General features: G+C 38.8%; 1 protein-coding gene across 1 annotated transcript; it reads right to left on the bottom strand.

Moving 5' to 3' along the window:
- Nucleotides 1–17888: 17888 nt before the first annotated feature.
- EIF1AY (eukaryotic translation initiation factor 1A, Y-linked) lies at nucleotides 17889–41717 on the bottom strand. The gene is given in 7 exon segments (NM_001267764.2): nucleotides 17889–19247; nucleotides 22192–22283; nucleotides 23649–23730; nucleotides 33174–33224; nucleotides 35030–35133; nucleotides 38552–38635; nucleotides 41498–41717. Coding segments are annotated over 7 exon segments (435 nt in total). The 5' UTR covers nucleotides 41514–41717; the 3' UTR covers nucleotides 17889–19241.
- Between the last annotated feature and the right edge of the window lie 30372 nt (nucleotides 41718–72089).

The following is a 72089-nucleotide window of genomic DNA, read 5'->3' as shown; positions in this document are numbered from 1 at the left end:
TCTAATTCAATGTGAAACAAGAGCCCTGGTGTTCCTACACTCATCAGAGCTATATCAATTTCTGTTCCATTCCTGGACAGCCCTAGAAGAACCCTTAGCCTTAATTGGGCTGTGTCCTTCTTTTCGTGGTGGCAGACAACTCACTTTTCTAGTCTTTCCCATCATTTTCCTTTTGTATTGTTCTCTCCCCATGAAAAACCTTTCATTCCAGACAGAACAGGGGAAAATACTGCTTTCTGACTAAAATGGAATTTTTGATTGGATCATTTCAGAAGATTCTTAGTCAAGCGCATATGTGAGCATTGGGGAGAGCCCTTATCAGCCAAATTATCCTTATTAAACTCTGATCCCTGAATGCTAGAGGAGACTGATTTGAGTAATAAGACTTCTGCACAGCTGGCTCTGCATGGATTATTCTTTCTTCATTGCAATTCCCCTGTCTTGATAAATCAGCTCTGTCTAGGCATGGTGAACCTGTTGGGCAGTTGCAGAGCTGCATCCTTGAGCATGTAGTGGCATCCCAAACCCTGGAGACCTTCTGCTGCCCCATTGGGAGGCAGCCAGGCAGTTTGTTATGAGCTAACCACCTGCCTCCCACATGCTGTTCCTTAACAGTGGCAGCTATGCCTGGCAACAGGCCTCCCACAGCTGCTGCCATACTGTCAGCCAGGACCTCTCCACCACCTCAGTGCCCATTGTGGGTTATGCATGGGTGCATGTTTGAGAGTCAGAAAATCATCACAGTATTGCACTTGCTTTTTTGGTTATTTCTTTTTGAGGCAGGATCTCACTTTCTTGCCCAGGCTGGAGTGCACTGCTATAATCCTGCCTCATTGCAGTCTTGAACACCTATGTTCAAGTCCTTTTTCCACGTCAGCGTGCCAAGATGCTGGAACTACAGGTGAATCCTGGTTCATCGGGCTGGTTTGAAACTTGTTTTTATAGAGATGGGGTATTTATATATTGCCCAGGCAGGTCTTGTATTTCTAGACTGAAGCAATCCTCCTGTCTCAGCCTCCTAAAGCACTAAAGTTACAAGTGTAAGCCACACTTGCCTTTTAGGTAAAAGGCAATATGTCACCTCTTGGTGTAGCTCAGGCTTCCCTAGTCCTTCCCAACCACGTATCTCTAAATGCAACAATTGTTGACTGCCTCTTTTTCATATAACTCTCATGTTCTTTTTTTCACCTCAAGTGTTCTCCCGAGCTCTGCATGTATTTCTTTTAAAACTGTGCTTGTTCCTGCCTTTCTCTGTACTCATGTCTTAACGAGTGGTCTAAGGGACTAGTGCTGCGTGCAATTGCTGTCAAGGCTCTTATGTAACTGTACTGAGCAATTCACCATGTTTATTGGGCACCCTACACATGCCAGGTATTATGTGGGGCATTAGGCACAGTATGGGGACTAAGATAGAGTCCCTGTCTATTGAGAGTCTCTGCTGTAATGGCAAAGACAATGAAAAACACAAATAATGACATGTTATTCCATGAAAGTAGTAGGATGTGGCATGAGTCCCCACATCTTGATCTCATCATCAGTTAGAGCTTCTTCCTGAAGAGCCTTTAGGATTGGAGAAATTATTTATGCACATGCATGTGAGAATAGAGGAGCCCTCCTCCGGATGTCTCTGCCCTTAGTCTCTTAGTTGCCACTAGAAAGTTTTCTGAGGCTAGCTGTAAAATAAGTTCAAAATCTACATCCTTGGGAATGTAGTTAAACAAAATAAGATACTTGTGACTGAGATCTCAGGCTGACTTGAATGCTCTCGTAACAATCTTTCTAGCAAAGAAATTATATGCATCACTCAATGACAGGGATGAGCTCTCTAAGAAGTATGTCATTATGTGATATCAATGTTGTGTAAATACAGAGTGTACATACACAAATCTAGACAGCATAGACCGCAGCACACCTAAAACAGATGGTACTGCCTATTGTTCCTAGGCTGCAAACCTGAACCACATGTTACTGTACCAAATATTGTAGTCAACACGATGGTGTTTATCTAAACACAGAAAAGCTTCAGTAAAGATATGTTTTCTAGAGCAAATGCTCATGACTAAGCTTATTGATGATGCCAAATAGCAGCGAAGAAGACAAGCAACAGGATGAATGGGGAAACAGGGCCCCTGTGGAGCAAAAGTACAGCCTGGCCTCCTAACACCTACTAGGGACAGATAAAGGAGTGTGGCTTTGATCACAAATTTAGCCTTTTGGTTCCCATGTTGTCCTTATTAATGACATAGTCTAAGGAATAGTTGGACCCTGACTAATGCCAGAAAATTGCCTGTGTTCCCATCTTTCCATCAGTTAAGATTTGTGAGGAGACTTCCAAAAGTCTATGAAAAATTAGAATTAAAAAATGGAAATCAAAAATGGAAACTTCATTTCTATGCATAAGTGCCATCATGTTCCACACATTTTGTAAACAATGACACCAGCCATTTAATCCAACCCTAAAGAATTGAAGGTTCTGCACATTTAACCACATCAATGCAGTCTTTTATACACTTTCAACTGAAAAGAAATAAGTAAAAAAAGATTCCCATTAAATATTAAGAAAGAAATCAGAAAGACCCAAACAAGGACTTTAAAATGAACACCCACTGATTTCCCATGGAAACACTTGCAAAATTGCCCGTGTTTGATGAGATGAATGAGAAGAAATGTTGTCATGGTGGAAAAGAACTCTGTGATCAAATTCTCCTGGGCATTTTTTCTGCTAAAACTTCGACTTTCTCAAAACCACTCTCATCATAATAAGCAGATATTTTCATTCCTTGGCCCTCCAGCAAGGATAATAAATGCTTTGAGCATTACAAAAAGTTAAAAACAAAAAACACCTGTGGTCATTGTCATGATTGACAAGTCTGCTTTTACTTTCACATTCACTGGACCCCTTGGTAGCCATTGTTTTGATTGTACTTTGCCTTCAGGATTGTTTTGGTAAAGCTGTCTTTTGCCTCCTGTTAAAGTTCTTCAAAGAAAGGCCTCAGGATCTTCATCCCACTTGTTTAAAATTTCTGTTATTAATCACTGATTCTCACCAATTTGGGACTGAACAGGATTTTTTGTCTCAGAATTAATGTGATTGACCTGCAGCTACAGTCTTCATCTTCAATATCTTCTCATTCCTTCTTAAAACAAGTCATCCATTTATAAACTGCTGATTTCTTTGGGACACTGTTGTCTTACACTTTTTGTAAAACATTAATAATCTCACCATTCTTACTCCCAGACTTCACAATAAATTTCATGTTTGTTATTTATTGTTTCAGTTTTAACAATTTATGTTGCTCTGCTTCGTTAAAACTGATATCTCACACTTCTCATGCTTCAAACTAGATGCTATTTGAACATGTTACAACAAATTAGGATGAAGTATTTTGCTGAAAAAAATGTTTTGAAATCCACAGCTTTTAAATAATGTGTATTTCCTTGAACTTCTGAAACTCCCTTTGCATGTGCATTATTATTGCTTTACATTTTCCAAAAAGTTTGCAATACACACTGGGATTACCAGCCATGAGTATGTATACAGAAAAGCAAGACACAATATTTTCTTAGGACACCACAGGCAGCATTTCCATGTGACACCTCCCTTGTATCAGAATTATCAAGAGTGCAGGAAGATTCCACATGTATACTTCGGGAGTCTCAGGGCTGCATAAGGATTCTGAGCACACCATGAGGTAGTGCCTTCCCAGAGCTGGCCCAACTCCAGATAACTGTGTCTTCACCTTACTAAGGGTGAACCTGGGCTAGACCTCACACAGCTTCATCAAAGGTACCAAGGAGATGTGAAGAAGTTTTAGATTTCTAAGGAAATGTGCATCCTTCATTTCCATTCTGTCATCACTTCCATAACCTCAGAACATTAGAAGCCCTTCCTATGTTTGGAGATAAAAGCCTACCTGATGAGGCCCAGCCTCACTCCCTCCACTCCAACTCCAGTTCAAAAGCAAAGAGACTTTTTAAGCACTACTGTGCGGCGAGAGCTAGACATGTGACCTGGCAGAGCCAACTAGTCATCTCTTCAAAGTTAGCAGCTCATGCCAAAGGGAATGAGCTGCAGACAAGCACAAGCACTTCTGAAGAGTCCCTGGCAGCAGGCAAAGGAAATTTGGGAGGCAGTGTTGAGTGTGCCTTCAGAGCCAGTCCAGCCTTCCAGGTGTGGTCACCATCCACTACCATCTCTGTTATCTTCATGAGCCCCGTGCTGCAGCCTACTCTTGGCAGTTCCTGTTTCCTTGGCTTCTGAGGAGGAAGGAAGCCATTGGAAATTATGGCTTTGTCCATATTCCCACTATCCGGCTTATCTATTTCTTTGGGCTTATCTTAGCTAGAGTCAGCTTCTGAAGCTCTTAAACAAGAACCCTGAGATCCAATTATATAGCCAAGATGATGACTCCCAGATGGGACACCAAGCAAAACCAGATTATTGGCTAGTGGAGCCAAGTGAGATAGTGAGTAGATGCTTTCTCATGGTGACTGACAGGCACTGGGCCAGGCCTAGGTACTGGGGACAGAAAAATGACCGTCAGTATGTATACTGGGCCAACCTCAGAAATGATGAGACAATTGGGCAAATGCATGAAGAAATGAGATGATGGCTAGCCTTGGTTCTGAGTGACTTCCCTATAAGGCTTGTTGCTGCAGAAAATGTGGCTTGTTTTGCTGTTTTAAAATAACAGGTCCCTGGTATCTTGGGGGTGCTACAGGAATGGTGGAGTTGAGACAAAGTGATGGTGATAATTGGAGCAAAGTTCTTGAACAGGTGTGAGGAAATTAAGATGTACAGCCAGGAGTTTGGGTTGCCCTGTGAGAAGGAGGTGACAACAGAGGTGTAGCTTGGAGTGAGGGCTGAATAGAAAGAGGAGACTGTTCCCATCAGACAGATTGTATTTGATTTTAGTGCACTGGAGTCTCACCATTAAAAAAAGATATCTTTTGGTTTGTTTGGCAGACTCTCACACTCACTCAGGATAGAGGGGTAGTGACACCATTGCATGGGTCCCTGAAGGCAACCTCAATTTCCTGGGCTTAAAGATCCTCCTGCCTTAGCCTCACAAATAGCTGAGACCACAGGCACTCAACACCATACCCAACTAATTTTCTTTTTGTAAAGATCTGATTGCACTATGTTGTCTAGGTTAAAAAAAGAAAAAAATCTTTGTAATAGTCTACTCATTTTCTTCATTTCAAAGTGAGATATTATCATCATCATAGATAGGTATCATTACAGAAGGGTGCATACTTCCACCTGTTTACTTCCTGCAGAGTTTCTCTAAGTATCTTTTACATGAGGATAACTGTTCCTAACAAAACTTTGTTCTGCAGAACATTCACCTCACGTTCTACCTATAAATATTCTTCACCTCTCTCTGCTATTCTCCAGAGGGGAACAATAACCTCTCCTTGTGGCTCACTCCTATAATCTCAGCACTTTGGGAGGCCAAGTCAAGTGCATGACCTGAGGTCAGGAGTTCCAGACCAGCCTGATGAATATGGAAACACTGTCTCTAAAAATACACAAAGTACCCAGGTGTCCTGGCAGATTCCTGTAGTCCCAGCAACTTGGGAGGCTGAGAAAGGAGAATTGGTTAAACCTGGGAGGTGAAGGTTGCAGTGAGCCCAGATTGCACCATTGCTCTCCAGCCTGGGTGACAGAGTAAGACTCAGTCTCAACAACAACAGTGACAAAAAGTATTTATTTTTTAATTTTATTTTTAAAGGGAACCAACTGTTTAGTGAGCTACAGCTTAGATTCTTAAATAAAATAAAGTGGGAGCTTAAGTACACGAGGAAAAATGTTTTTGTTTGTGTGTTTTCTGTCGCACAGGCTAGAGTGCAGTGGCACCATCTCAGCTCACTAGAACCTCTGCCACCTGGGTTCAAGCCATTCTCCTACTTCAGCCTCCCCAGCAACCAGGACTACAAGTTCATGCCACTACACCCAGCCAATTTTTGTAATTTAGTAGAGACAAGGTTTCACCATTTTGGCCAGGCTGGTCTTGAACTTCTGACCTCATGATTCACCCTCCTTGGTCTCCCAAGGTAATAGGAGTGAGTTACCATGCCTTGCTGGGAAAGTATTTTTAAGAATCACTGCAATGAAGATTCCATCCATCTGAAAATTTTATTGTGGTCACAGTCCAGCTTCCCCTACAGCAGCAGTCCAAAATGTTTTTGGTAGCAAGGTCTAGTTTCCTGGTGGTTTCATGGAAGGCAGCTTTCCACAGACAGTGGACAGGGAATGGGAAAGGGGTTGGATTTGGGATGAGACTGTTCAACCTCAAATTAACAGATTTCAGGCCAATATCCATGATGAATGTTGATGCAAAAGTCCTTAATAAAATACTGGAACACCAAGTCCAGTAGCACATCAAAAACTTATCCATCATGATCAGGTAGGCTACATCCCATGGATGCAAGGGTGGTTCAACATACACAACTCTGTAAATGTAATCCATCACATAGACAGAATGAAAGACAAAAAGCACACGATTATCTCAATACATGCAGAGAAGGCCTTCAACAAAATTCATCAGCCTTTATGCTAAAAACTCTCAATAAACTAGGTATTGATGGGATGTATCATCTCAAAGTAGTAAGAGCTATTTATGACACACCCAGAGCCAATATCATACTGAATAGGCAAAAACTGGAAGCCTTCCCTTTGAAAACAGGCACAAGAAAAGGATGCCCTCTATCACCACTCCTATACAGCATATTATTGGAAGTTCTGGCCAGAGCAATAAGGTAAGAACAAGAAATAAAGCATATTCAATTAGGAAAAGAGGAAGTCAAATTGTCTCTATTTTCAGATGACATAATTAGATATTTAGAAGACCCCATCATCTTAGGCCAAAATCTCCTTAACCTGATAAGCAACTTCAGCAAAGTCTCAGGATACAAAATCAATGTAGATAAATCACAAGCATTTCCATATACAAATGAGACAAACAGAGAGCCAAGTCATGAGGAAACTCCAATTCACAACTGCTTCAAAGACAATAAAATACCTAGGAATACAACAAACAAGGTATATGAAGGACCTCTTCAAGAAGAACTACAAACCACTGCTCAAGGAAATAAGAGAGGACACAGATGGAAAAGCATCTCATGCTCATGGTTAGTAAGAATCAATATTATGAAAATGGCCATACTGCCCAAAGTAATTTATAGGTTCAATAATATCTCCATCAAGCTACCGTTGACCTTTTTTGCAGAAATGGAAAAAAAAAATCTTAAGCTCCACGTGGCACCAAAAAAGAGCCTATGTGTGTGTGTGTGTGTGTGTGTGTGTGTGTGTATGTGCGTGTGTATATATATATATATCATGATATATATATATATATATGATATATGATATATAAATGTAGACAATACCATAATACCAATCAGGACATAGGCATAGGCAAGAACTTCATGGCTGAAATACCAAAACAATGGCAACAAAAGCCAAAATTGACAAATGGTATTTAATTAAACTTCAGAGCTTCTGCACAGCAAATGAAACAATCGTTAGAGTGAACTGGCAGTCAAGAGAATGGGAAAAATTTTTTGCCATGTATCCATCTGACAAAGGGCTAATATCCAGAATCTCAAAAAACTAAAATAAATCTACAAGAAAAAAAAAAAATTCAAAAACTCAGTTAACCAAATTCATGCTTGATGTCCAGAAACCCTGGACCTCTCTTCTGTCCATAGCCCTAGCTTGCATCAGAATCAGCACCCTCCTTCCTCAGTCCATTTGAGTGAAGTATGACCACCCCTTCCTCTTACAAAACATACCCCCTTCTAACTCTCAGCTAGGAGAATACTTCTCAACACTTTTCCTTATCTGCCATCCCCTCTGTGAACAAGGAGACTGGCCGTCCCAAAGCCCCATGAAGGCACCACCAACAGATTCTCCTACTATGAGAAAAAGTCTTCCTAAAACTCTTAACCCAGCAAGCCTTAAACAAAAGTATGAAGGTCCTTTTCAAGTTGTTCCCACAAACCCCACTGCAGTTAAACTCTCAGGACATATCTCTTGATATCATCTTTCCAGATTAAACAGAGCTCCTGAAGCACCCAGTGACCCACCAGCTGCCATCCTCCGCCAACTCTGCAGTATTCTTTTCAGCCCAACAAAACTGTTCCTCACATCTATGCCTGAGGAAGACCCACTGCTGTCTCCTCCCTCCTCTTAAAAGCCCCAAGTACTTCCCAAATCCTTAAAGTAACTTAAATGCCCTGCCCCTGCCTATCCTGCCACTTTGCCCTCTTCCTCTACTCTGTCGGTAAAGACAGCTGGTTTTTCTGCCAAGATCCCACTCTTTACTCTCTTTGGGAGTGGATAAATGACCTATTTTTCCAAGACACTCTGTGTGACTTTCCCCAGATGAAATGCAGCTGTTTATGCTTCTTACTCACTGTTTTCCCATCTGTCCCTCCTACTCCCTTGGCTGCCCTGCACCACTGCACCCTGGCTACCTATCGTGCCTACCTCCCTCTACAAAACCCTCAGCTTAACCCACTCTCTGCTGAACCAATCCAACTCGAACCTAGAAAAGGACTACTAGGTATTCCTCTCCCTGACAGTTACTATGTAAACTGCTACTCCTACCCCTGCAAAAACTTGGATTTTTACAAACTTAAGCTATCATCCTCAATAAGAAAGTAAAATCCTCTCTCAGCCCTTAAACAGGCAACGATTAGCCAGGTTTCCCATCTCTGAAACAACCAAAAATACTTTAACAGGACAGGCAGTACAACTTCTGCATTTCTGTATTTCTAATCTCACCCAATATACAGACAATATTAACAAACCAATATAAGGCCCATAACAATGAACACAGATTTAACTCTCTAAGCCCTAATTTGCTTTCAACACAATCTGTCTTCATGTCTATCTCTGGGGCACCTACTGTCCCATTAATACCACTGTACCTTGCAGTTTCAGGCCTCAACTATTAAAACTTTCAAGTCTTCCAAGCGGCTCTATTTAATTGGCCTGTCCGCTTTTATAAGTAGAGTATTTTGCAATACTCTACTTATAAACAGTGAGGATTTTGCAATGGGAGGCATACTTGTTGCATGACTATACACCCATGGACTCCTTGCAGCCTATCCCCCATCCCTGAAGAATGCCTCCTTATACCTACATTTTACCACTCTTCTAAATGGATCATAGTAGATAAAAAATAATTCTTTCTCCAATCGGAAAACAAAACACAGAGAGCCACTCATTCTTCCCCACTAACCGCTTTTTAGCCGCTTCCTAGAGCTGCCCTAGCTAGCACCCTAGGCACATGGGAAAATGAGAACAGTAAACTCACACAGTTTTTTTTTTAACACACATAAGCAGTTCTGTCTGCTGAACCAAGCCGTATTTTTCATGTGTGAAGCCTCAACTCACCTTGCTTCTCCACCAATTGGACTGGCTTCAGTACCCTGTTCAATTTAAGTCCCAAAATAGACATTGCTCAAGGGAACCGAAGCTTACCAGTCCCCATCAAAGCTCAAGTCTGCCAGCTCTGAGCTGTACAGCTAATAACTCTACTAACAGGACTTGGAATTACTGTGGCCCAGGAATAGGAATAGTAGGGCTGTCCACCTCCCTGTCCTACTTCACACCCTCTCCAAAGATCTCCCAGACAATCTGCAACATATAGTAGAATCCATTCTTACTCTTCAATGCCAAATAGATTCTCTAGCAGCAGTTACACTCCAAAAACATCAAGGTTTAGACCTCCTCACTGATGAAAAAGGAGAACTGTGTACCTTTTTAGTGGAAGAATCCTGTTTCTGTACTAACCAGTCAAGAGTAGTACAAGATGCTGCACGACAGTTAAATGAAAAAGCTTCTGACATCAGAAAGTTCTTCTAGGACTCCTGGGCTAATCTTTGGGGCAGTCTGGCTCCTCCCAATAGCTGGACCTCTTGTGTGTGTGTGTGTGTGTGTGTTTTTTCTGAGACGGAGTTTTGCTCTTTCTACCCAGGCTGGAGTGCAATGGCTCGATCTCGGCTCACCGCAACCTCCGCCTCCTGGGTTCAGGCAATTCTCCTGCCTCAGCCTCCTGAGTAGCTGGGATTACAGGTACGCGCCACCATGCCTAGGTAATTTTTCGTAGTTTTAGTAGAGACGGGGTTTCACCATGTTGGCCAGGATGGTCTCCATCTCTTGACCTCGTGATCCACCCGCCTCGGCCTCCCAAAGTGCTGGGATTACAGGTGTGAGCCACGGCGCCCGGCCCAGACCTCGTTTCTATCTTTCTCCTAGCAGTTGAGCCCTACCTTTTACAACTCCTCACCCAGGGCCTTATTAAACAATATAAGCTATTGTTTATATTTAAACAATATGAAACAATATAAGCTATTTGCCCTTGAAACAATATAAGCTATGTTGCTGATCCAAGAATACGAATAGTTCCAGGAAAGTCAGTCCCTATAATCTAGTCACTGCCCAAAAGTCACCTCTGTCCAGCCAGAAGCAGACAGATGACAAAGGCACTCCTCCTCTATAACCTATTAAAAGGCTGGAATGTTAGGAACAAGCTGCCTCAGAAAACCCACTCCATGCAGGTTGACCCATTCCCTCCATTCTGATTGCTCTGCAGCAGCATTCCTGAACTCCTATGTGGGCACCACATCAAGGCTGCCTGAAGTACTACAATGAAGCAAAACTTGATTACAGCCATCCCAGGCAGCTTGGGGGAGGACAGGGAAAACAAATGTTTATCCATACTTGTAAATTCCTGTTTGACACTTACCTGTAAAATCCGTTTTTGTTTTTGTGTTTTTAAATGCTGCCACAAAGTTTCATAATGTATTGTAAGTCTGTCACAAGTTGAGAAACTATCTCTGTGCTTATTGCAAGCTGATAGATTACTTCAGTCCTGAAACTCCCTTTTGCCCCTTTCACCCTGTAAGGTCTATTACCGAGAAAATGAAAAGCCAATTTATTCAGCTCCCGGGAGAAGTTCTATGGTCCGGGAAAGGGCCAGAGAAGTCACCCTTGACTTCTCTGTTATTAAAGAGGAATTTGCTAATTTCCATGTAGTTTAGTGGGTGTTGTTTTCTATTTTTATTACAGTGTGGTTCATGAGTGTGACTGGTATGTTTTTTAAATTTTATTGTGGTGTGTTTTGTGACCAAGCATGTGGTTAATCTTAGGATATACGCTGTGTGCAAATGAGAGGAATGTATATACTGTGCCTGTTAGATGGAGTGGTCTGTAGATATCAATTAGATTTAACTGGTCAAGGGTTGTGTTCTGTATAAGAATCTCACTGGGGATGTTGACATCTTTTATTATAATTTGTAGTTGTTTACTAAATCTGGGTGATTCAATATTGAGTGAATATACATTAGGATGGTATCATTACTTCATGCCTTTTATTATTTTTATTAGTGGTTTACAGTTTCTTTTATGTAATATATAAATAGCAGCAATTCCTTTTCGTTTTCCTTTTCTTTTTTTTTTTTTTTTAGATGGAGTTTTTCTCTTGTCTCCCAGGCTGAAATGCAATGGCATGATCTCAGCTCACTGAAACCTCCACCACCCGGGTTTCAGCAGCATCTCGTACCACTCCTGCCTCAGACACCCCAGTAGCTGGAAATACAGGCACCTGCCACCATGACTGGCTAATTTTTATATTTGTAGTAGAGACAGGGTTTCATCATGTTGGCCAGGCTGGTCTCAAACTCCTGACTTTAAGCGATCTGCCCACCTCAGCCTCATTTAAATGATAAAATATAATAGAAAAGAAAAGAAATGGATGCAGGGATACAAATTACATTAAAGGGGAGAATAAAACAGACATCCTGAAAGGAAAAAAACACAGTAACTCTCCCCTGTAAAATATCTCAGGAAAAACAAAATACAGAAATTACTGAAGAAATAATCCAAAATAAAGGAAATGAGACCTAAAGATAGAGACATTTAACACAATCAGAAAAATTAATTCTTCTTAATCAGAAAGTTAACAGAGATAGGTATCATTTAAAAAATGAAATTTGACTCTGAATTAAATAAATTAATTTTTACAAATAACAATACTTTTAACTGCAGACTGGAACAAGCAAAAGGAAGACTCTGAAGACAGGCTGCATAAAATTACTCAATCAGAAAGTGAAAAATAAGAATGAAAACGTATGAAGGCAGCTGACAAGAAGGGACTCTGTTAAATTACACAAACTTCCACATTATGGGAGTTCAAGGTATGATGTCACTTTTGCTTGTAATGGCTGTATCCAAGACCTAAAGGGGTGTATAAGTGACCATGGCAAATGTGGTTGAGTGTGATAGGCGAGGGGTGGGGAAATTGAAAAATAGTAAAAAAGGTTAGTTGGATTTGAAGTCACATGGCAAATAAGGGTTGTTGCGCTATCCCTTAGCTGGCTGAGGCAGTACCTTGTAGAATCAGAAAAAGGCAAATTAAAGAAAGGTTTCCTTTTTACTTACAATGGCAACTAGAACTTTGTTTTTAGCCCTATTGAAATTTCTAAAGTTGGTAGGTTTTGTTCCTTAAGATCTGTAGAAGCATTTTAATGAGGTAACTTATTCAGATTACTAGTAACTTTTTTAAACAAGACCCAATATTCATAAAAATTAAAGATGCATTTGAGATATGAATTATTAAAAAACCTAATAAGAGTATGTGAAATTAACATATCCCTTCAAAAACAAATTATACGAGTAGGCAGTGAACTTCTGAAATAAAATATCCACTAATACTCTTTATCTTTTTATATACCTAACAAAAGAGTATCTTAAATTAGCAATGACATTTTATATTTTGTTCTACATTTTGAATCCTTTATTACTTACTAAACTGTGAAGTGAACACAACACATAATGAAAAAGACGAGCCTACTCTGTATTTATTTTGAGATGGATTCTCGCTGTGTCACCAAGCTGAATGCAGTGGCGTGATCTGGGCTCCCTGCAACCTCTGCGTCCCAGGTTTAAGTGGTTTTCCACCTCAGCCTCCTGAATAGCTAGGATTACAGATGCCCACCACCACACCTGGCTAATTTTTGTATTTTCAGTCGAAGTGGGGTTTCACCATGTTGTTCTGGCTTATCTAGAACTCCTGAACTCAGGCGATCAACCTGCATTGGGTTCACAAAGTGCTGGGATTACAGGTGTGAGTCACACTGTCCAGCTCAAGGTTTGCCTTTTAAGAGTTATGATGTTATTAAAAAGTAAAAATATGTATTTCATATATTTCCATATAGAATATTTTAAAATGTTAATTTGTCAAATATGATTTAGATCATGGTTTGCCATGACTACTGTACATCACTCAAAAAATGCAATCCCATATTTAGAATTTGGCCAACAGCCTTCATTCAGATCAATAAAGAAGAGGCATACACTTCCTTTACATTGTTCCAAATAAGACAAACACAATTTTATATGAAGTTGGTACAAATTAGTTATAAATTATTGTCAAATTCCTGATTAAGGACTTGAGAATAAAATATCAGTGGTATCAATATTAAAACTATAAAATTTTTGTAGGAATATATAGTAGTGGCATATCCTTCCTTTTGGCAAAGTAGGTTCAAGCAACTTATAGAACGCTATCTTGTCTGGAGTTAAATGATATTGACTACAATTATTTTAAATACTCTGTTAATAAGAATATACAGATGTCTAGTCCACATAGTCTATGACAGGCATTACGAACTGTAGATGTACGTGAAATACAGAATATAAAATATGTAGATATCTAATACCCCATACCTCTGATATCCACTATGACGTGTTAGAAATCACTCTACCTACTGTAAATGAATGTACACACATAGATCTTCCAACACTTCTGAGGAAATATTAAATTATTGTTTTGGATAGTATTGATGCACACTCCTTTATTACAGTGATGTCCATTTCACTCTCTAAACAATATAATTGAAATTTCAGTTAAGAATAATTAACTGTAAGCCCAGCACTTTGGGGGGCCGAGGCGGGTGGATCACGAGGTCAAGAGATCAAGACCATCCTCGTCAACATGGTGAAACCCCGTCTCTACTAAAAATACAAAAAATTAGCGGGACACGGTGGCGGCGTGCCTGTAATCCCAGCTACTCAGGAGGCTGAGGAAGGAGAATTGCGTGAATCCAGGAGGCAGAGGTTGCGGTGAGCCGAGATTGCGCCACTGCACTCCAGCCTGGGTAACAAGAGCGAAACTCCATCTCAAAAAAAAAAAAAAAAAAAAGAATAATAATTAACTGTAATGATTGTACTTTAAAAGTTTTTAATTTTTAAATTTTTTATACTTTTAAGTTCTGCAGCTGTAATCATTTTAAACTCAAACATTTGTATATCATGATCAATGACAACCACATTTTATTCAGTCCATCACTAATTGTCATTGCACATCTATTATTCACTTCATAAATATCAAAGAGCATGGTTTCATTTCTTCCTTTGTACCATTTGACAAGCCCAGGTGATATTTCACAAAAATAAATAACTGAAAGAGGCAATTGGCTAATTGCCTCAAGTATAGCGGAAAAACAAACTAAAGTGCAACACAGGTAGTAAAATCTGAATGAAATATAAATGGGAGTTGTAGAAACAACAAGTGATTGTAGGGATCTAATATTCCCAACATCCCGGCTAGATATGCAGCCAAAGAAACTTAGTAAACTTAATTAAAATAAACGAGAAAAAATGGCTGTTCCTAAAAAAGGTAGAAATATTGCAGAGAATATGACACCAGGAATAAAACTCATGTAGAAATCCTGGATTTATTTCATGACATTAAAAGTGAACTGATGAAGCATTGATATTTGCCAAGTATGTGTGACATTTTGACAAGTTAAGGAAGATAATTAACTTTTGGGAGCTGCATGGCAAAATGCAAGCACTGTTGGGCCTACTATTAGTATAATTTTTTGAAACAAAACATTTAATACTCAATGCTTTTAATATTTTGTGTTAATGTACTATATAAAATACTGTTTTCATTTCTCTACAAATTGTGATTAATTTATAATGTTTTTTTAACAAGAAATTGTAACAATCATAGAGCAGCTGTAATTTTTCTCATTATCTAGCGCTGTCTTCAGTTTTACCTTGTGGTCATCTTGGTAATCATGTACCAATTTGTGCTTTTTGTGGTTTTGTACTACCATGCAAAGCAAGACCAGTCTGCATTATCAATACTAGTTTACAGATTGTTGAGACCGCTTACACATGGCCACCGTGCCAGAGGGTGGAGGTGGAATTTGGATGCAGGCAGTTTAACTCCAGAACATGTGGCTGTATACTTCCTTATTGCATTAGCTTGCATTCGGTGTGGTGAGGATTCAGAGGAACATATAAAATCCAATTAAGTTTCAAAATGCCTGTTTATTCCACACCTGATAGTCTCCAGTCCTGTCAAATTTGTAATAGAACATAATTTAGACTTATTCCTGTCTTGAATATAAAGAAAAAACAAGAATAAAATGGATACACTTTTTCTTTATGAGAAAGCATCTTATTCTGTTGCCCAGGCTGGACTACAGTGGTGCAATAATGGCTCACTACAACATTCACCTGCTGGGCTCAAGTGATTATCATCCCTCAGACTCCTGAATAGCTGGAATTACTAACATGCACCAGCACCGCAGCTGGCTATCTTTTGTATTTTTAGTAGAAACAGAGTCTCACCATGTTGTCTAAATTGGTCCCAAACTTCTCATGTCAAGTGATCTGCCCGTCTCAGCCTCGCGAAGTGTTGGGATTACGGGTGTGTGCCACTATGCCTGGCCAAAATGCACATTTGAAAAAGGCTGGGAAGGCAGAAAGCAAATGAGGAGCAGAGTCAAAACTTGCGTGGGGGCAGATAAGAGAAGTATGGGTACTCCCATTTACAAATCCATCAGGTCTCATGAGACCATCACAAAAATAGCATGGGAAAGAACTGACCCCATGATTCAATTACCTCCTGGTCGCTTCCAGATTCGAGATGAGATTTCTGTGGGGTCACAGCCAAATCTATCACCCAAAACAGTATAAATTAAGCTTATCCAATTTTGGGAAGGGTAAAAGTCATCAAATGTTTGTCATATAAGCTTATTAAAAAGCCTCCATTTTAATATTTTGTATGTCAAGTCAAACAATGTTAAATGTAATTAAAAAATTTTTTGAGACAAAGTTTACTTTATCACCCAGGCTGGAGTGCAGTGGTGGTGATCCTGACTCATTGCAACCTCCAGCTCTCAGGTTCAAGTGATTCTCTTGACTCAGCCTCTCGAGTTGCTGAGTTATCACTATGTTGGCCAGGCTGGTCTCAAACTCCTGAAGTCAACTTCTGGAGTCAAGTGGCCCTCCTGCATTGCCTGCTAAAGTGCTGGGATTACAGGCATGAGCCACCACACCAGGCTGAAATGTGCTTAAAACTATATAAAATACAAATAAAAGTATCATCAATATATCTAGCCAGGCATTTTATTCAAAATGTGTTTACTTATGTGTGAATGATGACAGCATATACCTAATTAGTATTTACTTTACATGCTTGAGTAAACTACCAAGCACAGGTTTTGTAAGCAAATGTATTAGTAACTACGGGTACTAACATATGGGAAAAAAAGGAGTGGGGGGCATTCCTGAAAATGCAAGACTTTCCATCACTCATAATTCATAAGCTCCCGAAGAACTTTTTAGGCTCAATATGAAAATGTTGGCAGGGCGCAGTGGTTCACGCCTATAATCCCAGCACTTTGGGGAGGCCGAGGCAGGTGGATCAGGAGGTCAAGAAATCGAGACCATCCTGGTCAACAAGGTGAAACCCAGTCTCTACTAAAAACACAAAAAATAGCTAGGCATGGGGGTGTGCGCCTGTAGTCCCAGCTACTCAGGAGGCTGAGGCAGAACTGCTTGAACCCAGGAGGTGGAGGTTGCGGTGAGCCGAGATCGCACCATTGCACTCCAGCCTGGGTAACAAGAGCGAAACTCCATCTCAAAAAAAAAAAAAAAAAATTGTAACACTTATGCAGTTCCAATATTTTTACCAAAACGTGCAAAGTGGATTAAGTACCACAAATAAGCCACAGTTGTTACAGAAAGCTGATAAGAAAAAGAAAAAAGTGTTTGAGTGGTTTTACTCCCATTAAGAATTGTATCACTTATGCAGAGTTCCAACGTTTTTACCAAAATGTGCCGAGTAGTTTAAGTACTATAAATTAAGCCATATACTTTTATGTACATTAGGCTAAAAATGTCAGGAAGTTTTGATAATCAGTGAACACAAGTTAAGTCAACTCTTCAAAAATATTAAAAAATAGTCTTCAGATACATTTCACCTAGATAAATGTTTATGAGTGACACAGAATAAGAATCATAAACCAAAACTGTAAGCTTTTATTTCTTAGATTTAATAATGTACCAACATTCTGGCCTTAATTTTGACTCCAGAGTTTTCACATGAAAGAACTAAAATGACCTTTTTCTTTTCTTTTTTTTTTTTTTTTTTTTTGACAGTCTTGCTCCGTCACCAGGCTGGAGTGCAGCGGTGTGATCTCGGCTCACTATAACCTCCACCTCCTGGGTTCAAACAATTCTCCTGCCTCAGTCACCTGAGTAGCTTGGACTACAGGCATGGACCACCATGCCCAGCTAATTTTTGTATTTTAGTAGAGATGGGGTTTCATTATGTTGGCCAGGATGGTCTCAATCTCAAACTCATGGATCAGCCCACCTCAGCCTCCCAAACTGCTGGGATTACAGGTGAGAGCCATCTTGCCTGACCAATGAAGTTTTACTCTCTCGTATACATTTGTATTAGTGAAACCATGTGATTTCATATTCCCTTTATATTTTCATTACTTATGAATTATCGAGAAAAAATATATTCCACAACTCTATTAAAGTTATGTAAGACAGTACCCAGAGAACTCTAACTAGTCCAGCCTTTATTTTCACTTTATAGCTTTAAGAACAAAACTTAAAAAGGGAAAATTATAATACAAAATCTTACTAGTATGTATTTAAAAAAAATCAGTACCCACAATGAAATACACTAACACCACAGTTATGTCAAAATACAATGATCATTACTCTTTCTTATTACGTTAATTGATGTAGCTCTTCCATTCAGATTTTGAGAGGAAGTCCTGCTCTGTCACCCAGGTTGGAGTTCAGTGGCAAGATCTCGGTTCACTGCATCCTCCACCTTCCAGGTTCAAGCAATTCTGCTGCCTTAGCCTCCCGAGTAGCTGGGATACTGGCATGCACAAAGATGACCCACTACTTTTTGTATTTTTAGTAAAGATAGGGTTTCGCCATGTTGATTAGGCTGGTGTTGAACACCTGAACTTAGGGGATCTGCCCACCTTGGCCTTACACAGTGCTAGGATTACAGGTGTGAGCTACCACACTCAGCCTGAAATTATCTTCCCCTAACAGTATTGTTGCCTCCTCCTCTGGCAGTTTAGGGACAATGTGAGAAAAGCTGTTTATACAATGTACTATAAAATCAGTTTTTCATTTATACATTGCAATTTTCTTGTTCATGAAGACAAAGACTGTGGGTTGCAATGAATTACTTTTGAAAACAAAATGGCATAGCAGTATTTCCAGTGTTAAGACAATTGGTTGCCACCTAGGGTTCAATTTCTGCAACGGTTACACATTTTAAATTGCTACTCAAAGTTGCTACAATTTAAAAACTGCACGTTGGAAATGCTTCTTTTTTTCCCTTAACAGGAGGCACACATGACAAAAAGAATTTATAAGGCATCAATGTTAGTATAAAAATACATATGGCTAGATTAATATAAAAATTATGTCCACTTTTTTCTGATACCAAATGTAGATTTGTCTTATTTAAATTCTGTCAGAAACTTTAGGAGAACATCTGAGTAGCTGAAACATACACAAAGACTGTAGAGTAAATAGATTAACGGGAAGTAGGACTTATTATAACTTACAATGATTACAAAGCAGAAATGTATGCAAAATATCAAATTACTTGAAGTAAAGTTATCACAGTAGCAAAGGCATTTATTTGTTTTTATAGCAAATATGATCTTTTATCTGTAAGTTTACATCAAAACAATAAAGTATTAACATTTAAGATAATTCGGTGTCATCAGCTTTTACAGAAATAAATACTTTAAAACAATGAAGACAGATCAGTTTGCTTTAACAAACTATAAACTAAACGAATTTCTCTTAACTGGTGATAGTCAAAATCCCAACTGGAGAGCAATCCTCAGAAAACTTCAAATGTAAAATCACTCAGTTCAATTTAGATCTGTAATTGAAAAGAACATCAGATCCATATATCTAATTGCAACATTGTAATGCATACAAACACTCCGGGTAGCAATCTGAGAAGTAAACCCTTTTGACCTGGGTATTCTGTATACTAGATTTTTCTCATATCCTTTGTGTTACCAGTAAATCTTTATGGTCTTTCAGAATGTTACTATGTAACATATTATCAAAACATCTTTGAAGTTTTGCATCTCTTTATTTCCTTTGTGGTAGTGATTATACATCTTATATTCTGAGGGTGGACACAGACAAAATAGAATGTAATTCTTTTAAGAATGGGACAAATATTGTCCTAATCAAATTCAGAGTTCATTTAGTCAAAGAAGTAAAACTAAAACACCTATAAATCTTCTACAATGCTCTCTCGAGATAAGCAAAACAAACTCTTATTAATAAACTAAACTTCCTCTCATAGCCATTGTCTTTATATTCCTTTCCTGATTACCCTACTGGGTCTAGTTCCAAAGGAAACACTGGCATCAATCTAAGTACTTTCCTGACCCACTTCCTGAGAAAAGTCTTAACATTCCTAGATCCTAACTCTAATATCTGTGTATGTAGCTTTGTGTTTCTGTATGCAGTCTAGGTAGGTTCTTTTAATTTTCCAGACGCCTTCAAGCCCATTGGCTGTGGAAATGTTCACATTTGCCCTTAATCTACAACACAGTGTTTATGCTTGTGGTTACTGCAACATGAAGTAAATGTCTTTTCTGTTTAATTCCCAAAACACCTCTGACTCAGGGTCCCCAAAAGGAGGTATATAAAGAAATCAGAATATGAAAGGAAAATATCTTGGGCCCCCCAAATTGCTAAGAAAAACTCAAGGTGGAAAGTGCGGCAAACCTGCCTCCCATTCTATTCAAAGTGGTCCTTCAGCTCACTGAGTTAGAAGCATATCTGACCGCCTACTTTACAAAGGCTAACAAAGACACCTTCCCTTTCCTAACTGAACCAATGTGCTTCTCATATATATTGACTGACGTCTCATGTCTCCCTAAGATGTTCAAAACCAAGCGGTGCCTGACCACCTTGGGTGCATGTCATCACAACTTCCTGAGAATGTCATGGGTGCATCCTCAATCCTGGCAAAAATCAAGTTTCTAAATTAACATGACACCTGTCTAAGATTTCCTCATTCACAAGAACAACAGGTTTTTCAGGCTTTTTCATTTTCTCCTTTTGGTTGTACCTTAAAATTTATATTACATGAAGGCAGATTTATGACTCAGAAATATTTCCTGAAGAAAAAAAATTTATAAATTTTAGAGTATTTTATGTTTTACAAAATGTACAAATGCGTATGTACAACAGAATTATGTCCTGTTTATTTTCTTTAATTCAAAGTGTAGGTTATCTAAATAGTTTGGAAATGTGCCAAAATATAAGCTATAATATCAGAAGAAGAGAAGGATGGGTGTGATAGATGAAGAAGAAAAACTGTAAACTGTAGAATCCTGTTGGTGAGTATATGAATGTTTATAGAGGAAGTTTAAAATCCTTCTATTCCTCTGAACAGCTGGAAAACAATGTTAATGAGAAGGATGGGTGTGACAGATGAAGAAGAAAAACTAAACTGTAGAATCCTGTTGGTGAGTATATGAATGTTTACAGAGGAAGTTGAAAATCCTTCTATTCCTCTGAACAGCTGGAAAACAATTTTAATGAATGTTGGGGTCAAACAAAAGCTGTAGAGATCCCTGATGTAAAATAATGGTTCCCAATGGAGTGAGAGCATCAGTATCACTTGTGCCTGTCTTAGACTTTCCAGAGACTTGCCTTAGTAATTTATTTTTGAGACAGAGTCTCAATCTGTTGCCCAGGCTGGCGTGCAGTGGCAAGATCTCTGTCTCCCAGGTTCAAGCCATTCTCCTCCCTCAGCTTCCTGAATAGCTGGGATTACAGGTGTGAGCCACTGTACCCAGCTGGCCTTTGTAATTTTGAGAGCTCTAGTATTTGCGCAGTTATGTTAAGGATGACTACTTATTAATGTCCAGTCAATCATAATTTTGGGGTTTCCATATACACATAGTTTTTGAATCATATTTTCATTATAGGGATGTTGATCAAGAAAGCCTACACCCAAATGAAGTTAAGCTACACCACCAATTCCATATTTAACACACACACACACACACACACACACACAGTCACTCTCATAAAGGGAAGAAATCAAAGTAAATTTTATTTGAATACAGTTAACTTAAAAAGTAAGATGAGGCATTTACTGCTTTGTGAATTCTACTGCTTTGTTACTAGGAAAAACAATCATTTCCATAAAATAGGTGCAAACCAAATCTGAAGTCTGGCCAATACAAACTGATGTTCAACAACGTAATTCTATTACGTACCATGGCAACAGGCCCAACATTTTAACAAGCCTTTCAAGTATATTCTAAATTTCAGTGCTGCATCCAACTGGTTCAAACAAGATTCCTTTTTTCGTTTGAGACGGCGTTTCGCTTGTTACCCAGGCTGGAGTGCAATGGTGCGATCTCGGCTCACCGCAACCTCCACCTCCTGGATTCAGGCAATTCTCCTGCCTCAGCCTCCCGAGTAGCTGGGATTACAGGGACGCGCCACCATGCCCAGCTAATTTTTTTGTATTTTTAGTAGAGACGGGGTTTCATCATATTGACCGGGATGGTCTTGATCTCTTGACCTCGTGATCCACCCGCCTCGGCCTCCCGAAGTGCTGGGATTACAGGCATGAGCCACCGTGCCCGGCCAAGATTCTTCTAAGAGACTAAGCATTTCTCTTGAGAGGACATGTTCTCAGAACTACGTGTTTAGAAACTCTTACTTTAATTATGATTGCCGACTGCCAAAGCTAAAATTGATTTTTGAAGAAAAGAATATTCCAAAGGATTGTAAAGTTTACAGATAATGCACAGATAAAACACCTATTAGGTTTATCTACTTACATTTTCAATGTCTTCATCATCATCTTCAGCATCAACAAACTGGATTTCATCATCATCTCCAGGACCAAATGTGTCTGTTTCACTGATTTCAGCTAAAGATAAAATAATATACTGATTATATAATCAAGATTTTGCCTGTAATCTCAGCACTCTGGGAGGCTGAGGTGGGGGATAACCTGAGGTCAAGAGTTTTGAGACCTGCCTGGCCAACATGGTGAAATCCCATCTCTACTGAAAAAAAAAATAATAATTTCCTGGCTTGGTGGTGCACACCTGCAATACCAGCTACTTGGGAGTCTGAGCCAGGGAATAACTTAAACCTGGGAGGTGAGGTTTGCAGTGAGCTGAGATTGTGCCACTGCACTCCATCCTGGGTGACAGAATGAGACTCTGTTTAAAAAAAAAAAAAAAGAAAGAACATATGTGCTGTATTTTTTCTTTCATTTTAAAAAGATAATTATAATGTTCACGTAGCACACATACAAAAGGTATTTTAAATACGGCAAACAGACTCTAATTATACTAACTAAACAGCTAAACATTTCCATGTAGCCTTCAAAAATGATTTGAGCTCAGGTTAACAACTTATCCTCAAAATATATAGTTATCTTGAAATTACAACAGCTACTTCACCAATTATTAAACAGATTTATCAAATCAGTGAAAAATACTTGGTTAAATCGTAATCACGGTTATCATTAAGCAATAAAGGTGAAAAAAGGAGGTGCTAGCTAAATTCCCAATTATTTCAGCAGTTCCTGAAATGCCAATAATTTCATCAGGATGTTCATGTTTATGTAAAAATCTTATTTTCATAAGTTGCAATGTGATAAACAATGAAAACATCTCCTTGTAAAATACATAGGCTTTAAAACAGTGCATATTCTCTTTGATGGTGTTATGAGGGACTTATTTTAATCTTGTCAAGTTTTGTGCAGTAAGCATGCATGATGTCTACCTTTAAGAAAAAGAAAACACAATTGTTTGTTAAAAATAATCCCACAGTTACAACTTTGGTAAGAGAAACTGAATACTTTTTTCTGTAAGATTCAAACATTACTATTATAATTGTTGCCTTTCCTTAAATGAAAACTGCCAATCTTTTAAGAATTGTTTAGAAAAAGTCTATACAAAATATATTCCTTTGAGAGATTATATACAAATCCAGAGCTTATGAATTAAAAAACTCATCATCAAAGGAAATTTCATAATTCAAAATCTCTTTATTAGAGGCTTCTATTTTTAAGTTCACACTGGCTTTATTTGAGATTTCCACTTATTAATATCTTTTCGAAAGTCTTAGAAGTATACTGAAGTATAGGCAAGACTACTTACCACAAATTTTGTACGTATACACTAAAATAGTAAGCAAAACAGAATTCTACTAAAATCCCTTCACCTAAATTCCACAAACATTAATATGAAAGAACAAGTAGATATAATAATTTTGATATTACCATGTTCTGGAAGCTCGCCATATGCCTTCAGACTTCTAGCTTCATCTGCATTGTACTTGAAAATTACATCAGCTTTGCTATCCTGAGAAATAAACAAATAATGTTCAAAACTGCTTATACCAAAGTATCACCAGTTGTTTCACAATTTACTTTCAAATTAAAGACATCTAAAGAAAGGCCACATAATGTTTGTTACAAGTGGTCCTGCTTTTCTTTGCCTACCCGAATACCTTCTAGAAAAAATTGTTGAGTCTGAATAATTAGGAAGTGGTTTGTATTCATTGGTAAACAATAATTAATAGATTTGGAAAGATACATACAGATTTCATTTTAATAAAGCATAAGTGGCAAGCCCGGTCTTTTATATACTATTACCTTTTAATTAGAAGTCTCTTTGAAAAAAAAATGGAAGATGAATTTTTAAAAATTGCATTGTAAAACTCTTAGGTCAAAGATTACAATTTAAAACTTAAATGCATTAAGGAATAATGTTAAAAAAGTAATATAGTTTTCTATGAATCAGTAGTTCTTAGTATCAGAATTATCTATGGAACTTGAAAAACAGACAGCTAGAGTTTAAGAATAGATACCTACTTCCTTAAGACTGAAAGTAGACCTGCCCAGGATGTGGTACATAAATGTACATTTTTAAAAGCTCTTCTGGGTGGGTGTTTCTAATGCAACCATTGAAAAACACTCTCCTAAGATGTGAAAACACTTCCCCATTTAAAATTATTTTATCCAACTTGGGAGGAGAGGAATTCTGATTGCTTACAATTTGCAATCTAGATCTAAAAACTAAAGTGATCTGTCACAATGGCAGTAAAACCAAAACTTTTCAAACCATCATGTGCAAACAAGATTTTGTTAAACTGGTGACTCAAATAATATAATGGACATAAAAATAACATTTTAAAAGCACAGTACAATTTATATATATGTGTATACACACACACCAAAACATAGTCAATGTGCAATCAAATATATATTTAATATATATACATACACGCACAGACACACACACACACACACACACATCAATGTGTAATTAAGTCTATCAAAATAAATGCCTCCTTGCAGCAATTGTACAAATGGCAGCACAAGGATTTACTAAAATTTGTTTCTTCATGAAAGAAATTAGAATACTGACAAAATTGGTCAAAGTCCATAAATCAGTAATCTGAAAATTAACCAAATGAAGCAATAAACACTAAGGAGTGTTTATTCAAGAAAAACAGGTGAATCTCACTAAGAAAAAGTGGCTTTTTAAGTTTCCCCATTCCCATTTCTCATCTCAGTTTCATAAACACCAACAGCCTCTCAGCTACTGAAAAACACAGAACAAGTCTGAAGTTTCTTGTTAACTCTATTCTATAGGTAGTAGACTGCCAGTTCCTGGAAACTCCCATTTTAAGAGCTTTTCTTTCACTTAACTGATTCAGAACTTACTCACTTTGAATGCTTACCTCCCAAGGCTTTTGTAGAAAACATAATCTGGCAGTAAAACCAAAACTTTTCAAACCATCATGTGCAAACAAGATTTTGTTAAACTGGTGACTCAAATAATATAATGGACATAAAAATAACATTTTAAAAAGCACAGTACAATTTATATATATATGTATATATTTTAACATGTTTTAAGTGGCAATAACAGTCTGGATAAAAAAGAAAACTAACCAAAAACTTAGAAGAAAAAGCTATGTAAGAGATATGCATAGGAAATGTGTAAAGTCCAAAATACTTCTGCAAATCTAAAAGGCCAAATACAGGTTCACGGCAATGCACATGATAAAGACACAGATATGAAAGACCTAATCTTACCCCTGACTGAAGTTAACATCCTGCACAGCATGAGATCAAGAATAAGGAAGAGGTGTCAGTTGACTGACACTGGTTGAATGTTGAAAGTATTACTCCACATGTTCAAGATTTCTCTTTGAATGCTCAATCCCTTAGTGGTTTTAATGAAATCTAAATTCAACATGAACTGCCTGTTAAACCAACCAACCATTCAATGGCCGAAGAATTAGTTCTGAAAAGTCACCAAACAAGCAGTAGTAACAAGAGCCCTGAGAAGTAGGAATCTGAGTTCCAGAACAGCTATGTGGTAGTTAAAATGTTCAGCTTTTGGGAGGAACTCAAGATGGCGCTGTGACAACAACCCAGGATTTCAGCTCTCTGTTAATCCGCGGAGAGGTGAGTCAAAGCTGCATTTTCAGACTGACCTTTGTTGCCCACAGAACGGGGAAATTCCCAAATATAAAGGAGACGCGGGAACCCAGGCAGAGGCTCTGCCTGGAAAAGCCGGCAGCCAGGGAAGTGGCAGCCGGCCGGCCCTACCCAGCGATCCCCACAGGGCACACTTGTCCGTGTGCCCTGTTGAAATGGCAACCTGAGACTTGAGAGGGCTGAACTTGAGACTGAAAGTGACTTGGGCAGTGGGCCAGCCCAGGGGATCGCAGGGACACAGCCTGTGGGATAGCGCAGTGAGAAAGAAAAAATGGCGATTCCCACCATGGAGACCGTCCCTGAGGCGCTCCCTGGGGGAGGGGCATCCACCATTACCGAGGCAACCCGCCCGGACTGAGACACACGCCCACTGCTGATGCAGCCTGCAGTTGCCCAGGCAACCCGCCCCTACTGAGATACACGCCCACTGTTGATGCAGCCGGCCGTTGCCGAGGCAACCCACTACAACAGAGAGACTCCGCTGCAGGGCGTAGCCCATGGTGGAGAATGCAGCAGAACAGCAAGAGCCTGCAGCAACAGGGCAAGCCTCAGAACAGCAGGGCAGAGCCTCGGCAGTCAACTAGTGATTAGACTGCCTCCTAGCTGGGCAGGACACCTCAACAGATATCCAAAAACAAAGCCCCAACGCCCCAAGACAGAGCATTTGAGAAAAAAAGGTTTTTTTTTTTTTAAATGAGCTCTGTTGCAGCAGAATCAAACATAGCAGCCTAACAGCCCTGAATGAACAACAGAGCTCACAGCTCAGCAATTGAGCTCCTATAAAGTACAAACTGTCTCCTCAAGCAGCTCTCTGACCCCTCTATATACAAAAGACTGACATTTGGCAGGCATCAACTGGGACGAATATAGCAGAAAAAGAAACTGGTAGCATCCCACACTGTTCCGCAGCTGCTATAGGTGTACTCCAGACAAGCAGGGCCTGGAGTGGACCTCAGCAGTCGTACAGCGAAGGGGCTAGACTGGTAGAAGGAAAACCAAGTAACAGAAATACTTCATCACCAACAATCTGGGTGTCCACTAAGAGACCCAATCGAAAAGTCAGCAACTACGCAGATGACAAGTGGATAAATCCACAAAGATGGGAAGAAACCAGCGCAAAAAGGAGGAAAAAACCCAAAACCAGAACAACTCACCTCCTAGAAAGAAACAAAATTCCTCACCAGCAAGGGAACAAAGCTGGACGGAGAATGACTGTGGTGAAATGACGGAATTAGACTTCAGAACATGCATAATCAGAAAATTCCATGAGCTAAAAGAACATGTTCTAAATCAATGCAAAGAAACTAAGAACCTTGAAAAAAGATTTGAGGAAATGATGACAAGAATGGATAACTTAGAGAGGAATAGGAATGAACTAAAGGAGCTGAAAAACACAATACGAGAACTTCACGAAGCATGCACAAGTTTCAATAGCCGAATTGACCAAGCAGAAGAAAGAATATCTGAAGTCGAAGATCAACTCAATGAAATAAAACGAGAAACCAAGATCAGAGGAAAAAGCGCAAAATGGTATGAACAAAGGCTCCAAGAAACTATGTGAAAAGGGACTATGTGAAAAGACCTAACCTACGTTTGATAGGTGTACCAGAAGGGTACGGAGAATGAATCCAAACTGGAAAATACTCTTCAGGATATCATCCAGGAAAATTTACCCCACCTAGCAAGACAGGTGAACATTCAAATGCAGGAAATACAGAGAACACAACAACGATATTCCACAAGAAGAGCAACCCCAAGGCACAGAATCGTCAGATTCAACAAGGTTTAAAGGAAGGAGAAAATACTAAGGGCAGCCAGAGAGAAAGGTCAGGTCACGCACAAAGGGAAGCTCATCAGACTCACAGCAGATCTCTCGGCAGAAACACTACAAGCCAGAAGAGAGTGGGGGCCAATATTCAACATTCTTAAAGAAAACAACTTTCAACCTAGAATTTCATATCCAGCACAACTGAGCTTCAGAAGTGAAGGAAAAATAAAATCCTTTGCGAACAAGCAAGTACTCAGAGATTTTGTCACCACCAGGCCTGCTTTACAAGAGCTCCTGAAAGAGGCACTACACATACAAAGGAACAACCAGTACCAGCCATACCAAAAATCACACTAAATGCTAAAGAGCATCAACATAATGAAGAATCTACATCAACTAACGGGAAAAACAGCCACTTAGAATCAAAATGGCAGTATCAAATTCACACATAACAATATTAACCCTAAATGTAAATGGACTAAATGCACCAATCAAAAGACACAGACTGGCAAATTAGATAAAAATCCAAAACCCATCAGTGTGCTGTATTCAGGAAACCCATCTCACATGCAAGGATACACAAAAACTCAAAATAAAAAGATGGAGGAAGATGGACCAAGCAAATGGAGAGCAAAAAAAAGCAAAAGTTGCAATTCTCATCTCAGATAAAATAGACTTTAAAGCGACAAAGATCAAAAGAGACAAAGAAGGCCATTACATAATGGTAAAAGGATCGATACAACAAGAGCTAACGATCCTAAACATATATGGACTCAATACAGGAGCACCCAGATACATAAGGCAAGTTCTTAATGACTTACAAAGAGACTTAGATTCCCACACAATAATAGTGGGAGACTTTAGCACTCCACTGTCAATATTAGACAGATCAACAAGACAGAAAATCAACAAGATATCCAGGGCTTGAACTCAGACCTGGAGCAAGCAAACCTGATAGACATTTACAGAACTCTCCACACCAAATCCACAGAATATACATTTTTCTGAGCACCACATAACACCTACTCTAAAATTGACCACAGGATTGGAAGTAAAGCACTGCTCAGCAAATGCAAAACAACCCAAATCATAACAAACAGCCTCTCAGACCATAGTGCAATCAAGTTAGAACTCAGAATTCAGAAACCAATCCAGAACCGCACAGCTTCATGGAAACTGAACAACTGGCTTTTGAATGTTGACTGAGTAAACAATGAAATGAAGGCAGAAATAAAGAAGTTCTTCGAAACCAATGACAACGAAGACACAAAATGCCAGAATCTCTGGGACACATTTAAAGCAGTCTCTAGAGGAAAGTATATAGCAATAAGTGCCCATATGAGGAGAATGGAGAGATCCAAAATGGACACCCTATCGTCAAAATTGAAAGAGCTAGAGGAGCAAGATCAAAAGAACTCTAAACCCAGCAGAAGACAAGAAATAACTAAGATCAGAGCTGAACTGAAGGAGATTGAGACACGAAAAACCCTTCAAAAAATCAATAAATCCAAGAGCTGGTTTTTTGAAAAGATCATCAAAATAGACATACCACTAGGCAGATTGATTACAGCTAAAAGAGAGAACAACCAAACAGATGCATTAAAAAATGATAAACGGGAAATCACGACAGACTCCACAGAAATTCAAACCATCATCAGAGAACATTACAAACAACTCTATGCACATAAACTAGTAAACCTGGAAGAAATAAATAAATTCCTGGACTCCTGTGTCCTCCCAAGCCTAAATAAGGAGGAAGCTGAAACTATGAATAGACCAATAACATGGTCAGAAGTCGAGGCAGCAATTAAGAGCCTACGACTCAAAAAAAGCCCAGGTCCAGACAAGTTCAAAGCCGAATTCTACCAGACACACAAAGAGGAGCTCGAACCATTCCTTCTAAAACTATTCCAAATAATCCAAAAAAAGGGAATCCTTCCCAAATCATTTTATGAGACCAACATCATCCTGATACCAAAACCCGGCAGAAACCCAACAAGAAAAGAAAACTTCAGGCCAATATCCATGATGGACATAGAGGCAAAAATCTTCAATAAAATATTGGCAAGCCGATTGCAACAGCAAATCAAAAAACTTATTCATCACAATCAAGTAGGAATCATCCCAGGGATGCAAGGCTGGTTCAACATACGCAAGTCTATAAACGTAATTCACCACATAAAAAGAACCAAAAACAAAATCCACATGATTATCTCAATTGATGCAGAGAAGGCATTTGACAAAACACAACAGCCCTTTATGCTAAAAACCCTCAATAAACTCGGTATCGATGGAACGTATCTCAAAGTAATAAAAGCTATTTATGACAAACCAACAGACAATATCATACTGAATGGGCAAAAACTGGAAGCATTCCCTTTGAAATCTGGCACTAGACAAGGATGCCCTCTCTCACCACTCCTATTCAATATAGTACTGGAAGTTCTAGCCAGAGCAATCAGGCAAGAAAAAGAAATAAAGGGTATTCAAATAGAAAAGGTGGAAGCCAAATTGTCTCTATTTGCAGACGGCATGATAGTATACCTAGAAGACCCCATCGCCTCAGCCCAAAAACTCCTGAAACTGATAAGCAACTTCAGCAAAGTCTCAGGATATACAATCAATGTGTAAAAATCACAAGCATTCGTCTACCCCAATAACAAACTTAAAGAAAGCCAAATCAAGAACGAACTGCCATTCACAATTGCTACAAAAAGAATAAAATACCTTGGAATACAACTCACAAGGAACATAAGAGACCTCTTCAAGGAGAACTACAAGCCACTGCTCAACGAAATCAGAGAGGACACAAACAGATGGAGAAACAGTCCATGTTCATGGTTAGGAAGAATTAATATCGTGAAAATGGCTATACTGCCCAAAGTAATTTACAGAATCAACGCTATCCCCATCAAGCTACCACTGACTTTCTTCACAGAGCTGGAAAAAACCACCATGAACTTCATATGGAACCAGAAGAGAGCCCGCATAGCCAAGTCAATTCTAAGCAAAAAGAACACAGCGGGGGGCATCACACTACCGGATTTCAAACTATACTACAAGGCTACAGTAATCAAAACAGCATGGTAACGGTACCAACACAAAGATATAGACATATGGAACAAAACAGAGGCACCGGAGAAAACACAACATATCTACAACTATACAATCTTTGATAAACCTGACAAAAACAAGGAATGAGGAAAGGATTCCCTGTTTAACAAATGGTGTTGGGAAAACTGGCTAGCCATGTGCAGAAAGCAGAAACTGGACCCCTTCCTGACACCTTACACTAAAATTAACTCCAGATGGATTAAAGACTTAAACATACGACCTGGCACCATAAAAACCCTAGAAGGAAATCTAGGCAAAACTATCCAGGACATAGGAGTAGGCAAGGACTTCATGAACAAACACCAAAAGCATTGGCAACAAAAGCCAAAATAGAAAAATGGGACCTAATCAAACTCCACAGCTTCTGCATGGCAAAAGAAACAGTCACTAGAGTGGATCGGCAACCAACAGAATGGGAACAAATTTTTGCAGTTTACCCATCTGACAAAGGGCTGATATCCTTTTGAATTTACAAAGAACTCAAACAGATTTACAAGAAAAAAACAAACAAGCCCATTCAAAAGTGGGCAAAGGATATGAACAGACACTTTATGAAAGAAGACATATATGCGGCCAACAATCATATGAAAAAATGCTCATCGTCACTGGTCATCAGAGAGATGCAAATCAAAACCACATTGAGATACCATCTCATGCCAGTTAGAATGGCGATCATTAAAAAATCTGGAGACAGCAGATGCTGGAGAGGATGTGGAGAAAAAGGAACACTTTTACACTGTTGGTGGGAGTGTAAATTAGTCTAACCATTGTGGAAGACAGTGTGGCGATTCCTCAAGGCCTTAGAAATAGAAATTCCATTTGACCCAGCAATCCCATTACTGGGTATATACCCAAAGGACTATAAATCATTCTACTATAAGGACACATGCACACGAATGTGTATTGCTGCACTGTTTACAACAGCAAAGACCTGGAATCAACCCAAATGCCCATCGATGATAGACTGGATTGGGAAAATGTGGCACATATACACCATGGAATATTATGCAGCAATCAGAAATGATGAGTTCGTGTCGTTTGCAGGGACATGGATGAATCTGGAGAACATCATTCTCAGCAAACTGACACAAGAACAGAAAATGAAACACCGCATATTCTCACTCATAGGCAGGTGATGAAAAATGAAAACACATGGACACAGAGAGGGGAGTACTAAACACTGGGGTCTATTGTGGGGAAAAGGGGAGGGCCAGTGGGAGGGGGAGTTGGGGAGGGATAGCCTGGGGAGAAACGCCAAATGTGGGTGAAGGGGTGAAAGCAAACAGAACACACTGCCATGTGTGTACCTATGCAACTGTATTGCATGCTCTGCACATGTACCCCAAAACCTAAAATGCAATAAAAAAAGAAAAAAATAAAAAAAAAAATAATAAAATAAAATAAGATGTTCAGTTTTTAAGAAATAAATTAAGATACCTAAAAAGGTGGACAGAAGACTTTAACACTAGCAAGCAACTAGACTTAACAGATGACTACACGAAACTCCAACCAGTAGCAAGAGAATAAGAATCCAGACATAGCAGTAATTTTAATGTGGTTAAGCAATGGTAATAAGTTCCATGGGCAGTAATCAAATGGATTTTATAGACCTATGACATGTAAATAGTTTCAAGGTTAGAGATAAATGGCTACTCCTGTCTTTGTTCTATACTGCTCCTCTTAAAATTAAAGCATATACAACAGTCTGTACTGTAACTACTTGTGTGCATGCGTAACTTTATACTACAAAACCAAAAAACTCTTAGAGGAGAACTGACTTATTCAACAGCATCATCTCGACTTGCGGTTTCCCAACTAAGTTTCAAAATATTAAAATAATATTAAGAACATGAGTCTCCAAAATTATTAAATTTTGCTTTGACATATCAGGATACTAATAAAAAATTACTACCTATATACTATCATTCTCATTTTTAAAAATATTAAAAACATATTTAAAAACAAAAAATTGTGTTCCATGAAAAACAACTACATATCTTCTAATATGACTTCAAAGCACTGAAATTCAGCCTACTCCAATACTATTTCATGTCTGAAATGCCTAGCTGAATGCCTCAAACACCACTAGCGTTTAAATGGATGATGACAGAATGGTCTACTTGTCCGAACCTGCAAGAAAATATTTACTACACACGGTATTAATAATAAAATCAAAGAATTAAAACAAATCATGTCTTTCCACAAAATACATGTACCATTAACTATCTGTGCAAATTATTCTGAATTTGAAAAATTTTACAGTCTTAAACACAACTGGCCCTAAATAATGATGCTGGCAGAACCCTGAGAAAGTATACGGGGCTGGAACAAGTTAAAGATGCTAGTTGGTATCTTCTAAACATCAACGACTACTTTTAAAGACACAACACATACTTAGATGTTATTTTTACCTGATAGTCTCGTAGACCAACCAATATAATGTCTGAAGTATTTATCCAAACCTGTAAGAAATTTATGCAGATTATTTTAAAAATAAAAGCAAATAAGAAGGAGAATGTTTAGTGAATCTTCCCATAAAACGGATACGCTATTCACCTAATGTGAAAAAAAAAATAAAATTAAGACTTTGATGCCAGGCCAGGTGTCTCATGCCTATAATCCCAGCACTTTGGGACGCTAAGGCAGGAGGATCACCTGAGCACAGGAGTTTGACACCAAAACTAGAAAACATAGAGATGCCTAGACTGTACAAAGAGTCAAAAAATTTCAAAAAGTTGGGTGTAGTAGCACATGCCTGCAGTTACTTTAGAAGGCTGATATGGGAGAACTACTTGAGGTGGAGGCTGCAGTTGAGTGATGACTATGCCACTGTACTCCAGCCTAGAGCACAGAGATCCTGTCTCATAAAATTGGGGAAAAAAACTGTAACATATATACATAGTATAGTGGTATGTAGCACATAGTTAAGGTCTGGCATGGAAAAAATTACAGTACCAATTGAGTTTGTTAAAATTTTCTTTCTTAGAATGTTAAAAATCATAACAATTTTATTCCAATTACTCAAGAATTTAGAATTCCAGATAATCTTTGTGGTAGAAATTCGGACATGCAATTGTATCTAAACAAAATGTTTCTAACAAACATTTGTATCTAAACAACAAACAAGATGTATCTAAACAAAATGATTCTAAAGCACCCAATCTACATAAATATAGCCTCTGCTATTGCCTTAACGTTTGTATTCCTCAAGATTTTTGTCGAAATTTGAATCCCATGGTACTAGGAGGTTGGGCCTTTGGGAGGTGATTATGTAATGAGGGCTGATCCCTGATGAATGGGATTTTTGCCCTTATAAAAGAGGCCCAAGGGAGCTCATTCATCTCTTCTAAAATATGTGGAGAATGCAGAAGGCACCACATATGAATGAGAAAATGGGTCATCACCAATATTAAATGGATTTCTCTTTCTCCAGAGCTATGAGAAATAAAATTTCTGTTGTTTATAATCTACCCAGTCAAAGGTACTTTGTGATGGTAGCCCAAACGGACTAAGAGAACCCATAAAAGTGCCACTAATTTGGAAATGAAAGCATGTGAACACACCAAATAGATTCTATTTTCTTCTTTTTGAGATAGAAACTCTCACTCTGTCACCCAAACTGAAGTGCATTAGCAGAATTCTTAGCTCATGGCAACCTTGCGCTCCGGGGTTCAAGCAATCATCCTGCCTTAAGCCTCCTGAGGAGATGGAACTATAGGTATATGCTGGCTAATACTTGTAGAGAGCTCAGCCAAAATAAAGTTTTTATTATTTTAATTATAAAATTTAAGTACCACAGACTTTTAATCAATTTGATTTATAAAACTACCTGATATGGTATTGTAACAAATCTGCTGTCTACCATTTCATATTCCAATTTTCCTCATACCACCTACAACTATTTCAACCAAGACAAAACCTAATGAAGGAATATGCAGCAATTAGTCTCTTTTAATGTAAATTCCCACATTTTTTATTGTTTCAAAGTATTAACATTTGAGTCAAGACGATTTGTATTATATATTAAAACATGTGATTTAGTCAATACTAACATCAGAGTAAACACTTCTGGCAGGAATACAACAGAAGCCAAACAAAGGAATTATTCTTTAAAAGTAAATCTAAAAGTTATCAAAGACCTTTTCTGTTTATTCTTATTGTCATGAGTCACGGTTGTATAAATTATTTTGAGAACTCAAATTGCTTAGACCATGTATTTAAAGCAGAGACTTTTTTAAATTGAAGTAAAAGAAATCTACACACCTACCTTTTTTCTCAATTTTCCTCGGATATGGCATAACCTCTTTACACCATCAAAACACAATGCTTCCAATCGTCCATTCCCCAGCATTTTAATTACCTGAGCATACTCTGAGAAGAGGAGAGTAAAACAAGGGTGAGATCCTATTCAGCGTTTGTTAAAATGTAATGAGTGAAATTTAGCTGTTTGGTTGGGCATGGTGGCTCACACTCATAAACCCAGCAATTTGGGGGGCAGCCAAGGCTGGTGAATCTCCTGAGGTCAGGAGTTCAAGACTAGTTTAGCTAACATGGGGAAACCCCATCTCTACTAAACATACAAAAATCAGTTGGCTGTGGTAGTTGGTGCCTGTAATCCCAGGTACTCAGGAGGCTCACGTAGGAGAATGGCTTGAACACAGGAGGCAGAGGTTTCAGTGGGGCTGAGATTATGCCACTGTATGCCAGCCTGGGTGACAACAGCAAAACACCACCTCAAAACAAAACTAAAACAAAAAACAGAAGAAAATTATCTGTTAATAAAAGCTCCTCTAACTGCTAAATCAGATCAAACTACAAAGAAAAACAGAATAAAACAAACAGCAAAAAGTTTAAGAAATTCATTCAGACAGTCCTATTTCAAAATGTCACATATTATGGTAGGAAAACCGGAGTCCCAGCTATGCATATTTACTTTAACACCTTTATTTTTAGAATAAATAAAAGCCTAAGTCAAGTAACTTGTTTAGTGTTACAAACGCCATTTCCATGACAAGCTATATCCGTTAGTAGAGGCATTTTAACTACCTACCCATTCTGAATATGTCAACAGTTGTTTTTCACGATTGTACACTTTAGTTTGGAACATCGAAGTGGCTCATTTCATAATATACACTATAACCCTTCATCAGTCTCCCCACATGAGCCCTAACTCAATCTTCACCATCCTTAATCTCAGAAATGACTGAGACAAATTATAGCCTAACTATTAAAAATTCCCATTTACTTTAGACTATCTCAGTGATTATTCTTAAGTTCTTGAATCTTGAAAAATGGGAGTGACATTCCTAAGTAAAATGTAACACGTTTATGGGAAATACTTTCAAAAGTGCCCTGATTCCACTGCTACTAGAAAGTACTCTTATAAGAATATGAGCATTAGCCAGTACAGCCATTCTCTTCTAAGAGGCAGGAAAGAGAAAAAAACAAACAAAGGAAATAGAGGGAAACAGACAATTCCAAAATTTTCACACTAATAAGGTTTCTTCTTAGAACTATCCAAGAGAAGACCAGGCATGGTGGCTCACGCCTGTAATCCCAGCACTTTGGGAGACCGAGGTGGGGAGATGATGAGGTCAAGAGAGCGAGACCATCCTGGACAACATGGTGAAACCCCGTCTCTACTCTAAAAATACAAAAAATTAGCTGGGCATGGTGGTGCATGCCTGAACCAGGTGGCAGAGGTTGTGGTGAGCCGAGATCACACCATTGCACTCCAGCCAGGGTAAGGAGCAGAACTTCGTCTCAAAAAAAAAAAAAAAGAACTATCCAAGAGAATGTCGACTAACACATAATTACATTTAAGAGATAAATTTATAAAGCTACATTGAGAGGTTGTTATATATGTGGCAACTGAGTTCATTTTACAGAAGTCGGTGAGCCCAGCTTATCATTAAGCACTTCTGCAACATGGATAAAAATAACAATAAAATAAGAACAAATGGAAATTAAAAACCTGGTCCTGAAAGTACAGTCAATATCTATTAGAAATGAAAGAAGATAGCTAAATAGGTGTCTTTTGCCAGAAAATAAGTTTCATATAATTAAAACATGTTAACTTTTTAGTGGCTTCTATCTAGAATATAAAAGACTAACAAAAATTCAACATAGAAACATACATAGTTTTTGTCATAAATATTAAATAATGTATTTATGCTGAAAATAATTAAACGTGGAGAAATTTGAATATAGATTATCTAAGAGATTAGGACTCTTCACAAAATGTCCTGTTAGGGAACTATTAAACTGTAAGCTAATCTAAACAGTCATATGTAGTTAGTGGTACCTATTTGAAACAGCATAGTATAAAAGTTAAAAACAATATAACATTAAAGTTAAATTTGTTGCAATAATTCTACTGTAGTTAGAGAAAGAAATGTGCTTCATCTTAGAAGATATACATTGAAGTATTTAGGTCTGAGGCCTGTAAATTCATGTTACTAGTTATCTGTATAGAAAATCAAAATGGTCAGAAAAATGTGTAAACATGCAGAAATGCAAAGATAGAAATAAACGATGTAAAGGTTAAAAACTAGTAAATTCAGGTGAGGAATATTTACAATTTTGTTGTGTACTAATATTTCAAATTTTTCCTATGTTCATTATTTTAAAAAGAAAAAATGAAGACAAAATCAAATGCACCAATGAATTTATTTTGTTCTTTTGTATCTCCTTTTATCAATCCAGTGGGGTTAGTCAATTATTAAAACTGTATTACAGGCTGGGCATGGTGGCTCACACTGTAATCCCAGCACTTTGGGAGGCAAAGACGGGTAGATCACGAGGTCAAGAGATCAAGACCAACCTAGCCAACACAGTGAAACCCCAACTCTACTAAAATACAAAAATTGGCTGGGTGTGGTGGCTCACGCCTGCAGTGCCAACTACTGAGAGGCAGAGGCAGGAGAACTGCTTGAACCCAGAAGGTGGAGGTTGCAGGGGGACAAGATTCTGCCACTGCACTCCAGCCTGGCACCTGGTGAGAAAACAAGACCATTAAAAATATATATATATATATATATATATATATATATATATATATATATATATATATGTATATATAGTATTACATTTTATGATTAAGTACTAGTGGCAGTGAAGCACTTGGGGTTCAAAAAGGTTTTATGATTTTTATCCTAAAAAATACCCATGGTCTACTAATAGTGTATGACATTACGCATTAACAACATATGAAATATTTAATCATCACAGTCTATGCTTAATTTGCTCTAAACTTTTTTTTTGTTTCGAGCAGGGTCTTGGTCTGTCACCCAGGCTGAATACAGTCATGCCCTCACAGCTCCCTGCACCCTTAACCTCCTGGGTTTAAGCCCTCCTCTCCCCTAATCCCGCGGAGTACCTCGGACTCCTGTCGTGTACTACTATGCCTCATTATTATTATTACTATTTTTGTAGAGACAGGGTTCTGCCCTATTGCTCCCAGCTTTAAGCAAGTGAAACACTTCACTTCCCAAAAGGCTGGGATTACAGCAATCAGTTAGATTGTATTCCTCCACGCTAAACAATGAAACTGTGTTTGCAAAAATGCTCTCAATGAATCCTCTATCCAGACTTAATATATCCTAGAAATTATTATTTAATAAACAAATTCTAGATAAATGTGGATGATGAGAAATGACAACAGGAAAAATGGAAACATAGGACAACTGCTTAGCATAATGACTAAGACTCCTTTAAGAAAAAGACAGAAAATTATACTCATGGCAACAATGAAACATGTTAATAAAAGAAGCCTAACTTAAAGTCTTACCTTGTCCATCCTCTTTAAACACCAACTCTCTTTTTTCAGATTCCTTCTCATTCTTACCCCTGCGCCTGGTTTTACCTCCTTTACCTAATTAATTTAAAAAGAAGATAAAAAATTCACTGTAAAAATCTACATATTATATACATTAAACTATAATACAAAAGAAGACTTTTGAAGTTTGCTTTTGAAACCACTTGCAGGAAAATTGAAAATGTGTCATTTAAACAGATTTATTATCTGTTTAAATGTATTTACATTACAACATTAACATTACAGAATTAACAGGACTTGTCAGAGTTCTCTTTAAGTCTTTTACCAGGTACATATCAATACTATCCTCTTGGACATTTGTTTGGATACTTCTGAGATAAATGTACATCTTATGTAAAACTGTATGAAAGAAACATTTTATTACTCAAAGAACTATTGTGAAGATGTTGTTCATGCTTTCCAAATAAAAACAGGACTCTATTCATTTTCTTCTATAGCATCTTTTAACTCTACTCAATAATTAGTCCTGAGTATCTTTCCATTACAATAGCTGCAGACCTGGGCCAACATTTTAACTGTTAAAGTATATTAATGCTGTATCTTGATTTCTTCAATGTTTCACTATTATGACACAATGCTGCATTGAAGGTTGTCTGCAAACAACCTTCATAAGGTAAATGAACACAAGGAGAATTTCTGAGTTAAAAGTTTACAAATTCACTTCCTTACTCTTTAGATCAACTATTTCAACTGCCATCACATTTCTTTCCATTTTTATATTTTCGCTTATTGCTAGACACATAAGCGAAAGGATTTTCTATTGAATCACCAAGGAATTGGGGTAATTTTCCGTAACATTTTGTCCCCATTACCGAATGTTAATGAAAATAGCAGTGGTTTCCAAAAGGAGGGTTAAAGACCGCAAATCAAGTAATATTAAAGGATCGATGGAAGAATCTGAATAAAAAAGATAACACTGCAAATAAAATAAAATTTACATACTTGACCACTGTAAACTCAGACATCTAATTCTTGAATGCATCCAATACCTCAGGGGCAGTTACAGTACTGTGTGCCACTATAAATCAAAGTGACTCGTCTACATTTTGATCCATTCTTAGCACACACCAAAACTAAATTTCTAAAAGAAAAACACGTTCTATATTTTGAGTCATTAATCTTGCCTGAACTTAGCGGTGTCAGGACAAGGATCATACCTGCTTTGCTTACTGAGTTTTACAAAAGTTTGGCAGCTTTTCAAATGACTAAATAATGCTTAGTTCAAGTTCTAAAAGAATGGCAACTTTTAAATTGCATATCGCAATCTCAAAGGTGGAGGCACCTTGGTCTATCTCTTCAGGAGTAGGCCAAAGGCTGCCCGTTTCCCGATGTGAGGATTGGTTTCTAAGACTTCGGAAGAAAACCAGCTGAATGAGTGCAAAGAAAAAGTCACACTACATATGGCCCATGCTCATTTACATGTTTACTTGGATAAACCTCATCACAATATTAACAGGCATCTGGATTTTCAGGTAAAAAACAACAACAACAAGAAAACCAAATTAGCAACTTTTATTTCTACATTAGTAAGTCTAATAAAATACGGGTCTTCCGCAGTATCCTTCAACGAATAAGCCCAGCAGATAACACCGATTTTACATAATAACAAAAACATTCCATTTAGGATGGGGATTATCTCAAGAAGAAAAAATGGCGAGTGGTGGCAGAGGACTTTATGAATCTGTGCTGTAATTCTTAGACATATCTTTCTTTTAAGTGCCTCACATATGATTTAAAAAAAAAAAACTGTTCTCAGTCTACCATAATTAACCAAACCCTTATGATTCTCCTTTTATTGTAATGTCGTGCAATAGAATTCACTATCTTTTAAGAGAATGAGACTAGGCATGCACATACCACAATTAAAGTCGTTTAATATTCTTTTTTAATCTTCCTTTCTAAGAACAAAAAATCCACACCTCCTACTTAAACAATTTAGATGTGTTTTGGAGATACTCTTTCTAATGAGAATATTCTTAGGCATCATTCAGTGTAAAAGTTCTACCCTACAAGAACAAAGCAAGCCTTACTATTTAAGGAATGGTGTCAGGTACAGGTACAGTAACATCAACAAAGATTTATTGGACACTTTGCAAGGGATACTGTGATCTTTAGTTGATAGCTTATTTAAGAGAACTGTGAATCTCATCAACAGAAATAAAGGTGGAAACAAGATAACTACTGAAGTTGTTCAGTGCTATCTGAAAAATAAGTTCACTTACAACTTAAAAAGTGGGAGGCCTAACCTCTCCTTAGGCCTCCCACTTTATAATTGTAAGTAAACTTACATTCAAGTCTAAGCTTGGTGTGAAAATTTAGCCGCAGAATGAAGGTAACCTTTATGTCTTTATTCCCACAATATTTATTTGATAAGGAAGTTGAAAACTTGCCTAAATATGTAACACATCTTCTGCAAAAGAATGATCAACTTTTTTAAAGAGCTGGGGCAGAGTAAAACGCCAGAGATGAACCTAAACATGTTTCAAGGTTTCCTCACCGTTTAACACAAAAAAGGGAATATCCTTAACAACACTTTTAACTGTCCGGATAGTCTTCAAAATGAATAACTGCTTCAGGAAAGTAGCAGGGAAGTTGGTAGGAACCTATACTTGAAGGCCAGGCCTTCCGGATAAGGTCCCTCAATCGTCTCTTCCTATACACGGTAAGTCTGGTATGAATCAGTCTCAAAAGCCCACGATCCTCCGAAGGCCTCATAAACATGGCGGCTGTCCCACCCCAATGTGACCAAACTGAGTGTTCCCAGCGTCTTTCCCTAACACATAAGAAGGGGCGCGGCGCCCAATACCCGCGGGAAGAACCGTCACTGCGACCTGGAACAGACGTCGAGATTAATGGCAGAGCAGGCAGAGGTACAGTCCCAGAGGCCTGCAGGATTACCTTTATTCTTGGGCATGCTGGTGTTAAGGGCCTCGTGTGACCTCTTCCGACTCCTTTCTGGCGGTTACTACTCCACAGCAGCCTGAACTAAGATGTCGCAGACGGGCGCGTCGAAGAGACTGGCTACTGAGCTCTGTAACACACTTCAGACGGGCACTTTATGACGCCAGCAAAAGGCGACGAAACTAATTACGATACTTCCCCCGCCCCCAACCGCTTCTCTATGTCGGAGGCGTGGCCAAATGACTGACGTAGTAGATCAAGTCAATAAGAAAGAGTTTGGTCCACGAAAAAACTCGGGGCGGGGCGGGACTAGACTCAGCATGGAGAAGGCGGAGTCAGGAACGGAAGGAGCGGGGTGGTGGGGTCTACCGCTTTGTAAAAAAAACCGTCTTCGGGCCGGCTGCGGTGGCTGACGCCTGTAATCCCAGCACTTTGGGAGGCCTAGACGGGTGGATCACGAGGTCAAGAGATCAAGACCATGGTGAAACTCCGTCTCTACTAAAAAATACAAAATTATCTTGGTGTGGTGGCGCGCGCCTGTAGTCCCAGCTACTCGGGAGGCTGAGGCAGGAGAATTGCTTGAACCTGGGAGGCAGAGGTTGCAGTGAGCCGAGATCGCGCCACTGCACTCCAGCCTGGCGAAACAGCAAAACGCTGTCTCAAAAATAAATAAATAAATAATAAAAAAAAACAACCATCTTTCCGGGTCTGGAGCTGTGGCTCACTGCCATAATCCCAGCACTTTGGGAGGCCGAGGCTAGCGGATCACGAGGTCAGGAGATGGAGATCATCGTAGCCAACGTAGTGAAACCCGGTCTCTACTAAATTAAAAAAAAAAAAAATTACCTGGGCGTGATGGCACATGCCTGTATTCCCAGCTACTCAGGAGGCTGAGGCAGGAGAATAGCTTGAACCCAGGAGGCGGAGTTTGCCGTAAACCGAGATCGCCCCTCTGCCCTACATTATGCGTGACAGTGAAAGACTCCGTGTCCGTGTCAAACAAACAAACAACAGTCTTCCAGTTTCACAACTTACTGTGGCATTTACCTATAACCTCCTAAAACAAGTCCTTGCTCTTATACAATGAGATTGGAGGACTGGTGAAGGACAAGGACCCCTATGTTCCGAATGATTATTACTTTTCTCCATCTTTTTTTTTTTTTTTTTTTTTTTTTTTTTTCTTGAGACAGTTTTGCTCTGTTTGCCCAGGCTGGAGTGCAGTGGCCAGATCTCGGTTCGCTGGAAGATCCTTCTTTTGGTTTCAAGCGATTCTCTTACCTCAGCCTCCACAGTAACTGGGATTACAGACGCTGGTCACCACGCCCGGCTAATTTTTGTGTATTTAGTAGACAAAATGGGTTTTCACCGTATTGGCCAGGCTGGTCTCGAACTCCTGACCTCGTGATCTGCCGGGGCCTCCCAAAGTGCTGGGATTATAGCATGAGCCACCACCCGCGGCCTACTTTTCTCTATCTCTGTCTTCTCTATCTCACCATAAACCATATCAGTACAGACACCAGATCTGTTGCCTAAGCCTCTGAATTTTGCAGTATATCATGACTTAACCAAATGTCTCAAATGGACTGGCTGTGGTGGTCAAATTATTTCAGGAAAAATTCCACTGGGTTATGGTATTCGATCATTTAGTTAACTGTATTTGTTGTACTACTATTATGTTTAGAATGTTGGCATCTGTGTTAAGATATATCGGTTTGTAGTTTCTTGTGATGACTGGGTCTAGGATAAATAAAATCCTGGCTTCATAGAATTAATTACATAGTGTCCCTTTTTCCCTGTGTTTTTGCACAAATTTGAGTATTGAGGTAAGTTATTTAAATGGTGGTAGGATTTAATTTTGATTATTAATTTATAATGTATTTATTCCTAAGTCAGTTTTGGTAGTTTGTATCAGGAATTTCTTCATTTATTCTAAATTATCTAACTTGTTGGGCATATACTTGGCCATAATATAGATAGTATAGTAGCCTCTTAATCCTTTTGTTTCTTTCATTGTGCAAGATAAGTCACAGTACTCCAATTATCAGGCACTCAAAACCAGTCTATGAAAGTAGCCACAGGGGTTGTTCACTACAAAGCCCCAGGGGCAGAGTTGGCCAAATCTGTGGGAGCTCACCCTTAGTATCATGAGTATGCCCTGGGTGTAAGCATAGAGTCAAATGAGGTTTTGGAGCTTTATGATTTAATGACTGCCTGGCCACGTTTCATACTTGCCTGAGGCTTGTGTCCTCTTTGCTTGGCCGATTTCTTTTATTTTAAATGGTAACATTTATCCAATGCCTGTATTACTATTGTATTTTGAAAGTAACTAACTTGCTTTTAATTTTCCAGGCTCATAGGCGAAAGGAACTTCCCCTTTCTCAGATGAAACTTTACACTTGGACTTCTGCATCAATGTCAAACTGAGTTAAGGCTTTGGGTGACTGTTGGGAAGGCATTACTGGTTTTCAAATATGATAAAGACATGAGAAATAGGAGGAATTAGGAGATATAGTTTGGCTCTGTGTTCCCACTAAAATATCATCTCCAATTTTAATCCCCACGTTTTGAGAGAGGGACCAGATTGAGGGTGATATGGTCATGGGGGCAGTTTGTCCTGTGCTGTTCTCATGATACTGAGGTAGTACTCATGAGAGATGATAGTTTTAAAAGCGTTTGGATTTCTTCCTTTGCTTCTTTCCTACCACCATGTAGGATGTGCCTTGCCTCCCCTACATCTTACAGCATAATTGTAAGTTCCCTGAGTCCTCCTCAGCCATGCAAAACTGTGAGTCAATTAAAACCCTTTTCTTTGTAAATTACTTAATCTGAGGTAGTATATTTATAACATTGTGAGAACAGACTAATGCAGTTATAAAGCTGACAAAAGGCTTATCTAGTTTTCAGAAAGATTTACATACTTTTAAAGAAAGGAAAAGCAGGCCTGGCGCGGTGGCTCAAGCCTGTAATCCCAGCACTTTGGGAGGCCCAGGTGGGTGAATCACGAGGTCAAGAGATCAAGACCACCTTGGTCAACATGGTGAAACCCCGTCTCTACTAAAAATACAAAAAATTAGCTGGGCATGGTGGCGCGTGCCTGTAATCCCAGCTACTCGGGAGGCTTTGGCAGGAGAATTGCCTGAACCCAGGAGGCGGAGGTTGCGGGGAGCCGAGATCGCACCACTGCACTCCAGCCTGGGTAACAAGAGCAAAACTCCGTGTCAACAAAAAAAAAAAAAAAAAAAAAAAAAAAAAAAGAAAGGAAAAGCAATTACAATTTTCTAAAGCAAATGTTCTGAGAAAAGGGAGAGCCACTGAGGGAATTATTTATTATATTATTTTTAATTTGTATTTGTCCTCACACTGGCTAAAGGTTTGTTACTCTTGTAAATCTTTTCAAATAATAAATTTGGTTTTGTTGATTATATTGTTTCCCTATTTTCTTTTTTTTATTGCATTTTAGGTTTTGGGGTACATGTGCAGAGCATGCAATACAGTTGCATAGGTAAACACAGGGCAGTGTGTTTTGTTTGCTCTCTCCCCTTCACCCACATTTGGTATTTCCCCCCTGGCAATCCCTCCCCACCTCCCCCTCCCACTGGCCCTCCCCTTTTCCCCCTATGGACCCCAGTGTTTAGTACTCCCCTCTCTGTGTCCATGTGTTCTCATTTTTCATCACCCGCCTATGAGTGAGACTATGCGGTGTTTCATTCTCTGTTCTTGTGTCAGTTTGCTGAGAATGATGTTCTGCAGATTCATCCATGTCTCTATAAATGACACGAACTCATCATTTCTGATTGCTGCATAATATTCCATGGTGTATATGTGCCACATTTTCCCAATCCAGTCTATCACCGATGGGCATTTGGGTTGATTCCAGGTCTTGGCTATTGTAAACAGTGCTGCAATGAACATTCGTGTGCATGTGTCCTTGTAGTAGAACGATTTATAGTCCTTTGGATATATACCCAGTAATGGGATTGCTGGGCCAAATGGGATTTCTATTTCTAAGGCCTTGAGGAATCGCCACACTGTCTTCCACAATGGTTGGACTAATTTACACTCCCACCAACTATTTTCTATATCATTTATTTTTTCCCTAATATTTTACTTTTTAAAATTTTTATTAATAGCCAACCCAGCTCTCTTTTGGTAACTATTTAAATAGAGTATCTTAGTTTGTCAGTTTGCATTTGTGTACTTGAATCTAACATGAGTTGCCGGGAGGGAAAATCGCCTGATTAAAAACTGACCCAGTAGTCCCATAGGTTTTTTTGTTTTTTTTTTTTTTGAGAAACAAAAATTTACCCCTTTGGTCTTAAAGCTATAACCTTACATTTGTTTTGTCTAAGTTCCTTCTTCAGGAAAGATCTTCAGGACTTGTTCAAAAAGTAGTAAGGAACTGAAACTCACCAGAATATCATAACCTGGCAATGAGATAACAGACCCCTCATTCATTATGATTGTTTCCTTGCCTTTCTGGTTCCTATTTGCTTACACATTTACGTTTTTTTCTCTGCTATATAAACCTCTAGTTTTAGTTAGGGAGATGAACTTAAAACTCATCTTCCAATTCCTCAGCTGCAGTACATGAATAAAGCCTCTTCCTTGGAAATACTTGTTATCTCAGTGATTGACTTTCTGTGCAACAAGCAGCAGGACTCAGACAAAACCATTGGTGCTTCAGTAACATTGAAACAATCTTTTTTTTTTTTTAATTTTTTATTGGATTTTAGGTTTTGGGGTACATGAGCGGAGCATGCAAACAGTTGCATAGGAACACACATGGCAGTGTGCTTTTCTTTCCTTCTCTTCTTCACCCACATTTGGCATTTCCCCCCAGGCTATCCCTCCCCACCTCCCCCTCCCACTGGCCCTCCCCTTTTCCCCCCAATAGACCCCAGTGTTTAGTACTCCCATTTCTGTGTCCATGTGTTCTCATTTTTCATCTTAAATAAACTATACTGATGGAAAATTATAACAATGAAAAAGATGTGATCTTGCCAACACTCGTCCTGCCTTTAGCCTTCAAATTCTTAATTATTCTTAAGCTCTTAATTATTCCTGGGCTTAAGCCAAGCTAATGCTGGGAAATATTTAATGTATAGCTTAAATGATGGCGGCACTTTCCGAAAAGTCAACTGCCCATCTAAAGCTCGTAAGAGACACCCCAAACTAGGAAGACAGGGGAGGCTGAATTCTGGTAAGGTGTATTCCCAGCCATTATTCCAGAAGGCATAAGATATGCAACTTCCCCAATTACTCCTGCAGGTAACAACACTAAGGTACAAGTTAAGGACTGGCTTTTGAGATACCTGTTCAGGTTTTCTTTTTTTTTGACACCGAGTTTCGCTCGTTACCCAGGCTGGAGTGCAGTGGCATGATCTCGGCTCACCTCAGCCTCCGCCTCCTGGGTTCGGGCAATTCTCCTGCCTCAGCCTCCTCAGTAGCTGGGATTATAGGCACGCGCCACCGTGCCCAGCTAATTTTTTGTATTTTTAGTAGAGACGGGGTTTCACCATGTTGACCAGGCTGGTCTCGATCTCTTGACCTCATGGTCCTCCTGCCTCGGCCTCAAAAAGTGCTGGGATTACAGGCTTGAGCCACCGCGCCCAGCCTGTTCAGGTTTTCTTTTGTGGTTCCTGACTGGGAGCTCCACCTAGAACCGTCAACGACTCCTGTGGCCACACCTAGAAGTGACTCAGTGCACAGGACCATTTTCTGTACTTCCATGATTTCATCCCTAACTAATTATCTGCAAACACCTACTGTCTAGAACCCCCACTTCATACCCCAAACTACCTTTGAAAAACTCTTAACACCCAAATGCTTGGGGAGGCTTATTTGAGTAATAATAAAACTTCACTTTTTTGTTTAGCCAGCTCAACATGTGTAAAACTATTTATCTGTTCAATTACCTTGCCTTTATAAATTGACCCTAACTGTGCATGAGTAAGGAAGATCCTATTTGTCAATTATAGGATAATATAGATTTGTCTATTCTTTCAGGATTTTTAATGACCCATTTTGATCCATTTATGTTTACGTGATGACTAAAATAAGAACTTCATGCATTTTTCTTTTTATTTTCTACATGGCTTTTGTCTTTGTGAAATATAAATTGTATTTATTTATATAATACAAGCATAATTTTTTACTTGCATGGATTGCATAGTGATGAAGTCAGGTCGTTTAAGATCCCCATCAACCACTGAAATAATGGATGTTGCATCCATTAAGTAATTTCTTGTCTTCCACCCCTCTGTACCTGCAACCTTTTTGATAGTCCAGTGCCTATCAGTGCATAATCTACTCATACACATTGTTTAACTTTTATTTGTAATTTAGAACTTGAAATATTTAACTCCATGTTATGTTCTTTAACATAATGGCTTCCAGTTCTCCCAAAGTTGTTGCACGTATATGGCTTTATTATTTTTTTATGGCTGTATGGTATTTTATTTTGTATATATCATAAGGACATTTTTTATTTTTGACAATAATGACTTGGTGGAATCTTAGCTTGATTCCATTTTTTTTTTAATTTTTTATTGCATTTTAGGTTTTGGGGTACATGTGCAGAACATGCAAGACAGTTGCATAGGTACAGACATGGCAGTGTGTTTTGCTTCCTTTCTCCCCTTCACCCACATTTGGCATTTCTCCCCAGCCTATCCCTCGCCAGCACCCCGCCACCAACTGGCCCTCCCCTTTTCCCCCCATTAGACCCAGTGTTTAGTACTCCCCTCCCTGGGTCCATGTGTTCTCATTTTTCATCAACCGCCTATGAGTGAGAATATGCGGTATTTCATTTGCTGTTCTAGTGTCAGTTTGCTGAGAATGATGTTCTCCAGATTCACCCATGTCCATACAAATGACACAAACTCATCATTTCTGATTGCTGCATAACATTCCATGGTGTATATGAGCCACATTTTCCAAATCCAGTCTATCATCGATAAGCATGGGTTATCAATGCTGGGTTGGTTCCAGGTCTTTGCTATTGTAAACAGTGCTGCAATGAACATACGTGTGCATGTGTCCTTATAGTAGAACGATTTATAGTCTTTTGGATATATACCCAGTAATGGGATTGCTGGGTCAAATGGAATTTCTATTTCTAAGGCCTTGAGGAATCGCCACACTGTCTTCCACAATGGTTGAACTAATTTACACTCCCACCAACAATGTAAAAGTGTTCCTTTTTCTCCACATCCTCTCCAGCATCTGTTGTCTCCAGATTTTTTTAATGATCGCCATTCTAACTGGCGTGAGATGGTATCTCAATGTGGTTTTGATTTGCGTCTCTCTGATGACCAGTGACGATGAGCATTTTTTCATATGATTGTTGGCCTCATATATGTCTTCTTTTGTAAAGTGTCTGTTCATATCCTATGCCACTTTTTAAATGGGCTTTTTTTCCTGTAAATCTGTTTGAGTTCTTTGTAAATTCTGGATATCAGCCCTTTGTCAGATGCGTAAATTGCAAAAAAATTTTTCCCATTCTGTTGGTTGCCGATTCACTTTAGTGACTGTTTCTTTTGCCCTGCAGAAGCTGTGGAGTTCCATTAGGTCCCATTTGTCTATTTTGGCTTTTGTTGCCAGTGCTTTTGGTGTTTTGGTCATGAAGTCCTTGCCTACTCCTATGTCCTGGATGGCTTTGCCTAGATTTTCTTTTAGGGTTTTTATGGTGCCACGTCTTATGTTTAAGTCTTTAATCCATCTGGAGTTAATTTTAGTGTAAGGTGTCAGGAAGGGGTCCAGTTTCTGCTTTCTGCACATGGCTAGCCAGTTTTCCCAACACCATTTATTAAACAGGGAATCCTTTCCCCATTGCTGGTTTTTGTCAGGTTTATCCAAGGTTGTATGGTTGTAGATATGTTGTGTTCCCTCTGTTCTCTTCCATTGGTCTGTATCTCTATTTTGATACCAGTACCATGCTGTTTTGATTACTGTAGCCTTGTAGTATAGTTTGGAGTTTGGCAGTATGATGCGTCCTGATTTGTTCTTTTTGCTCAGAATTGACGTGGTTATGTGGGCTCTCTTTTGGTTCCATATGAAGTTTAAGTTGGGTTTTTCCAGTTCTGTGAAGAAGGTCATTGGTAGCTTGATGGGGTTAGCGTTGAATCTGTAAATTACTTTGGGCAGTATGGCCATTTTCACAATACTGATTTTTCCTAACCATGAACAAGAAATGTTCCTCCATCTGTTTGTGTCCTCCCTTGTTTCGTTGAGCAGTGGGTTTGTAGTTCTTCTTGAAGAGGACCTTACGTTCCTTGTTAGTTGTATTCCTAGGTATTTTATTCTCTTTGTAGCAATTGTGAATGGCAGGTCGTTCTTGATTTGGCTCTCTTTAAGTCTGCTATTGGTTTATAGGAATGCTTGTGATTTATGCACATTGATTTTATATCCTGAGACTTTGCTGAAGTTGCTTATCAGTTTCAGGATTTTTTGCGCTGAGATGATGGGGTCTTCTAGGTATACTATCATGTCGTCTGCAAATAGAGACTATTTGGCTTCCTTCTTTCATATTTGAATACCCTTTATTTCTTTTTCTTGAATGATTGCTCTGGCTACAACTTCCAGTACTATATTGAATAGGAGTGGTGAGAGAGGGCATCCTTGTCTAGTGCCAGAGTTCAAAGGGAATGCTTCCAGTTTTTGCCCATTCAGTATGATATTGGCTGTTGGTTTGTCATAAATAGCTTTTATTATTTTGAGATACGTTCCACCAATACCGAGTTTATTGAGGGCTTTCAGCATAAAGAGCTGTTGAATTTTGTCAAAGGCCTTCTCTGCATCAATTGAGAAAACCATCACAGCAGATCTTTAGGCAGAAACCCCACAAGTCAGAATAGATTGGGGGCCAATATTCAAAATCCTTAAAGAGAAGAACTTTTAACCCTGAATTTCATAACCAGGCACACTAAGGTTTATAAGTGAAGGAGAAATAAAATCCTTTAAGGACAAGCAATTGCTAATTGATTTTGTCACCAACGAAAAGCTCCTAAAGGAAGCACAAAACATGGAAAGGAACAACCAATATCAACTAGTGCAAAAACAAACCAAATAGTAACGACCATTGATACAATAGAGAAACCACATCAACTAATGGGCAAAACAACCCACTAGTATCCAAATGGCAGGATCAAATACAGACATAACAAAATTAACCTAAGAGGCTAATACCCCAATCAAAAGACACAAAGTGGCAATTTGAATAAAGAGTCAAGACCAGAAGATGGCAGCATAGGACCAGCTCAGGGTTGCAGCTCCCAGTGAAAGCACAGAGGGTGAGTGGATGACGCATTTCCAGATGGATCTTTACTGCACAGAGTCCAGGAGATTCCCAGGAGGAGGAGCCCGACGGGTCACCAGCGCAGCTATTTTGACCAGCACGGCTGTTTGGGCCAGTGCCGCTGTTTTGACTAGTGCCACAGCACGGCAGCTCTTTGTGCAAAATGCACTGGTCTGGCTGCCCTATTAAACTGGCAATTAGAGATCCAGGAAGGCAGATTAGCATATTCATCTTATTAAATAGGACTGAAACATAAAGCCAGGTCAGGAGATTCCTGGGCATTGACATTGTTTCAGCTGGTGCAGTGGGTCGCCACACAAAAATTCACAGAGATCCCAGCGCCATTTCAGGGGGTGACTGGCTAGGAGAGAGTCAACCTTTCAACTTATTAAAAAAAAAAGCTCTGAGGCAGGGAGCCAGGTGAGCGGGCTCAGCGGGTCCCACCCCCCCCAAACACAAACAAACAAAAACCACTGCAATTGGAAAGGCTCCACGTTAAGAGTTCCACGGCAAACATAGCTGAACCCAAAATGGTGCAGATATGTGGGATAGGGGCGTCTGCTATTACCGAGGCAATCAACCCCTACAAAGGTAGTCTGCCATTGCTGATGCAGCCTGTCATTGCTGAAACAACCTGCCAAAACAGAGAGAGTTCACCATTAGAGAGGTGAGCCACCATCTCCACGGCAGTTCTAACCACACCCATATAAACAGGAGGGGAGGGAAATACACATGGAAGCATGGTGGAGCCCATGGCAATACCATGAAGCCTGGGCAGCAGGGTGGACCCCCAAACAGCTCAGTAAAGCCTCTGCAGGCAGGCAGTGACAAAGCTACCTCTTTTCTGGGCAGGACAGTGCAATGAATACTCATAAATAAAGCCCTACCTCCCCGGGACAGAACACCTGGGAAAAAATTAAGGTTTTCTAAGTTCTAGTGCAGCAGACTTAAACATTCCTGCCTAGCAGCTCTGAATGAACAATGGAGCTCACAGCTCAACACGGGAGCTCCTATAAAGTACAGACTGCCTCCTCAAACAGCACCCTGACCCCTGTATATCCAAAGACTCACCTCACAAAAGACTGATCAGACTGACATTTGGTGGGCATCATTCTGGGACAAAGACAGCAGAAGAAGAAACTGGTAGCAACCCTCACAGTTCCACAGCTGCTACAGGTGTTCCCCAGGCAAGAAGGGCCTGTAGTGGACCTCAGCAGTCATAAAGCAGAGGGGCCAGACTGGTAGAAAAAAAACGAAGAAACAGAAATCACTTCATCATCAACAATATGGACATCCACTCAGAGACCCAATCTGAAAATCAGCAACTACACAGATGACAAGCGGGTAATCCACAAAGGTAGGAAGACACCAGCGCAAAAAGGAGGAAAACACACGAAACCGAAACACCTCACCTCCTACAAGAGATCACAACTCCTCACCAGGAAAGAAACAAAGTGGGACAAAGAATGAGTGTGATAAAATGACAAAATCGGAATTCAGAAGGTGGGTTATGAGAAGCTTCTGTGAGCTAAAAGAACATGTTCTAACTCAATGCAAAGAAAGTAAGAACCTTGAAAAAAATTTGAGGAAATAATAATAAGAATCGACAACTTAGAGAGGAATATGAGTGAATTAATGGAGTTGAAAAACACAACACGAAAAATTTGTGAAGCATGCACAAGTCTCAAAAGCCAAGTTGACCAAGCAGAAAAAAGAAACATCAGAGGTTAAAGATCAACTCAATGAAATAAAATGAGAAGGCAAGATTAGAGAAAAAAGCACACACACAAAAAAATGAACAAAGTTTCCAAGAAACGTGGGACTATGTGAAGAGTCCTAATCAACCTTTGATAGGTGTACCTGAAAATGATGAAGAGATGAATCCAATCTGGAAAACGCTCTTCAGAATATTATCCGAAAGGAAAAAAAAAAAAAAACCCAACATAACAAGGCAGCCCAATATTCAAGTCCAGGAAATACAGAGAACACCGCAAAGATATTCTTCAAGAAGAGCAACCCCAAGGGACATAATTGTCAGATTCACGAGGGTTGAAATGAAGGAGAAAATGCTAAGGGCACCCAGAGAGAAAGGTTGGGTGACTCACAAATGGAAGCCCATCAGACACAGCAGATCTCTTGGCAGGAACCCTACAAGGCAGAAGACAGTGGGGGCCAATATTCAACATCCTTAAAGAAAAGAACTTTCAATCCAGAATTTCATATCCAGCCAAACTAAGCTTTATAAGTGAAGAAAAAATAAAATCCTTTGCGAACTAGCAAGTACTAAGAGGTTTTGTCACCACCAGGCCTGCTTTACTAGAGCTTCGAAAAAAGGCACTACACATAGGAAAAAAAAAAAAAAACAGTACCAGCCACTCCAAAAACATAACAAATGCTAAAGAGCTTCAACAAAATGAAGAATCTGCATCAACTAATGAGCATAACAGCCAGCTAGCATCAAAATGGCAGTATAAAATGCACACAAAACAATATTAACCCTAAATGTAAATGGGCTAAATGCAGCAATCAAAAGACAGACTGAAAAATTGGATAAAAAGCCAAACACCATCAATGTGCTGTATCCAGGAAACGCATCTCACATGCAAGAATACACAAAGGCTAAAATAAAGGGTTGGAGGAAGATTTGCCAAGCAAATGGAGAGAAGAAAAAAAAAAAAAAAACAGGATTCTCTGATAAAATAGACTTTTAAGCAACAAAGAAAGTCATTACTTAATGGTAAAAGGATCGATACAACAAGAAGAGCTAATGATCCTTAATTTACATTGACCCAATACAGGAGCACCCAGATGTATAAGGCAAGTTTTTAATTACTTAAAAAGAGACTTAGACTTTCACACAATAATAGTGGGAGACTTTAACACTTCACTGTCAATATTAGACAGATCCACCAGATAGAAAATTAACAAGGATATCCAGGGCTTGAACTCAGACCTGGAACAAGCAAACCTGATAGACATTTACAGAACTCTCCACCTCAAATCCAATAAATATACATTCTTCTCAGCACCACATCACACCTACTCTAAAATTGACCACGTAATTGGAAGTAAAGCACTCCTCAGCAAATGCAAAACAACTGAAATCATAACAAACAGTCTCTCCGACCATAGTGCCATAAAGTTAGAACTCAGAATTCAGAAACTAACTGAGAACCACACAGCTTCATGGAAACTGAACAACTGGCTCTTGAATGTTGACTAGATAACGAAATGAAGGCAGAAATAAAAAAGTTATTCAAAACCAATGAGAATGAAGACACAACATACCAGAATCTCTGGGACACATTTAAAGCAGTCTCTAAAAAAAAAAAAAAAAAAAAAAAAAGCAATAAGTGCCCACATGGGAAAAGTGGAGAGATCCAAAATTGACACCCTATTGTCAAAATTGAAAGAACAATAGGAGCAAGATCAAAAAAACTCAAAACCCAGCAGAAGACAAAAAATAACTAAGATCAAAGCAGAACTAAAAAAGATAGAGGCACAAAAAAGCCTTCAAATCATCAATAAATCCAAGAGCTGGTTTTTTGAAAAGATCCACAAAATAGACAAACCACTAGCCAGATTAATAAAAAAGAAAAGAGAAAACCAAATAGATGCAATAAAAAACGTTCAAGAGGAAATCACTACAGATTTCATAAAAATTCAAACCATCATAAGGGAATATTACAAACAACTCTATACACATAAACTAGTGAACCTGGAAGAAATGGATAGATTCCTGCACACTTTTGTCCCCCCAAGCGTAAACCAGAAAGAAGTCAAAACTATGAATCGACCAATGACAGGGCCTGAAGTTGAGACAGCCATTAAGAGCCTACCACACAAAAAATGCCCAGGTCCAGATGAATTCACAGCCAAATTCTACCAGACACACAAAGCGGAACTGTTACCATTCCTTTTAAAACTATTCCTAATTATCCAAAAAGAGGAAGTCCTTCCCAAATCATTTTATGAGACCAACATCATCCTGATACCAAAACCCGACAGAGACTCAAACCCGACAGGAAGAAAAGAAAACTTCAGGCCAATATCCATGAAGAACATATATGAAACAAATCTTTAAAAAAATATTGGCAAGCCGATTGCAACAGCAAATCAAAAACTTATCCATCATGAGCAAGTAGGATTGATCCTGGGGATGAAAGGCCAGTTCAACATACGCAAGTCTATAAACATAATTTACCACATAGACAGAACCTAAAACAAACACCACATGATTATCCCAATTGATGCAGAGAAGACTTTGACAGAATTCAAGAGGCCTTTATGTTAAAAATCCTTAATAAACTTGGTATTGATGAAACCTATCTCAAAATAATAAAAGCTATTTATGACAAACCAACAGCCAATATCATACTCAATGAGCAAAAACTGGAAACATTCCCTTTGAAATCCGGCACTAGACAAGGATGCCCTCTCTCACCACTCCTATTCAATATAGTAATGGAAGTTCTAGCTAGAGCAGTCAGGCAAGAAAAAGAAATAAAGGGTATTCAAATAGGAAAGGTGGAGGCCAAATTGTCTCCATTCGCAGATGACATGATAGTATACCTAGAAGACCTCATCGCCTCAGCCCAAAAACTCCTGAAACTAATAAGCAACTTTAGCAAAGTCTCAGGATACAAAATACATGTGAAAAGATCACAAGCATTCCTATACACCAATAACAGACTTGAAGAGAGCCAAATGAAGAACAAACTGCCGGCCGGGCACGGTGGCTCACGCCTGTAATCCCAGCATGTTGGGAGGCCAAAGCAGGTGGATCACGAGGTCAAGAGTTCATAGACCATCCTGGTCAACATGGTGAAACCTCGTCTCTACTAAAAATACAAAAAAAAGTTAGCTGGGCACAGTGGCACGTGCCTTTAATCCCAGCTACTAGGGTGGCTGAGGCAGGAGAATTGCCTCGACCCTGGTGGTGGAGGTTGCAGTGAGCCGAGATCGAGCCATTGCACTCCAGCCAGGGTAACAAGAGCGAAACTCCATCTCAAAAAAAAAAAAAAAGAAAAAAAAAAAAGAACAAACTGCCATTTACTATTGCTACAAAGAAAATAAAATACCTAAGAATAAAGCTGACAGGGAACGTAAAGGACCTCTTCAAAAAGAACTACAAACCACGGCTCAACGAAATAAGAGAGAACACAAACAGATGGAGAAACATTCCATGTACATGGTTTGGAAGAATCAACATCGTGAAAATGGCTATACTGCCCTAAGTAATTTACAGACTCAATGCTATCCCCATCAAGCTACCAATGACTTTCTTCACAGAACTGGAAAAAACCACCTTAAATTTCACATGGAACCAAAAGAGAGCCCGCATAGCCAAGTCCATTCTAAGCAAAAATAACACAGCAAAAGTCATCATACTACCAGACTTCAAATTATACCACAGGGATACAGTAATCAAAACAGCATGGCACTGGTACCAAAACAGAAATATAGACCAATGAAAGAGAACAGAAGCCTTGGAGCCAACACAACATATCTGCAACCATACAATCTTTGATAAAGCTGACAAAAACATGCAATGGGGAAAGGATTCCCTGTTTAATAAATGCTGTTGGGAAAACTGGCTGGCCATGTTCAGAAAGCAAAATCTGGACCGCTTTTTGACACCTTGCACTAAAATAAACTCCAGATGAATTAAGGACTTAAATATGACCTAACACCATGAAATCCCTAGAAGAAAATCTAGGCAAAACCATTCAGGACATAGGAGTAGGCAAGGACTTCATGAACAAAACACCAAAAGCATTGGCAACAAAAGCCAAAATAGATACATAGAACCTAATCAAACTCCACAGCTTCTGCATAGCAAAAGAAACAGTCATTAGGGTGAATCGGCAACCAACAAAGTGGAAAAAATTTTTTGTAGTTTACCCATCTGATAAAGGGCTGATATCCAGAATTTACAAAGAACTAAAACAGATTAACAAGAAAAATAACAAAAAAGACCATTCAGAAATGGGCAAAGGATACAAACAGACACTTTACTAAAGAAGACATACATGAGGTCAACAAACATATAAAAAATGCTTATCATCATTGGTAATCAGAGAAATGCAGATCAAAACTACATTGAGATACCATCTCATACCAGTTAGAATGGTGATCATTAAAAAATCTGGAGACAGCAGATGCTGGAGAGGATGTGGAAAAATAGAAACACTTTTACACCGCTGGTGGGGGGTGTAAATTAGTTCAACCATTGTGGGAGACAGGGTGGAGATTCCTCAAGGACCTAGAAATAAAAATTCCATTTGACCCAGCAATCCCATTATCGGGTATATATCCAGAGGACTATAAATCATTCTAATATAAACACACATGCCCACGAATGTTCACTGCAGCACTGTTTACAATAGCAAAGACCTGGAACCAACCCAAATGCCCCCTGATGATAGACTGGACTGGGAAAATGTGGCGCATATACACCATGGAATATTATGCAGCCATCAAAAGCAATGCATTCATGTCCTTAGTAGGGACATTGATGAACCTGGAGAATATCATTCTCAGAAAACTGATACAAGAACAGAAAATGAAATACCACATGTTCTCACTCATGGGTGGGTGATGAACAATGAGAACACATCGACACAGGGAGGTGAGCATTACACACTGGGGTCTATTGTGGTGAATCGGGGATGGACAGTGGGGCGGGGAAGTTGGGGAGAGATAGCATGGGGAGAAATGTTACATATAGGTGAAGTGGAGGAAGGCAGCAAATCACACTGCCACGTGTGTACCTATGCACCTATCTTGCATGTTCTTCACATGTACCCCCAAACCTAAAATGCAAATAAATAAATAAATAAATAAAAAGAACACCAAAAACAGAGCAAAACAAAACAAAAAAAGAGTCAATACCAATTGCTGTGCTGTATTGGGGAGACTCGTCTCACTTGCAAAGACACACCTAGACTCCAAATAAAGGGATGGAGGAAGACATACCATGCAAAAGAGCTAAAAAAAAAATCCATTTACCATTACATAATGCCCTTTGTCTCTTTTCATCTTTGTTGGTTTAAAGTCTGTTTTATCAGAGACTAGAATATATCTAAAATCAACACCCTAATGTCACAACTAAAAGAACAAGAGAAGCAACATAAAACAAATTCAAAAGCTAGAATAAGACTGGAATAACGAATCAATGAATCTAGGAGCTGATTTTGTGAAAAAATCATCAAAATAATAGATTGCTAGCCAGACTAATGAATAAAAGAGACAAGAATCAAATACCTGCAATACAACATGATATCACCACTGATCACAAAGACAGACAAACTAACATCAGAGAATACTACAAACAGCTTTATACATATAAACCTGTAAATATAGAAGAAATGGATACATTTCTGGACACTTAAATCCTACCAAGAGTAAACGAGGAAAACCTCTATCTCTAAATAGTCTGAGGAGAAGGTCTAAAATTCAGGCAGTGATAACCTACCAGCCAAAAAAAAAGAAAAAATGTCCAGCACCAGATGGATTCACAGCTGAATCCATACCAGAAGTACAAAGAAGAGCTGATACCATTTTTTTCTACAATATTGCAAACAATAGGAAAAAGAAAAAACCACCCTAACTGATTTTATGGGACCAACATCAACCTGATACCCAAACCTGGCAGAGACACCACAACAATAACAAAATTGAAGCTAATAGCCATGATAAACATTGATGCAAAACCCTCAATAAAATATTAGCAAACTGAATCAAACAGCACATCAAAAAGCTTATCCATCACAATCAAGGCGACTTAATTCCTAGGATGCAAGGCTGGTTCAACATACGAAAATCTATTAATTTAATTATTCCATCAAATAAACAACAAAAGACAAAAACCTAAATGATCTCAATAGATGCAGAGAAGGCCTTCAACAAAATGCAACAGGTGTTTTGCTAAAAACTCTCAATAAACTTAAGTATTGATAGAAGGTGTGTCAGAATAGTAAGAGCTGTTTATAACAAACCCACAGACAATATCACCCAGATTGGGTAAAAACTGAAAGCATTCCCTTTGAAATCTAGCACTAGACAAGGATGCCCTCTCTCACCACTGCAATTTATCATAATATTGGAAGTCTGGTAGGGCAATCAGGCAAGAGAAAGAAATAAACAATTTTAGGAAAAGAGAAAGTAAAATTGTCTCTATTTGCAGAAGACATAATTGCATTTAGAAGACTCCATCATATCAGCCCAAATTCTCCTTAAGATGACAAGCAACTTTAGCAAAGTCTCAGGATACAAAATCAATGTGTGAAAATTACAAGCATTCCTATATACCAGTAATGTGAAAACAGAAGGTCAAATCATGAGTGCATTCCCATTCACAATTGCTAGGAAGAGTATTAAATATCTACAAATGCAACTAACAAGGGATGTGAAGGACCTCTTCAAGAAGAACTACAAATTACTTCTCAAGAAAATAAGAGGAAACACAGATAGATGGATAAACATTCCATCTTCATGGTTAGGAAGAATCCGTATTGTTGAAATCACTGTAGTGATTCAAAGTAACTCATAGTGATTTCAAAGTAATTCATAGATTCAATGCTATCTCCATCAAGCCACCATTGACTTTCTTCACAGAACTGATTTAAAAAAATACTTAAAACTTTCTATAAAATGAAAAAAGAGACACAGAGCCAAGACAATCCTAAGCAAAGACAACACAAAACAAAACAAAAACAAAAAAGGGGAGGATTCAGGATCACAGCTCTCAGTGAACGCGCAGAGGGTGAGTCAACGCTGCATTTCCAGACAGATCTTTGTTGCCCACAGAATGAAGAAATTCCCAGGTGTAGGAGAGACACGGGACGCCAGTGCAGCTATTTTCGCTGGTGCGGCCTCTTTGGCCGGCCCGGCAGCGCAGCGGCACTCCACAACACGTCGCACAGAATGCACTGATCTGGGTGCCCTGTTAAACTGGCAATCTGAGATTTGGGAGGGCAGATTAGCATTTCCATCTGATTAAACAAGACTAAGACAGTGAGCCAGACCAGGAGATTCCTGGGAAGCAGCGTCTGAGCCAGCACAGTGGGTCGCTGCACAGGAAATCACAGAGATCCTGGTGCCCTAACAGCAGGCGACTTAAACAGCTGGGAGAGAGTCAACTGTTCAACTTTCAAAAAAAAAAAAAGGCACTCTGAGGCAGGGAGCCAGGTGAGCAGACTCGGTGGGTTTCACCCCCACAGGAACAAACAAAACGGCAATCCAAAACGCTCTGAGTGGAGGTTCACTGCGGGTACAGCTGAACCCAGGATGGTGCGGCTCGGTGGGAAAAGGGTGTCCGCCATTACCGAGGCAATCTGCCCCTACTGAGGTACACTAACATTGCTGATTCAGCCTGCCATTGCCGAGGCAACCCGCCAAAACAGAGAGACTCTGCCACAGGGTGGAGCCCATGGCAGCAGGGTGGAGACTGTGGCAGCAGGGCAGAGCCCACAGCAACAGGGCAAATCCCATGCCAGCAGGGCCCAGCCTCGGAAGGCAAATAGTGACTAGACTGCCTCCTACCTGGGCGGGACAGTACAATGGACACTCATAAAGAAAGCCCTAACTCCCCGAGACAGAGCATCTGAGGAAAAAAAAAAAAAGTTTTTATGAGTTCTGCTGCAGCAGACTTAAATGTAGCAGCCTAACAGTCTATAATGAACAACGAAGCTAACAGCTCAGGACTTGAGCTCCTATAAACTACAGACTGTCTCCTCAAGCAGCTCCCTGACCCCTGTATATCCAAAGAGTAACTTAAAAAAAAAAAAAAAACTGATCAGAGTGACATTTGGCAGGCACCATTCTGGAACAAAGATAGAAGGAGAAGAAACTAGTAGCATCCCACACTGTTCCACAGCTGCTACAGGTGTACCCCAGACAATCAGGGCCTGGAGTGGAACTCAGCAGTGGTACAGCAGAGGGGCTAGACTGTTAGATAATAAACCAAGTAACAGAAATACTTCATCATCAACAATCTGGGAATCCACATAGAGACCCAATCAAAAAATAAGCAACTACTCAGACGACAGGTGGATAAATCCAAAAAGATGGGAAGAAACCAGGGCAAAAAAACCCAAAAAAAACAAAAAAAACACACAAAACCAGAACCCCTCTCCTTTTACAAAGGAACAAAACGCCTCACCAGCAAGGGAACAAAGCTGGATGCAGAATGACTGTGACAAAATGGCAGAATTAGACTTCAGAAAGTGGGTAATGAGAAACTCCTGCGAGCTAAAAGAACATGTTTTAAATCAATGCAAAGATAATAAGAACTTTGAAAAAACATTCGAGGAAATGATAACAAGAATGGATAACCTTAGAGTGGAATATGAATGATTGAAGGAGCTAAAAAAAAAAACACGAGAACTTCATGAAGCCTGCACAAGTTTCAACAGCTGAATTGACCAAACAGAAGAAAGAATATCAGAACTCGAAGAACAACTCAATGAAATAACACGAGAAACCAAGATTAGAAAAAAAAAAAAAAGAATGAAAAAAGTCTCCAAGAAATGTGGAACTATGTGAAGACACCTAACCTACGTTTGATAGGTGTACCACAATGTGAGGAAGAGAACGAATCCAAGCTGGAAAATACTCGTCAGAATATTATCCAGGAAAATTTCCACAACCTAGCAAGGCAGGCCAACACTGAAATCCAGGAAATACAGAGAAAACCACAAAGATATTCCACAAGAAGAAAAACCCCAAGGCACATAATCCTCAGATTCACCAGGGTTGAAATGAAGGAGAAAATACTAAGGGCAGCCAGAGAGAAAGGTCGGGTCACCCACAAAGGGAAGCCCATCAGACTCACAGCAGATTTCTTGGCAGAAACTCTAAAAGCCAGAAGAGAGTGGGGGCCAATATTCAACATCCTTAAAGAAAAGAACTCTCAACCAAGAATTTCATATCCAGCCAAACTGAGCTTCATAAGTGAAGAAATAATAAAATCCTTTGCACACAAGCAAGTACTCAAAGATTTTGTGACCACCAGACCTGCTGTACAAGAGACCCTGAAAGAGGCACTACACATAGAAAGGAACAACCAGCACCGGCCATTCCAAAATCACACTAAATGCTAAAGAGCCTGAACAAAATGAAGAATCTACATCAACTAACGGGAAAAATAGCCAGATAGCATCAAAATGGCAATATCAAATTCACACATAACAATATTAACCCCAAATGTAAATGGGCTAAATGCACCAATCAAAAGACACAGACTGGCAAATTGGATAATAAGCCAAAAACCATCAGTGTGCTGAATTTAGGGAACCCATCTCCCATGCAAGGATACACAAAGGCTCAAAATGAAGGGATGGAGGAAGATCTGCCAAGCAAAGGGAGAGCAAAAAAAAAAGCAGGAGTTGCAACTTTCATCTCTGATGAAAGAGACTTTAAAGCAAAAAAGATCAAAAGAGACAAAGAAGGCCATTACATAATGGCAAAAGAATCGATACAACAAGAAGAGCTAACAATCCTAAACATATATGGACCCCATACAGGAGCACTGAGATACATAAGGCAAGTTCTTAATGACTTACACAGAGACTTAGCCTCCCACACAATAATAGTGGGAGACTTTAACACTCCACTGTCAATATTAGACAGATCCACCAGACAGAAAATTAACAAGGATATCCAGGGCTTGAACTCAGACCTGGAACAAGCAAACCTGATAGACATTTACAGAACTCTCCACCCCAAATCCACAGAATATACATTCTCCTCAGCACCACATCACACCCACTCTAAAATTGACCACATAATTGGAAGTAAAGCACTGCTCAGCAAATGCAAAACAACCAAAATCATAACAAACAGTCTCTCAGACCATAGTGCAATCAAGTCAGAACTCAAAATTCAGAAACAAACCCAGAACCGCACAGCTTCATGGAAACTGAACAACTGGCTCTTGAATGTTGACTGAGTAAACAATGAAATGAAGGCAGAAATAAAGAAGTTCTTCGAAACCAATGAGAACAAAGACACAACATGTCAGAATCTCTGGGACACATTTAAAGCAGTATCTAGAGAAAAATACATAGCGATAAGTGCCCATATGAGAAGAGTGGAGAGACACAAAATTGACACCCTACAGTCAAAATTGAAAAAGCTAGAGGATCAAGATCAAAAAAACTCAAAACCTAGCAGAAGACAAGAAATAACTAATAACAGAGCAGAACTGAAGGAGATAAAGACACGAAAAACCCTTCAAATAATCAATAAATCCAAGAGCTGCTTTTATGAAAAGATCAACAAAATAGACAGACCAGTAGCAAGACTGAATAGAAACAAAAAGAGAGAACAACCAAATACATGCAATAAAAAACGATAAAGGGGAAATCACGACAAATTCCACAGAAATTCAAACCATCATCAGAGAATATTACAAACAACTCTATGCACATGAACTAGTAAACCTGGAAGAAATGGATAAATTCCTGGACTCCTGTGTCCTCCCAAGCCTAAACAAGGAGGAAGCTGAAACTATGAATAGACCAATAACAAGGTCTGAAGTCAAGGCAGCAATTAAGAGCCTACCACACAAAGGAAGCCCAGGTCCAGACGGGTTCACAGCCGAATTCTACCAGACACATGATGAGAAACTGGTATCATTCCTTCTGAAATGATTGCAAATAATCCAAAAAGAGGGAATCCTTCCCAAATCATTTTATGAGACCAACATCATCCTGTTACCAAAACCCAGTGAGAAAACTCGGGTTCTCTCCAAAACCCGGAGAGAACCAATGAGAAAAGAAAACTTCAGGCCAATATCCATGATGAACATAGATGCAAAAATCTTCAATAAAATACTGGCAAGCTGATTGCAACAGCACATCAAAAAACTTATCCATCATAATCAAGTAGGATTCATCCTGGGGATGCAAGGCTGGTTCAACATACGCAAGTCTATAAACGTAATTCACCACATAAACAGGACAAAAAACAAAAACCACATGATTATCTCAATTGATACAGAGAAGGCATTTGACAAAATTCAACAGCCGTTTATGCTAAAAACTTTCAATAAACTCGGTATCAATGGAATGTATCTAAAAGTAATAAAAGCTATTTATGGCAAACCAACAGCCAATATCATACTGAATGGGCAAAAGCTGGAAGCATTCCCTTTGAAATCTGGCACCAGACAAGGATGCCCTCTTTCAGCACTCCTATTCAATATAGCACTGGAAGTTCTAGCTAGAGCAATCAGGCAAGAAAAATAAATAAAGGGTATTCAAATAGGAAAGGTGGAAGCCAAACTGTCTCTAATTGCAGATGATATGATAGTATACCTAGAAGACCCCATTACCTAAGGACAAAAACTCCTGAAACTGATAAGTAACTTCAGCAAAGTCTCAAGATATAAAATCAATGTGCAAAAATCACAAGCATTTGTATACACCAATAACAGACTTAAGAGAGCCAAATAAAGAACGAACTGCCATTCACAATTGCTACAAATAGAATAAAATAACCAGGAATACAACTAACAAGGAACGTAAGGGACCTCTTCTAGGAAAACTAAAAACCACAGATCAACAAAATAGGAGAGGGCACAAACAGATGGAGAAACATTCCTTGTTCATGTTTAGGAAGAATTAATATTGTGAAATTGGCTATACTGCCCAAAGTAATATACAGACTCAATGCTATTGCCATCAAGCTACCACTGACTTTCTTCACAGAATTGGAAAAAACCACCTTGAACTTCATATGGAACCAAAACAGAGCCTGCATAGCCAAGTCAATTCTAAGCAAATAGAACACAGTGGGGGGCTACCAGATTTCAAACTGTACTACAAGGCTACAGTAATCAAAACAACATGATACAGGTACAAAAACAGAGATATAGACCAATGGAACAGAACAGAGGCATCGGGGGCAACACAATATATCTACAACCATACAATCTTTCATAAACCTGACAGAAACAAGCAATGGGGAAAGGATTCCCTGTTTAATAAATGGTATTGGAAAAACTGGCTAGCCATGTGCAGAGAGCAAAAACTGGACTCCTTCCTGACACCTTACACTGAAATTAACTCCAGATGGATTAAAGACTTAAACATAAGACCTGGCACCATAAAAACCCTAGAAGAAAATCTAGGCAGAACCATCCAGGACATAGGAGTAGGCAAGGACTTCAAGAACAAAACACCAAAAGCCTTGGCAACAAAAGCCAAAATAGACAAATGGGATCTAATGAATCTCCACAGCTTCTGCATGGCAAAGGAAACAGTCACTAGAGTGAATCAGCAACCAACAGAATGGGAAAAAATTTTTGCAGTTTACCCATCTGACAAAGGGCTGATATCCAGAATTTACAAAGAACTCAAACATATTTACAGAAAAAACATTCAAAAATGGGCAAAGGATATGAACAAATACTTTACAAAAAAAGACATACATGGGGCCAACAAACATATAGAAAAATGCTCATCATCACTGGTCAATACAGAGATGCAAATCAAAACCACATTGAGATACCATCTCACGCCAGTTAGAATGGCGATCATTAAAAAAATCTGGAGACAACAGATGCTGGAGAGGATGTGGAGAAATAGGAACATTTTTACACTGTTGGTGGGAGTGTAAATTAGTTCAACCATCGTGGAAGACAGTGTGGTGATTCCTCAAGGCCTTAGAAATAGAAATTCCATTTGACCCAGCAATCCCATTCCTGGGTATATATCCAAAGGACTATAAATCATTCTACTATAAGGACACATGCACACGAATGTTCACTGCGGCACTGTTTACAATAGCAAAGACCTGGAATCAACCCAAATGCCCATCGATGATAGACTGGATTGGAAAAATGTGGCACATATACACCATGGAATATTATGCAGCATTCAGAAATGATGAGTTCCTGTCATTTGTAGGGACATGGATGAATCTGGAGAACATCATTCTCAGCAAACTGACACAAGAACAGAAAATGAAATACCACATATTCTCACTCATAGGTGGGTGATGAAAAATGAGAACACATGAACACAGGGAAGGAAGTACTAAACACTCGGGCCTGTTCAGGGGGAAGAGGGGAAGGACAGTGGAGGGTGAGGGAGCTAGGGAGGGATAGCCTGGGGAGAAATGCCAAATGTGGGTGAAGGGGAGAAAGGCAGCAAAACACACTGCCATGTGTGTACCTATGCAACTGTCTTGCATGTTCCGCACATGTACCCCAAAACCTAAAATGCAATTAAAAAAAAAAAAAAAAACAGGAAAAAACATTTGAATTCAGATGAAACTACAAGACTATCATAATCAAAACAGCATGGTCCTGGTACCAAAACAGAGATATAGCCTGATGGGGCAGAACAGAGGCATCAGAAATAATGTCCCATATGATATTTGACAAATCTGACAAAAACAAGCAGTGGGGAAAGGATTCCCTGTTTAATAAATGGCGTTGAGATAAACCAGCTAGCCACATGCAGAAAGCTGAAAATTGAACCCTGTCCTTACACCTTATACCAAAATTAACTCCAGGTGGATTGAAGATTTAAACATAAGACCTAACACCATAAAAACCCTAGAAGAAAAGCCAGGCAATATCATTCAGGAAACAGGGATGGGCAAGGACTTCATGACTAAAACACCTAAAGCAATGACAACAAAAGCTGAAATAGACAAATTAAATCTAATTAGACTAAAGAGCTTCTGAACAGCAACAGAAACTATCATTCGAGTGAACTAGCAATCAGAATAGAAAAAAATTTTTTGCAATCTACTCATCTAACAAAGGTCTGCTACCCAGAATTTACAAAGAAGTTCAATAAATTTACAAAAAACAAACGATCCCATCACATGTGGGTGAAGGATATGAACAGACAGTTCTCAAAAGAAGACATTTATGCAGCCAACAGACATATGAAAAACTCCTCGTTTGTTATTAGAGAAATGCAAATCAAAACCACATTGAGATACTACCTCACACCAGTTACAATGGCAATCAATAAAAAATCAGGAGATGAAAATGCTGGAGAGAATGTGAAGAAACTGGAATGCTTTTACACTCTTGGCAGGAGTGTAAATTAGTTCAACCGTTGTGGAAGACAGTGTGGTGATTTCTCAAAGACCTAAAAATGAAAATATCATGTGACCCAGCAATGTAATTTCTGGGTATATACCCAAAGGACTATAATCATTCTATTATAAAGACATGTGCATAAGTATGTTTGCTGTTGGTATTGTTTACAATTTTAAAGCCCTGGAACCGACCCAAATGGCCATCAATAACAGACTGGATAAAGAAAATGTGGCACATATATACCATGGAACACTATGTAGCCATAAAAAAGGATGAATTCAGGTCCTTCGCAGGAATGTGAATGAAGCTGGAAACCATCATTCTCAGCAAAATGGCAGAAGTACAGGAAACAAACACTGTATGCTCTAACTCATAAAAGGGGGTTGAACAACAAGAACAGCATGGACACAGGGAGTGGAACATCACACACCAGTGCCTGTCAGAGTGTGGGGGTTCGGGGAAAGATAGCAGGGTGTGGGGACATAGGGGAGGGATAGCATTAGGATAAATACCTAATGTAGATGACAAGGCGATGGATGCAGCAAACCACCATGGAATGTGTATACCTATGCAACAAACCTGATTATTCTGCACAGGTACCCCAGAGGTTAAAGTATAATATGAAAAAAATTTAAAAAGGGAAAATGCATCAGAAGTAAAACTAAATAAATAGGATATACTAAAACTAAAAAATTTTGTCTAGCAAAAGAAATACTTATGAGGACAAGCAACCTATAGGAGAAAATATCTGCAAATTACACATCTGACAAAGAACAAACATCCAGAAACAACATGAAACTCAAGTAAGCTAGAAAGCAAAAATAATGATTCCATTAAAATCATTAAAACATGAGTGAATGCATGAGTGGCTATTTCTGACACCGAAAACAACTAGCAACAAACACATTTTAAAATGCACAATATCATTAATCATCAGGCAAATTAAAACAACAGTGGGATACCATCCTATCTCAGCCAGAATGAAAAGTACTAAAAAAATAAAAAAAAGGATAGATATTGTCATGGATATGGTAGAAAGGGAATGCATGTTATAGACTGCTGGTGGGAATGTAAATTAATACAAACTTTATAGGAAAAACTATGAGGATTTCTCAAATAACAAAAAGTACATCTTCCATTTGATTCAGCAAATTGTATGCTAGCTATAGATCCAAGAGAGAAGTTGCTATGTCAGAAAGACAGCAGTATTTATATGTTCATCACAGCACAATTCACAATTGCAAAGACTAATCAGCTAAAATGCCCAGAGAAAATGTGGTGTGTTTCAAGAATTGAAAATGAAATACGGCATATTCTCACTCATAGGCACGTGATGAAAAATGAGAACCCATGGACACAGAGAAGGGAGTACTAAACACGGGGGTCTATTGGGAAGAATCGGGGAGGGACAGCGGTGAGGGGGAGCTGGGGAGCGATAGCCTGGGGAGAAATGCCAAATGTAAATAAAGGGGAGGAAAACAGCAAAACACACTGGCATGTGTGTACCTATGCAACTGTCTTGCATGTTCTGCACATGTACCCCTAAACCTAAAATGCAATTAAAAAAAAGAGTAGAAAAAGGACATTATATATCTTTTCTAACAGGAAAAAAAAAAAAACCAGAATGTGGTGTGTTCATGTGCATGTGCGCCCCCCCGTGTATGTGTGTGTGTGTGTGTGTGTGTGTCTGTGTGTGTGTACGGCAAAAAAAAAACAAAACAAAGGCAGCAAAACACACTGCCATGTGTATACCTATGCAACTGTCTTGCACGTCCTGCACATGTACCCCAAAACCTAAAATGCAATAAAAAAATTATTTTTTTATTTGATAAAAGGAGAGGGGCTACTCAGTGACTCTTCTGAATATTACATTTTTTCAATCTGCACTCCGCACTAAGTCCCCAACCCCTTATGGTGCAGCACACTCTCTCTGCACTTTTGTTTCAGACCGATATAACAGCCCCTCTTTCAGAAGCTTCTTGGCATTGGAGAGTTTGTTATTCCCTCAATATTTCCTAGATTGTGGCGGCACCTCCTTTAGTCTTATTCAAAATGCCCCTGGTTCTAGCTGGCCTTGCGATTTGCTCAACATCAAGGGTCCAATGTAATGGACTTAGAGTTCCCACACGTTTTAACCAGTGATCTTAATTGGGCTTTTTCACACTCGCTCACATGCGTACACCTCCCATCATCCACGTTTGGAGAAAAGATTACTCAAAACAGTTACAAAGAGACAAAAATCAAATTCTACGTGCCAAAATAAGTTGACATGTCATGGTTGATCAGGTCAGGCTTTCAAACAAAGGGAGGGCAAATCAAGAATTAATCCCAGAATTAATGCTACTGTGTTTCTGATATTTAGACTACAAGTACTGGATTCTTTCAGTGTTCATTCTTTGAGCAAGTCTGCTGTGGAATTCTGCCTGGCTGTGCTCTGGTGAAGAATTACACCTGGGCTAATGCCTACAAGGGAGTGCTCTTAGTTTCTATGTTACTGAAGAAGTTGGGAGTCCCCTGTGGGAATGCATTTTTCTGCGAAAAATAAACTGCTATTTAATACAGGAAATGAGAAAACCAAATTGTTTTTGTTTGCTTAATATAGAAAGAAAGAGCTATGCTGTTTAGACACATTCTTTGAGTAATGCAAACAATGTGAAATCAGAGAATTGGCAGATATTAAGTGTTGTACAGAAGCCTGCAGTATTTGTACAAACACAGACATTCAGGCCAAACTTGCAGCCAAAGAGGTATATTTATTAAAGTTCGTTGTGGCGTTACTGAGTTTTTGAAGTCCTGGCACAGTTTCATTATTTTTATTGGTAACAGTGTTTCATTGAGGAAACGAGCCTTTGTAGTTACCTACATTTAAACCTAGCTTATATGACTACATATATACAATGAATACAGAGCCAATATTACCTCAATATTTGTTAAAGTTTACATATTTTTTAATAAAAAGCCATAATGCAACTATATTTTTTTTTAAAAGTGATATTTACTAATTTACCATTCTTTAAGCAGCTCTTCTGATGTTGATTTTAGAACATTGGCAGTAGCTAAACATAAAAACATAGTACTTTTGGAGTGATATTTTTACAAAGATTATTATGGATTATTTAAACATGCACACACACACACATGCATGTAGATATATGTAGATTTGTATAGAATTACTTTATTATATCTCTATCCAATGACATCACTTATTTTTATTTATTTATTTTTCTTTCAGTTACGGGGTACCTATGTAGATCATGCAGATTTATTACAAACTTACACATGTGCCATGGGACTGGTTTTCTGCATCAGTAGCCCCGTCATCTACATTAGGTATTTCTTCTAACCCTATGCCTCTTTATTCTTCACACTCAAACTTATGTCTCCCTAATTTTTCACGCAAAGACTTCGATGGGTGATGGTCCCATCTTTATGTCCATGTGTTTTTCTTGCTCAAAGGGGACTTATGAGTGAGAAAGTGCTGTTTATGGTTTTCCATTCTTCTGCAAGCTTGCTGGCAATAATGGTTTCATCCGTGTCTGTGCAGATAACATGAATTCATCTATTTTTTGAAATGACTGTAAAATATTTCATGGTATATACGTGCTATATTTTCTCTATGTAGTCTATCATTGACGGGCATTTGGATTTTTAACAAGTCTTTGCTATTGTAAACAGTACAGCAATAAACATACGTGAGGATGTATCTTTATAATGGAAAGATTTATAGTCCCTTGGGTATATTCCAAGTAATGAGATTGTTGGGTCAAACAGCATTTCTATTTCTATATCTCTAAGAAATGTCACACTTTATTCCACAATGGTTAAATCAATTTTCACTCCCACCATCAGTGTAAAAGTGCTTCTATTACTCTACATCCTCTTTTGTTTTAAGATATTTCAACAATCACCATTCTAACTGATTTGAGGTGGTATATCAATGTAGTTTTTATTTGCTTTTCTTTAATGAGCAGTGATAATGAGCATTTTTACACATGGTTTTTGGTCACACAAGTGTGTTCCTTGAAAACGGTTCATATGCTTTTTCCACTCCTTGATAAAGTTTCTTTGTTTTGTATGTTTCTTTTTTAAAATCTGCTTTAGTTCTTTGTAGAATCTGAATATTAGACCTTTGTCAGATGAGGAGAATGCAAAATATTCTTTCGATGCTGTTGGTTGCTCGCGTATTCTATTAATAGTTTCTTTTTCTGTGCTGAAACTCTTAATTAGATCCCACTTGTCTATTTTGGCTTTGTAGCTATTGCTTTTGGTGTTTTAGTCATGAAGTCCTTTTCCATGCCTATGTCCTGGATGGTATTGCCTACGATTTTCTACAGATTTTATGGTTTTAGGCCTAATGTTTAAATATTTAATCTGTATAGTGTTAATTTCTATATAAAATGTAAGAAAGGGATCCAGTTTTAGCTTTGTGCCTATGGCCGGCTGGTTTTTAAAACAAACAACATTTATAAAATAGAGGATTCTTTCCCATTTTTTCTGATCTCACAGAAACCATAATAGCTCTGAACTAGTATCTAGTAGTTTCTGAAAATTTTGATAATTTTCCTTTTTTTTATGCAGAGTCATTCTGGCAAAATTTTCAGTCCTCCTCCAGATAGGATAAGTACCCATTGCATAAATTCATAGGCATATAGTCGGGCAATTCCACAGGAATTTATCTTCCTCATTCAAAAAATTGTGGGTGTTTAAACAGACTCTAATCTGAAAAATGATTGAGGGACTGTACTTTACTTTATTACTTAGTTTTTACCATTTAGAACAGTATTTTTTCCATTTTTCCAGAAAGTTATCTGCTTGTATAACATCAGTATGAGGCCCTTTTTTTTTTTTTTTTTTTTGTAATCTATTTCACTTCCAGGACCATGGTGATTTATTTTCCAATGCCAGAGTTCTCCGGGAGTCAAAGTATTCTCATTGTCCCTCTTTCTTACCTATTCCCCTTTTGGGTTTGATGGTAGAGTACTGCAACTTGGCTCCTAATATTGATGTGGTTAATGCCATAACAACGGATGCATCAGGAATGTCAAATGTATTTATTCTGCATAACTTTATAAGCTGGTTCTACCAGAGACTATCAGTGTTCTTCATATGATTGAAAATAGTTTACTTGGAATCATTATATCAGATTATATTAAGTAGCCCAACTCCAGAAACTGCAAATCCAGAGATACTTTCCTTTCAATATTATGTTTCTCTACAACCACTTATGG

Source organism: Callithrix jacchus, chromosome Y (assembly GCF_049354715.1).
Source record: "Callithrix jacchus isolate 240 chromosome Y, calJac240_pri, whole genome shotgun sequence".
NCBI classification, from domain to species: Eukaryota; Metazoa; Chordata; class Mammalia; order Primates; family Cebidae; genus Callithrix; species Callithrix jacchus.
The sequence above is the reverse complement of the archived record's forward strand: the minus strand, read 5'-3'. Positions and strand labels throughout refer to the sequence as shown.